At 37.2% G+C, this 72,089-nt stretch overlaps 1 protein-coding gene and 1 non-coding gene across 2 annotated transcripts; both read left to right on the top strand.

Annotated features, from left to right (window-relative positions):
- Positions 1 to 23,696: 23,696 nt before the first annotated feature.
- Positions 23,697 to 23,800, top strand: LOC118858902. The gene has a single exon (XR_005011019.1). It is a non-coding gene; the product is annotated as a U6 spliceosomal RNA (small nuclear RNA).
- Positions 23,801 to 37,548: 13,748 nt separating this feature from the next.
- On the top strand, positions 37,549 to 71,732 carry IRAK1BP1 (interleukin 1 receptor associated kinase 1 binding protein 1). The gene is made up of 4 exons (XM_036768078.1): positions 37,549 to 38,112; positions 55,590 to 55,655; positions 71,160 to 71,290; positions 71,379 to 71,732. Exons 1-4 carry the CDS (start codon positions 37,594 to 37,596, stop codon positions 71,647 to 71,649), a joined length of 987 nt encoding a protein of 328 aa, XP_036623973.1. The 5' UTR covers positions 37,549 to 37,593; the 3' UTR covers positions 71,650 to 71,732.
- The last annotated feature ends 357 nt before the right edge of the window (positions 71,733 to 72,089 follow it).

Genomic DNA, 72,089 nt, shown 5'->3' with positions numbered 1-72,089 from the left:
CAAAATTGAGCTGAAATGGCACAAACCTTTCCTGATCCCCATGCCCACTTACCACTGCCTTTCCCTCCTCTCCCTCCCTCGCCAAAAATGGTTTGCATGTGTATCTGTGTAACCCACATAAATTCTTAAGATCCTTATCTTAACTTCCACTCTCACAGCAGCCTTGGGTCCAAGGGCAAGGATACCTTTCTCTGTCGAGATTCTAGTATTTTTTTTAAAAAAAAGCAGTGGGAGAGGGAGGGAGAAAGTTCTGTTTTCATCTTAGAAAAGGAATGAAAAACCATTTGTTCAAGACTCACTGGTACCAGGCACTGTGCAAACAAATACAAAACTAAGACAGTTTTCAATCAAGGAACTTTCTAATGGAGGTGATGACAGGTGCAGAAGATTACAAAATTAGAGCAGGAAGAGACCTTGGAGGTCACCTAGGGGTCCTAGGCTCATCTTACAGGTGAGGGAACTATGGCCCGAATAGGTAAAGGAGCCTGCCCCAAATCTCTCAAGGACTAAGAGGCAAAGCTGAGATTTGAGCTCAAAATCTCCGCCTCCAAATCTAGCACAATCTCTCCACCATACATAGTCAGATAGCAGAAATAACTAGAACTAGAAGATTAAGAAGTCAAGGGAAATACTCCAATAACAAAACCAAGATTTACTTACCAAACAAGTGGAGCAGGTAGAGCAAACAAGAAGCCTAGGTCCCCCAAAACAAACACACACTGTCTGTTTAGTCCCTCTCTCTAGTTTCAAGCACCCCAAAAATCTCAGCATTTAAATTATTGCAGGCCACATGGCCTCAATGACCTGATCTGATTCTTAAAGCAATCAATCTGTTTGGAGCTCTCCTTTCTTTTCACAGAAACCTGTTTTCTACTACAGTAGCCTTTCTAGAGCAACTTTCCACTATAATATTCCTTCCTAAGACAGCCTCCAGTAATCTTTCCTTTCTTCTCTGCTTTTCCTACCTTCCATCCCCTGCCTTTCAGGGCAAAGCTATATATAGGCTATCATTATCACAGCTGTTTTAATTTACACCCTATCGCCCCCATCCAGTCAAACCCTTACCTTACCTTACCTTGTCCTGCTTCCCCCACACATTCCTATTTCCCAGAAACTTGATTTATTTTAATCAAGTATTTTGAACATCTGCCAAAGGTTAAATAGAATTCTATCATATTAAATAATTATGAGTTCACCAAAAAGCTTTCCTTATAAGCAGCCAGCTATTTCCCACATCCTCCCCATAGCTATTTCTTTAACCTATAGATTACCAAGTTTTGTTGCAAATCAACAGAAATTGCAGGTGTGCCTATTTAAAAAGCACTACCTCTAATGTTTGCCCACCTGTGTATCCTGGGACACTTTATTTAGCCTGGGCTTCAGTTTTCTTAATTGGAAAATGAGTTGTGTGCCTAGGTTACTGCTAAGTTATCCTTCACTACTAGATCTATGACCCTTATACTCCAAATGCCATATTCTTTCCACCATGTTATACAACCTCCTAAGGGGAGGGGGGGAAGTCTGAAGCCTAAAATGGAGAAGGCAAACAGCTGAACTGAACACTTGGGTCTAATTCGAAATATGCTTAAGACATGGAGAATATATAATTATTTTGGAATCAGAATCCCCCAAAACTAGAAAAAGTTACCCTGCACACAGGAATTCTTAACCTAGGGTCTAAGAACTTGATTTTTTTAATATTTTGATGAATATGTTTCAATATAATTAGTCTCCTTTCCAATTCTATGTACTTTATTTTATGCATCTAAAAGCATTATTCTTTATAAAGGTCCATAATTTTCACTAGACTGATAAAGAGGTCCATGACAAACAGAAAAGTTAAGAACCTCTGATCTAAGACAACTTTGTAAGGCTAAGTTGCAGAGCCAGTGCCAATCTTACATTAGTTGAAGGAGTTCGCTCACAGAGAGTTGCCTCGATCAATGAATTCACTCATGGGTTTGGTCCAAAAAGCTAAAAAATAAATAACAAAAAAAACAAATTGAAAATGGCAGTTCTGTGACAGACTAAAGAGAAAAATGTTATAAAGTGCTTGTGTTTTATAATAATAACAATAAGTGATATGGACTGTTCACAAAGAACCACCTATTTTTCCACATCCCCTCCAGCAAATTTGCCATTTCCATTTTCTGTCCAAGATCATGTCCAAGTAAATAGTAGGGCCAGGATTTGAATTGAGATGTTGTGACTCAGAATCCAACCCTGTTTCTCCTGTGCCCACTGGGGGTGTGAGTCAACTAACAGACACAGTTATGTTGTAGAGGTAGGGGGCAAGGGAAAGACAGGGAGAAACCTTAAAGCACGACATGTCAGTAACTATAAGACCATAGATGTAGAGCTAGAAGGAATCTAGAAGGGTACATCAAACTCCCCATGGCATAAGGACAATGGAGGACCACAAAACAAGGCAGGACTACTTGGGAAAAGGAAGTATGGTGACCTGGATGTTAGTTACTCTTAGACAAAAGTCAAGTCACGCCACCCTAGAGATGGTCCTGACAGAAAGATTTCACTTACCCATCACACGACCACCCCCAACTCTCTACTGCTCACTTTCTGTTTAAAGTCTTAACTCAAAATGTTTTCATTTTTTCCACTTTCACTAATTCCCCTTTTGGCCTCCTCCTTTAGCTATTTTCCTTTATTCTCTCATGATGACTCTCTGATTTTAAAAATAAAATCCACTATCCTGTCAGCCACCTCCACTCTAACTTATCTGTCCTTTAGTGCTCTAGCTTCTTTCTAATCATCTTCCATTTCTGACAGTTTTAAACACGTGGATTTACATTTAAAAGCACTCATATATGTATTAAGCATACGTAAGGCATTCTTTCTGACTTAAAGAAAGGGTACAAACAGTTGAGGAGAACATCCCCAAGTCGAGAAGCATTGTGGTCTAGCCGAAAAAAAAAAAAAACATTAAACCTGAGAAGATGAGTTTGAGTCTGGCCTCTGCCATTTATAACTGATGTAACCTCTCTCGGCCTCTATTTCCTCCTCTGTAAAATGGGAAGACTATTTATAATCTTCAGGATGGTCACAGGAAAAGCACTTTGTAAAGTGGAATATTATTACATGAGCCATTGTCATTACAGACGGCAAGCTATATTGACCTTGAAGTCAGGAAAAATTAGATTAAATCTTGCTTCTCATAGTTACTAGCTCCTTTAACCTCTCTGAATCTCAGTCTCCCATTTGTAAAATGGGAATAGTGACACCCACAGTATTTACTTCACAGGGTTATTATGAAGATCAAATGAAAAAATATATATATGAACAGAGCTTTGCAAACAGCAAAGCAATACATGTCAGTAGTCATGGGACCAAAGATTTAGGGACCTTGCAGGCCACCTCATCTAAGTCCCCATTTTGTAGGTGAGGAACTGAGGCCAAGGGTTAAGTGATTTGCCCAAGTTCACACGGAAGGAACAGAGATAGGATCTGAACCCAGGTCTAACATTTAAAAGCATTCTTTTTCCCCAGCGTACTCCAGGATTGCCTTTTTCTAGCCTTTGGCAATCCTAATTCCAAATTATTATAATGCATTTGCCATCTTTTGTGACGATTTTACATAAGTCCCTACCTAGTGCTCAGCTCTGCCTTAGAAACTTTTTTCCACCACTAGGAGGCAGTGTGGTACACTAGAAAGTGTACGGCATTTTGGAGTAAAAGCGGCATAAACAAAGAACTGGAAGATGTTCAGAAGCCATCTAGTTCAACCCTTTATTTAATAGCTGAGGAAACTCAACTGTGGTGATAAAGTAACTTCCCCAAGGCCATTCAGACAGAAAGCATCAGAAGTGGGATTTGAAGTGGGATCCCTTCAGAACCAGGGCTCTTTCTGGATTAAAATCCCAGTTAACTTGGCTCTGGGCCTCAGCTTCCTCACCCATAAAATGAAGGAATAAGGAATGATGAATGCCAAGGTTTCTTCCACTTCTGAATCTGGAATCTTACATTATCTAAGTTACTCCATATGCCTATATGTTGTTTTGCCTAATTCCCATTTCCCATCATCCAAAAATGAGTTTCCTTATTTTAGTCAAATGAATATCATTTTTACATAGATGAGGGTAAAAGATACATAACTAAAAGCAGAATTTACCACAATTTTCAAAAAATAAAATTTCATAAAGGGAACATGTGGCTTCATCAAAGGGATTAGTGACAATAACATGACAGCAGATATAGTTACTTTGTCTCATTATCCAAAGGTTTCAAATGGAGCCATGAAACAGATTTCCTCCAAAGCCAGATACATCCCAATTAAGCATCCTACCTAAGGTGTCAGTATCCTGACAATCTCAGAGTTAGAAGGAACTTCAGTGGTCATTAAGAGACCATACAGAACCTAAGCAAGAATCCTCTCCACAATATACCCAACATCCAGCCCTTGGCTAAAGATCTACAAACTATTGTTTAATTTCTGTCCTTAGCTGGTCTCTATTACATTAGGAACTTAAGCTTCCCGGAGGCAGAAATGGGTTCAGTTCAGGGGGGTCAGCCCTTCTTAATCCTTGAGGGAAGTCTCTCTACTGAAAGCCTTTGCTAAACAGACTTGGAAATACAAGGTATGACTATTCACTCAACATCCACTTCAAAAGTACCTTCAATGTTCAAAGCCTAAGTAAGGTTGGGGCGGGGGAGGGGGAGGGGAGAGGAGGGGAGAGGAGGGAATGGTCTTTCATTCTAATGTTACAAAACTGACTTTGGAGTGTGGTTTATAGACTCTACCTTACCATTTTCTAGCCAAGCCCCATAAAATGGAATTAATTAAGTTGCTTCACTTGGATATGGGTAGGTCTCTTAACTTCCTAAGCTTCAATTTTCACATCTGTAAAATGGAAATGGAGATCATTCTCCAGTCCTCTAACACTAGAGTCAGTGGTCTTTCTGCCGTTTTCTCTGGCTGTCTCCCATGCTGGGAATAGTCTCCTCTGCTCTGCCTATTGAACACCCTGGCTTCCTTTAAGTCCCAGCTAAAATCTCATCATTTACAGGAAGTCTTCCCAACTCTTCTTAATTCCAATGCCTTCCCACTGTTATTTTCTATTTATTCTATATGTATTTGCTTAGAAAATTTCTCCCCTATTACACTGTAAGCTCTTTCAATGCAGAGACTGTCTTTTGCCTTTTTTATCCCCAACACTTAGTACAGTGCCTGGTAAGTAGAAGGCACTTGAGAAATGTTTAGGGATTGATTAAACTTGCATCATTTTCAATATTCATAATATCCATAATAGCAAAATTAGAACACAAGACCAAGGTCGTGTGATTTTATTAGTGTATATTTAGATGTTTTCGTTTTAATAATAGTAACAATAATAATAGCTAGCATTTATATAGTGTTTTAAGATCTTTACCTATGTTTTCTCATTTGGTCCTTGCAACTACACTGTGAAGTAGGTAAGGTTATTATCCCCATTTTAAAGATGAGGGCACTGAGGCTGAAAGAAGTTAAGTGACTTTCCCAGGATCACATCAGGAGGAAATGTTTGAAGAAGAATTTTACCTCAGATCTTCCTGGCTCTGAGTGGATAGTCCTCTATCTACTAGGATAGAGGTGGGGAAACCTGTGGCCTCCAGGTCCCAGATTCCCCACTTCCATACTAGGGTAAGGAAGAACATCGACCTATTATTTTATCAGCATGGAAACTCCCTAATGTGAAAACTCCACCCTAGTTATGGTGCTGTTGGAAAGGTTTGACATATCCGTCCTACCCCCAGCTCTCTACTGCTCACTTTCTGTCTAAAGTCTCAAATCAAAATATTTTTTAATTTTTTCTTTAAACTCAGTATATGTAAAATGGGGAACTCCCCAGTATTAACTTGGTCTTAAAGAGTTAGTTAAGGCATTTAATTTGCCCATAGTCACACAGGCAGTATCTGTAAAAGCTCAGAATTGAACAAGATTTTCCTAATGCCAGGGTTGGCTCTCTATCCACTACAGAATACTGTCTCTTTTATGGCAAGTGTTCCACATTTGAATCTCTATATTCAAATAAAGAATGGCCACAAAGTTTGCTATGCTCTGAAAATATGCTCCAGAAAGTATTTTTTAAAAGTCCTCAGGAATAAATATGAAAAGGAAAAGAAAGTACCATATTATATTAAAATGTTATAAATAACAAACTATCTTTTTTTAGTTTTCAAGTGGCCTTTGCCCAGGCATTAAATGAAATCACCCACAAGAATAAGAGTTGAATACTTAGCTAGCAGAAAAGGCAGTATGCAATGGCTAGATAAATTATTCGAAGTATTTAGATAGTAGCTGCAGTCTGAGCTAATCAGAGAAATATAACAGAATACTAAGTGCCTAAAGACTACATTAAAAATATGGAGATATATCTAGACATAGACATATAGACATAGACAGATACAGACATAGAGAAGCATGGCACTGTAGATAGAAAGCATGCCTCAGAGTTGGCAAGACCTGGGTTCAAGTCCTGCCTCTGACATATAATGGCTATGTGACCATAAGCAAGTCACTTAGGTTCTCAGTGCCACCAAATAACCCTTTAAGATTACAAATTGCAAAATAAGTGTAGATCTGCATTAGTAGACAGAGTTTCCTCACACAGAGTTCTCCACATGAATGAAATCACAAACAATTCTTCTTGCAAACTTAGAACTGGAGGGTCATCCTGTACAAGGAGAGATGAAGCTAAAGCTTGATATTCAGCAGGGTTTGAGATAGAGTTTGCAGAGTTGTTAACTCTGAAAGTGAATTAATCTTCATTTTCCTTAAGTTCTCTACCCCTTTTCTCCCTCCCCAGAAAAACCACATTCAAGCTAAACTCTGAATAATTCATAAAATGAAGTTCTTTGCCTGTTCTTAAGGTCAGACTTGTTAACTAATGGTTCTGCTCCCCACCAAACAGATGGCAAATGATCACAGAGGATAACATTCTTATGCTTTCCTATAGTATGGATCTTAAACAGTACTCAAAGGGGGAAGGCATATGGCCAGAAAATTTGCCTAAAGTGATAAAGCAGGGGTACAAGTACACTGGGACATTAAGACACCATTAGTCCTATGAGTAGTAAATACCAAGGAGCTTTATTATCATCTTTGTAGTTGCCTTATTGAAGAGTGCCCAGCTTCTACTGTGACTCCTGTCTCTAGCTAGTTGAGCTGTCAATCAGCATCAGACTAGCCATTGTATAACAGTTAATAAAGACCAATTAAAATCCTTCCTACTTGGCTTAATGCTAATTGATAGCTTGATCAGCAAGGGACATGAGGAAAAGAAAAAGAGTAAAATATCTCGGTGTAAAGTGGTCTGGATCTGGATACAAAGGGACCCTGGTCTAAGTCTGTTCTGCCATTTATTAGCTGTAGGACCCTTGGACAGATCATTTTACCTGTCTAAGATTTTTTGTTCATCTGTAAAATGAGAGAATTGGACTAGATGACCATTTAAAGTCCTTTCTACACTTAAATCTATGATTTCAGGGTCCTATTAGCACAGAGTAATAGGCAGAGCTTAGAAGTGAGTCTATCTCAGTTTTATGTCACTCACAGTCTCATGTCCCTTTCTACCCCAAGGACTCAGGGGTTCAAATTGGCCAGATTTAATCCTTAAACCCAAAGGGTTCAGGTTCTGTCTCTTTGGCCATGCCTCCATATCAAAGTAAAATTCCAGAGAAATCTCTAAAATATGGCTTAGATCTGGCTTATGTCCAGGATTTCCCCTTATGTAGGGACAAAAGGTACCTCCCAATAAGAATATTGTGACTATATAAGTAACATACATGGGGCAGGTTTTTATTTCCTCCACCACAGAAAATGTATAAGGCTCAAATGCCTCCCTTGCTCCTGAATGAATATAAGAAACACAAAGCACTCCAATAGCCCATTACATAATAACTTCAAAAACAAAAATACTTTACAATGAACAAATAATCTTCACCCATCTCTAAACTGCACTACTCAAGCAACTCACAGCAATATCATAAAAGATTTGCGAGGTCAAGGTCTCCTGGCCCCTCCTGGCATGGCTTTAGTTCTAGAGTTGCAAATCCTCCTAATTATAGTTTTCCTTCTTTTCCAAGAAGAGTATTGTTCAGGGAATATTCTCCTTCTGGGCATCTGATGCTCAACCTTCAAACTACACAACTAAAGAATTCAGAGAATATCATCATGAAATAACGTTAGATTAAAATATCATATAGATAAAGTATCAAGATATGTTGCTATGTTTTTGGTTGGTTTTTGTTTCTATCCTACTACTAAACATTATGTGTATATTCTATGGTCTACGTGAACTCAGTCCAGTCTTGGAATTGACCCGAACATTTCAGACTCTCTCTTTGAACCACCACCCAGTGTCTTCAGCTTCTCACTCAGAGTAACAAATGCGTACTGAATACATGACAGTCCTTATTTCACCCTACAGCAAATACACAAAATCTAAGGGATTCCCAGGAGCCTATAGGTAGATGTAGAAAACACATAAAGCATTCACAGTCATTCCCCTTGCAAGAAACTGAAATCTGTTTTTTGTTGTTGCTATTATTCAGTCATTTCCATCATGTTCAACTCTTTGTGACCCCTTTTGGGGTTTTCTTGGCAAAGATACCGGAGTGGTTTGTCATTTCCTTCTACAGCTCATTTTACAGATGAGGAAACTGAGGCAAACAGGACTAAGTGACTTGCCCAGGGTCATACAGGAAGATGAGTTTTCTTGACTTCAGGTCTGGAACTCTTATCCAATGTGCCATCTCATAAGTTTACCAGTAGCATAATACTTCCGCATTCCAGCAAACCCTACATCTCACAAATGGTCCTGTACTATACAGTGTCTGGTAGACTTATAGTACCAGACAAAGTTTGGACTCAAAGTGGAAAAAGTAAACACACTTTGAGGATCCCAGTCAGGCAACCTTTTTCCCATGGGACCTGAAATATCTGAGAAATTCACTGTAGTAGTTGGGGAAGGGGAGTAGGTGGCAAAGTTTGACTCTCTTTATGCCATACCTTTAACTCCCCTAATTGTTCTCTGGCTACAAGAGTCAAAAGGGCAATTCTCTTCTTTCTTCAAGGAAGATGTTGCTTAGGAAACCCTTTCTCCCTAGAACATCATCTTTCCAAACTTTGAAACTTGAGTTTACTTACAAGGCAACCCTCAAGACTGGTGCTACCCAAAAAATCTCCCTTATTGAAATAGGAAGAAAACAATCTTGCATCATTTCCTTAATAAAGATCTTATATCCAAGATACATTAAAATTTATAAGAACAAGAAACATTCCCCAAAAGACACATGGTCAAAGGATATGAACCCCCCGTTTTCAAAGGAAGAAACCCAAACTATCAACAACAATACAAAAAATGTTCCAAATCACTAATAATTGAAGAAATGCAAATTAAAGAAACTCTGACTTTCTACTTCACATCCATCAGATTTACGACGATGGCCAAAAAAAATGGAAAAAGGATAATTATTGGAAAAGCTGCAGAAAAACAGGTAGATTAATACATGGCTGGTGGATGTGTATAAAATTAGCATAGTTGTTCTAGAAAATAACTTAGAACAGTGTGCAAAAGTTACTAAACTGTGTATACCCAATGACATCACTACTAGACCTAAATCAAAATGGGCTCCTTAGCACTTAGTTGTAACCAGAGTGGTGGGGTCTTTTGGGAAGCTCTGCACCTTTCCCTGGGCTTGCTGCTTCTCTTCCGGGGCAGGAAGCCCAGACAGCATGCCAGGAAGCAGAGACCTTCCTGTGTGATAGTCATGGGGCTGGCTGAGGGGAAGTGTTAACTCCAGAGCCATGCTTCACTTGGGTGTTAACCTATTCTACGCTAGGGGGAGAGGCCAACTCAAGAACCAATCGGCCCTGGTCATTCAGGCGGCGCTTGATGATGTCAAAAACTCTATAAGAGGGGAGAAGACAGCTTGAAGACTCTCTTTTTAACACCTCCCCTTAGCCAGCCCCATCTTGGGCCCCACCTTAGTTGCCAATCCACACCCACTAAGGTTTTACACCTAAGAGGGGTTTGGGCCTGGGGCTTACCACTTAGTAAGACTCAATAAGACACTGAATTAATCAAAGGAAACAAAGGCCAAACTCTTCAAGGGCACTTGTTGAACTAAGTGCTAAGGAGCCCATTTTGATTACCAACACAGCCTATACCCCAAAGAGTTCAAAGACAGAGGAAGAGGAAAAGGGTTCATCTATACAAAAATATCTAACAAAGACCTAGAAACTAAGGAGGTACCCATTTATTGAGGAACGGTTAAACAAGTTATGATATACTAAAGTAATGAAGTATTATTACACTATATGGAACTGACATAATGGGTGGTTTGAGAGAAAACTGGGAAGACCTTGTGTAAAATAATGCAGAGAAAAGTGAACAGAATCAGAACATTTTCAATGAGTAAGGAAGATGAGAGAGATATATTTGAAAATGAAGATAATATAAGAATAAATACATCAATAAACAATTTTAAAATAATTATTAGAAATGTACATTTCACATGTCCATTACCACCTTCCCTAGTTTGTCCTCTTAACAGACTAAAAAGTGAAGGGGGCAGGGGTTGGGGGATGAGGGAAAGGACAGAAATTAGTCTGTTGCTTCCTTTTATAGACCAGCAAAGAGCAGAAGCTCCTGAAAAAAGAGTACATCTTCCCCAGAATAACAGCCAGCCAATCATCTTGGGAGAACCCCAGTCACTAGAAATCAATCTGATATTGATTACCATTGTCCTTTTAGCAAGGTACCAAGAGACATGATTATACTCCTCAGATCAACAAATTTCTTCTTTCTTTTTCTGAATGGACTATGTTGTTTATTCATTAACATTAAACTTATAGCCAACAGCACTATAATTCATGCCTGAATGTGCTTATCTCACAAATCTATTTTTTCTGTAAGGGACATCACAGCTTTCTTGTACTTAGGAACATCAAACAGCACCTCAAGACAACATTTGGGGGGCATTTTAAATAGCAAAATCACCAACAAAAAGCACAAAAATATGAGAAACAGCAAAAAGGACATTTGTTTACAGTATGAGAACTGAAGCATGAAGGCAGAGCATTGCAGATTCAGCCTCAGCTGGGAACGTGCCCATCGGTAGACTTGAATTTTTCACCACTTTCTGCATGTCCTTCTATGTCCTTGAATGACCACAAAAGAACCACGAGTATTGATTTGGAGATTACAATTCACAAATGCAGAATCTGCGAATAATGAGGATCAAATACAGTCTTTTGCTTCAGGAAAGAGGATAGTCGCCTGGCAACTTAAATCTGATGAAAAGTAGGAGATGTGATGTTGTTTGATGTTAGATAAAAATAAAAGGAAAACTGGAAAACAAAACTCTGCCGACGTTACTTATCTACAACAACAAATAGTTCATGTGAAATTATACTGGAATTTCACATTGGTGCTTTTGAAAATGAACAGTTTTTATAATTTTATAATTTCTCATTTGCTTCGTGCAAAAGAAGGGCAGCTAGGTGGTACAGTGGGTAGAGTATCTGACATGGAATCAGGAAGACCTGTGTTCAGATCTGGACTCAGATACATACTAGCTGCGTGATCCTGGGCAACTCACTTAAACCTGTTTGCCTCAGTTTCCTCATCTGTAAAATGAGCTGGAAAAGAAAACTGAAAGCCACTCAAGTATCTTTGCTGAGAAAACCTCAAATGAGGTCACGAAGAGTCAGACATGACTAAAGCTACTGAACAGCAACATGCAAAAGAATACGGGATATGGAGTCAGGAAGTTCTCAATTCAATCCAGCCTCAGAAACTATTAGCAATGTGACCCTAGGCAAGTCACTTATTCTCTCTATTACTCAGTGGCCTCATATGTAACATGGGGATTAAAGTAGCACTGTCTCCCAGGGTCGTTGTAAGGATAAAATGAGACAATATTTGTAAATCTTAAGGCACTTTATAAGTGATAGATATTATATAACCCAAGTTCCAAAGCCCATTGGTATAGGGCTCTCTCCTTATTATTGGAAATCAATACCTGAGCCTGTGTGAAGGGTAGAGTGGAGTTGGTGAGATAGGGAAAGAGAAGAGTGGTGAGGTTCACTCTCTTCTAGCTCATGAGTCTTCTCAGGCTTTTCAGATTTTTCAAGCACTTTGGGCACGTCTGGCTTACAGCCTCAGGAGAAAAGATAGAAGATGTCAATCCTACTTCAAGTTTCTGAAGGGAAAGACTCTGGGAAGAAGCTGACATGAAATAAACTGGCATTCTCTATCATGTCCCTATTGCCATTTTGCTAAATTAGAGACTCCAATGAACTTCCCCTTGGGTGAGATCTGAAACTTTTTCCCTTGATTGAGTTGAATTACCTTACTCCCAATGGGAGAGCTCCTTCACTCCACATTGTCTGGTACATATTCTCCTATGATTATTTCCTCTGATTTCTGCTTGTTATGGAATTGTATAAATGGACTTCTTGGCTACCCACTATCTATGTTCATTGTGAAACTAGTATTTGGGAGAGAGAGAGTCAAGCTTTGTATATAAAATTTGGGTCCTGTTTTCCTCTCCATACCATATCCCTATTTAATGAAACACTTCAGAAGTTAGCTTGAACTTGGAAACCATATCCCTTAGACTAATAATATTTAAGGGAACAAATAGATATGATTTTAGCGCAGTATCCCTTCTCTCTGAGGAGAACAGAGTGGCCAAGCTTCTAGCCCCAACCTTGTCCATCCTCTCCTGGCAGGAATTAAGGTCTCCCTTGGAGAAGGGTAAGGGGAGAAGAGGCTAGAGATGTCTGCTCTACCTCCCTATGAGCTACACAATGACAGCACTTCTTATAATTATTTTTTTTACTTTGCAGTTATTAAATCTGAGCATATGACTTGAAAGCAATATTTCCTCTAGTATTTTCTAAGATATACAAGGTCAGTGTCACATGAAGAAATTACACAAGCTGCAAATTATAAAGAACGAAAATGTATGTAGAGTTTAATGTTGTTATGAAACACTAAACACTTCTTACTCTGTCCTTTTCTTCTCTTCTTCCCCTCCCCCATACGCAATGGAGTTGCCACAGAATATAGGAGGAACTAAGAATGGGGAATGAGGAAGGGATAATCCTGGTGGGTACTTACCTGACTGGGGAGGCACTTAGAAGAAGGACATGAGTAGAATGGCATCAGACTGGGCAGGACAACATGAATTTCCCAAAAAGCAAAGACAGAGATCTCCATCAAAATGGAGATTAGCAAAGAACAAGCCTGCTTTTTGCCCTACCAGTGCTTTCCTGAAATAAGATTTTAATAGTTAAATCATACTATTTCCACTTGAGCCAGGCTCAGGGACAAGTATTCCATAGTATCATCTATGGATCATCTTTTCCATCATTATCACAAAGATGTGTAAATGTGTTCAATGTTAAACGAGAAATTTAATTAGACTTAGCAACAACATAGTGAAGATCAATAAGTATTAGAAACATGTACCATATAGTACAACATTTCCAAACACTTCACAGCCTTAACCCTGAAAGCAAAAAAGTCTTTCAGGTTGGGACCCATTGTCTCCTTTAGACAGCTGCAGGAGAACCAACCTAAAAGTCCATTTGCTTACCCTAAACCTCTTAGCTCCATATACCACAGACGCAACAGGTTGTAAGCCACTCACAACAATTAACTCATAATAGATGTTTTAGCTTAAATTCCCCCTTTGCTCCTCCTGGCTAGGGAAAGTATGTGCTGGTCACAATGAGCCAAGGACCACAAGCTATATTTTTCTCTGCCAGCCTGCACCTCCCATTTGAAATGTTCAGTCCACTTGCCTCCATTGTTTGACTCAGGTTGTAACATCTATATGCCTTTTCAAGCTGATGGAGTAATGAGTTACCTGCCCCATTGCTACAGACTTGGGAATTGTAAGCATCTCCTCCTTTTGCCATCATGTCCTTCTCACATTCTCTTTCTTTTTAATTCCAGTCTAGTTTGCTCTTTTTATAACCTAGTTAGAGTGGTCTACCCCCATGAAGACCTCTTCCCAGTAGGGGATTTTATTTGATGCTAAAACATTATGGCCCATGTAGTCTTGAGACTAGTCTTCTAAGAAGTACAAACATTCTGGGAATATGGTGAACTCCCAAAAAGTTTCCTTATGCCCTTCAGAGGTCCCCACACTTATTTGGCCTACCGCCTCCTTTTCAAAAAAATTACTCAGTGCCCCCCTAGAGTTAGGTTAACCCTTTTATTCAATCCCCGCAACTGCACCCAAGGCTACTACCACACCACCCCCAGTGTTCCGGTACACCACCCCCCACCCAGGGAGTGGTACTGTTCACTTTGGGAACCTCTGAAACAAACTTTTCATTCCACAATTAGAAATGGAAGGTTCAATAATGCAGATTCTGAGGAGAATTAACACATTGGTATGAATGGGTTTCAATAAAGATGTGAATACAAATATCAGATTGTTTATCTCTTCCAAAGCAAATAGAAACCATGTTCAAAGATCATATATATTCTTCAAGACTACTTATATCTTATCAGGAACTATACTTGTAAATTCCTTTTCTGAGGTATAAATATTCTAATGTTCTAATTTTTGCCTGTATTATTTAAAGCTCTTCAAATTTAAACACCATCCATTTTTAGCTTTGCCAGAAATATGTATCCCTAGGTGCATCTTCAAACTGCATGGGGAAAGAAGGGCGCTGAGAACTGACAACTTCTATCCCTGAAATCTCTTGTTGCAGAAAATAGAAGTTTAAGTGTACAAAGCTGACATTCCTGGGCGGGGGGGGGGGGGGGGGGGAATTGCTGATTTAGCAACAAGATCTGTTCTATCTCCCTTCCAATATCCTTCTCAACTAAAACATAAAAAGTATAAAATTCATTGTAAATCAACATAATTGATATACACCTTCATTGGCAGCAGCTTCAATTAGTAGCTACTAATTAGTAGTTTTTATACAGCCAAGCTGTTAGTAAAATATCTCATATAAAATTCTAGTTGATTTTTTAAAGAGTCCTGAATGACAGATTCTCTATATAGAAATGATGGAATCTATAGATTCAAGATTCTTTTATTGGAAAAGCTGTGTCTTCTGCCCAATAATTATCACGATTGATTATTTTCTTCATTATTATGTCAATTATTATCCAGAGATTTCTAGTTGACACTTTTCAAATACGAATCCTTTGGGTTGTGAAATAATCCAACCATTCTGCAGAACAATTTGGAACTATGCCCACAGGGCTATAAAACTATGCATACCCTTTGACCCAGCAATACCACTACTAGGTCCATATCCCAAAGAGATCAAAGAAAAGAGAAAAGGACCTATATGTACATAAATATTTATAGCAGCTCTCTTTATGGCAGAAAAGTACTGGAAGTGGAGAGGATGCCCATCACTTGGGAAATGGCTGAACAAGTTGTGGTATATTATTGTGATGGAATACAATTGTGCTATAAGAAATGATAAGCAAGATGATTTCAGAAAAACCTGGGAAGACTTAATTGAACTGATGCAAAGGGAAGTGACCAGAACCAGAACATTGTATGCAGTAACAGCAATATGCTAAGGATGAACAACTGTGAAAAGCTTAGCTACTCTGATCAAGACAATGATCCAAGACAATTCCAAAGGACCCTTGATAAAAAATACTATCCACCTCCAAGGAGAGAACTGATGAATTCTGAACATAGATTGAAGCATACTTTTAAATTTTTTTCTTTATCTTTTATTTTGTTTGTGTTTTCTTTTTGTAACATGACTAACATGGCAATGTTTTATATGACCTTACATGCAAAATCAAAATCAAATTGCTTGCCTTCTCAAGGAGAGGAGAGAAGTGAGAGGAAGGGAAAGAATTTTTTTAAATGACTGTTACAAATTTTTATGTGTAATTGGGAAATATTTGGCAAAATAAATAAAAATAATTTTTTAAAAAGATGTGAATCTTTTTCCACCATTGGACCTGTGAATTTATTGATGAAAGTAACTCCTTATAAGAAAACTCCCTCTTTCAGTGAAGATCAGCAACTCCTTTGTAACTTGGTTGCCTAGAAGAATCTTGGTTGCCTAGAGCAGTGAAAAGTTCAGTGATGTACCCAGGGGCTCATAATATGTATTAGAAGCTAACCTGGAACTTCTATCATCCAGACTGTCTCGACTTACTATACCATGATGGCCCTCTCAAATGTGAATCTTAAAAAAAAAATATGATTTAGTAGAAATCAATTTAGAGGCCTGAATAGTAATCCTGAGTGTAGCTAACTAGTTATGTGACTCCACTGGACTGGTCATTTCTCTGGACTTCAGGCTCCCCACCTACAAGTTTTGTGAATTTGTAGGTCTTCAAATAGTGACTTCTCTTACCAATAACCTGATTTTCCTTATTCTTTATTCATTCATTCATCACTGAATCTATAATTTTGTTGCAATATTTATATTCTAAAATTTAATGCTCATTTCTCTACCCTCAACTAAATAACTTTACTAGAACTAGCTTGTAAAGATTACCTTTGTGTAGGTGAAAAACAGATAGATGGGGCTCATTCTTAAAGACTTTTTAGTAATAAAATTGGTAATAACAACACAGGTCATACTTCAACCCAAACAAATCTGGATTTGGCTCACTTCTAGGGTATCCATGTCAGCTAATCCACTAGCAACCAAGGCAACCAAAAAACATTCAAACACAAATATTTATTACAAAATAGCTAGGACATAAATGCAATTGGCACTTGAGTCTAGAAGCAAGGAATACACTTACAATACTATTAGGGAAGTCCCCATCATGTGAGTGGAGTTGGCACTGCTTGAGTGAAGACCATGTCTACAACTCTTCAAAGCCACAGACCTCCCTTTCTCTGGCTTCCCCTTGGAATCCCTCTTGTACTTGCTCTGCTTGGTCAGGAATGCCCATACTTGGTCCAGGAGCTAATCCTTTGATCCACTATGAGGAAAAACTTCCTGCCAGTCTCAAATTCAAAGCCCCTACTACCTACCTAGAAATAGTTATAGCATGCACTCCCTCTGTTGTAGATCTTGTCTTAAAAGGGAAAGTCTCAAGCCCTGCCTCCACAGCTGACACTGCTGCTACTCCGTAAGTCCTGAAAAACAAAAAACAAAAACAACTTCTCTTTACTTTCCTCAATCCTTAATAACTTTTTCATTCTTAGTCACCCCTGCAAAGTGCTTTCTACATCATTCTGGGAAATGCAGTTTTTTCTTACCATCATAAGTAACTTAAGAACTTCCCCCTGAAGTAGAAACTTGTATTACTGAAAATATTCTCTAGGATGAATATATGGATCAGCATATTTAACATGTTGAAGCAATTAGCCCCAGAAATTCAGAATCCTGAAAACTCCCCTATGAGTAATAAAATTCCATGGCTTCCAAAGAATTAAAGTGGAAAGTCATACAAAGGGCAAAGGGACAGATGAATGACAGACATGGATACAATGCTTATGAAGAATCATACTAGAGAAGCAGCATAAAAGACATCAGCAGGGAGACATAGGAGTGGGGTGGCATGGGAAAGATGGGTCAGTTGCAAAGCAAGACTTATGGATGATTGATACTCAGCATGCTCTACCACTATCCAGGTAATGTCAAGAGAAATAGAGCAAGGTCTTCACCGAATTGGGTGAACCACCCATGGAGGATTTAAAGGAGGATATTGGTAAGAGGATAGTGTGATAATTTTTCTGTATTGGTTTTATGACTGCCATTTCCTTAAGACAGCTAGTCACATCTATAGCTAGAGCTTTCAACTCAGATAATTAACTGGTCAGTGACAGAAGAATTCCTGGCTCCGCTTTATTATCCCTATTTAGTTAAGCTGAGACACCAACTATAGCCCTGTTGCTATCTTGTTAGTTCCTGCTCTGTCTGTAAATTCCAATTAAATCCCCTAGTATTTGCTAATCAGTTAATTATTTTACCTGATATAGATCTTCCTTTTATCTATTCTTTGATGTGTACATCTTAACCTTCCCTTTTTGCACTCTATAAAAATTCCAATTGTATCCATCCTGCCTTGCCTTGTATAATAATTTTGAAAATGCTACTCATGGCCTATTGGTTTTTGCTCTGAACATATAACAAACCAGTGATTAAAATGTCTCTGTGTGTTGATAAGTATAATTGGCAGCAGTATATCTCAAGGAATCCCTGGATATTTTTATATGAATAGATATCCAAGAAGGGCTGCTAGCTGTACCATTGGAGGCAGTATACACATCAAGAACATTTGACTCAGTGCCATAGTCAAAGTTAGTGTAGTAGACAGGCACTCACTCTCTCTGGCTTTCTAGGACTTCCTCTTTACATTCCCCTTAGATTTTCTTCCAGCATGTAGCAAGGGGCAGGTGGAAGTATTTATCTCCCTCCCTCCATCTAGGAGCATTAATGGCAATTCTACAGCAGAAGCAAATGGCAGTGGTAGTGCCCTTTGCTTGTAACCAGGCCTGAGAAGTATAAGGAGAATGTTCCTGAATCCCAGGCTCTTGAGCAGAGGAGGGGGGATTCCCTAGGCAGTATAATCCTGGAATTCAGCTTTCTAGTAAGAGAAGAGAGATACCACCATTAAGGCTTACCTCATGGGTAAAACCAAGTTCTAGAGTCCCTGAATTGTAGCCTTAGGTCACACCAGCTTCCTACAGGAAGATTTCCTCAACATGGGTATTTTGAAGTGGAAATGGGGAAAATGCTGGGTCTAAAATCAGGAGAACATGTATTCTGATTCTACTTCTGACACTAGTTGTGTGACCGAGTTAGCCATTTTACCTCTTGGCCTCACTTTCATTATCTATAAAATCAAAGTGTTCTATGGTCTCTTCAAGATCTAAATCTACGATCTTATGACTTGGACTCAAGAATGCTTGGGTTCAAATCCTGTCTCTGACCTTAGAGTCTATGCCCATGTTATATAATATCTATGGGCCTCAATTTCCTCATCTGCAAAATAAGGAGTTTCTGAAGTTTCTTTCATATCTAAATCATGATCCTATGATGACCTTGCTAATGAAAGACTGAAGCCAAACCATGGGAGAGGCAAGATACCTGGGCCTCACAAACCCAGATTTTTTTTTGTCATTGTTCAGTCTTTGTCCCATTCTCCATGATCCTATTTGAGCTTTTCTTCTCCAGCTCATCTTACAGATGAAGAACTGAGGCAAACAGAGTTGAGTGACATGCCCAGGGCCACAGTTTTGTCTTGAGTTAATTCTTAGATAGTACAAGTCAAAAGGTGAACTGGAAATATGTGTTGGCCAGACTCCCAAAGTATCTTTGCTTTTCAGGGACAGTGTGAAAAAATAAAAAATCATAGGATTACCAAGGAAACAAATTATATTAAAATATAATTATCTAAGTATTTTTTTTTTAGTTCACAGACCCCAGGTAAAGAATCTCTGCTTTAGAATGTTTTTTGAATGAAAGTATTACAAAAACAATTGCTTCAAATAAAGTGGCCCCTGGGCACTTAAATTTAATCAGTTTCTAATGATTCATAAACATATGAATTGAGGGAGCCTTATGATTAAGAGACTTTTAAATACCAAGGGGCACATCAAGGTTTTTATTGCAATAAAAATTATTTAATAACATATCATATGACCAATAATTAAGTTGTTTACTTTCAAATTGGCCATAATACAATAGGGCAAAAGTATGCATATACTTGTTAGTGTATAGCAATAAACACACTACATATTTTCCTAGCCCAGTTCTGCCAGAACCATGGGACTCACATGCCAGAAGTCCAAGTAGTGGTTGGGCTAAGAAATTTATCCCTAAGGACAATGGATCAGAGAATATAAGTGAGAGGTACCCAAGAAGGGTTGTTCTTGAGACATCACCAAATTCTAGCTCTGATAATTTATAGCCTTGTGACAATGGGCCACTTAACCTCTCTGACCCTCACTTTCCTTACCTGTAAAAAGATGATAATAAAAGCTATCATGTCTGCATCATGATATTGTTGTGTCTCACATGACATAACGCATATAATGTTTTGCAAACATTAAAGGGCTATAGACATTTCAGGAATTACTGTTGTTGTTAAAACCACCTACTTCATAGGGTTATTGTGAGGAACTCTACTGCGTCTAAATGCTATCTAAATGTGAGTTGTTTATTATCATTATTACTCACTGAATAGTTAGCTCCCTTAACAATAGTACCTCTGAGTTCATGACAGTAGACGTGGACATGACTTCTCTAACCCTGAAGCTATCAACAACAACAAAAAAGTTTAAAAAGAAATAAACAACTTTAGTGGTCAATCTGGAGAGCTAATATAGTGAAAGTATTTTTAGAAAGGTTGATTTGATTTTTTAACCAGCTGCTCAAAATTTTAAAGGGCCATTTTTATATTATATGGGGGTTAGGGGTCAGATGCCTGACAACTATTGATTTAAATCTTTTACTGTTCGGTTTGAATCTGTTATTGTCACAAAATTCTGCTAAGTAGGTTCATAGTAATTTGACTCAACTGGACCCTCACTGCAGCAAGCTAATCCTTTTACTTCTTAACTGACTTTACCTCACTCACTCTCCACAGAAGCTCTCATAGGATCACAGATTTGAAGCTAGAAGGGACCATAGAGGCCAACCAGTCCAACTCCTTCATTTTACAGTTAAGGAAACTGATGCCCAGGGAGTTTAAGCATCTTGTTCCGGATCACACAGTAAGTACCTGAGGAAGAATTTGAACTCAAGCCTTCCTGACTTCGATTCCCATTAATGACACAACCAAATCTCTTCTCCCCTCAAGCCTCTCATGGCACTGTCCAAGGAGGATAAAAAAAGTTACTTAGGATAATGATAGAAAAATTATGCCTCACAAAATAATAAAAAGTGGTTTGGGGGAAATGAGAAAGCAGAAGCCTTGGGCTAAGATCTAACAAAGCCAGACCATCCTGGGAGAATTTATAGGTGAAACTAAGAGGAAATCAAATAGATGTAAAGAAAAACACATCTGCTAGCATTTCTAGTGATTTCTTCTTATTCATTGACAATCTGGACTATACCATCTTAGGACTCAGTGGACGATGTATAAAAAAGGCAATGCCACTTAAAATGTATTTGAGAATTCTGTCTGAGCCAGACCAACTGTATCATTAAAAAAATCTGTTCTAGAGATATTTATTTCATTAAAAATCAATTCAATTCAATAAATATTTATTAAGTACCCACTATGTACCAGGCACCATGCTAAGTGCTAGGGATACAGACAAGAAAAAAGAGACAGTCTCTACCTTCAAGGAACTTAAAATCTAATGAGGGACACAAAAGGGAGCTAAAAAGTGTGGGGAGGGGGAGAAGTGATAAAAAGTTAGGTACCAGAGGGTACCAGTGTGAGGGTGGGTGTTCCATGGAGTAGAAGCCAAAAAGAGTTCCTGATGAAGAATGGAGTTACCAGGAAGCCTATGAGCCCTCTCTAAAGGAAGATTTGGGGAAGAGTTTAGTGTGCCACCCTCTAGCCCTACAATCAGAGGGGAAATACAACTGAGCATGAGCTAAAAAGGTGTAAAGTATCCAAACCTGACTCACAGATAGCACTTTAAATAAAAAAGGACTCAAAACCTCATAGCCATCTCTGATTCATTCCTCTCTTTCACCCAACACAGTCAGTGAGTCTTCATTACTAAGAAAATAACACTTAAGAAACAGGTCAACTAGGTGGCACAGTGAATAGAGCTCTGGGCCTTGAGTCAGGAAGACACATCTTCCTGAGTTCAAATCTAGCCTCAGACATCTGGGCAAATCACTTAACCTGTTTGCCTTAATCTACTGGAGAAGGAAATGGCAAACCACTCCAGTATCTTTGCCAAGAAAACCCTATGAACAATATGGTCTGTGGGGGTCACAAAGAGTCAGACAGGAATGAATGACTGAATAACAAGAAATCACCATTAGGCTGGTAATTGACATATTCTGCAACTGGCTCCTTCACTAGTAGATTCTGATTGCCCTTGTGGACACTTCCATTTTTCAGATACACTTTTTGGTTAAATCTTTTCCAATTTCATCTATTTCTTCCCTAATGCATTTCACATCAATAATTTTATTTTTACCGTTGTTATTGAACTTCATGTGTTTGACTTCTTTCTTAATATCAGTACTTTAATATTTTAATTGGTTAGGCAAAGCCCTGAGTACCTCATTTAATCATTGGAGAAAAGAATGTTTCATAGATGAAGCTATTATTACAATTATAATACTGTAAAAATAATTACTTACACTAATTTATACAATGCATATTCAATATAGGTGAAATGTGCCATAGCTTACAGCAAATTAAAAGAGAAAATCATTAGTGAGGGAAAGTCTGGGTTTTTTTGCCTTTGACACTGAACTGAATTAATCTATTGAACTGAGGGTAACTTTTTTCCACTTGCTAACATCCAATCCAACATTTTTAAGGGCCTATTCTATATTCTATGCAAAATAGAATTAAATGCATTATAAAAGACTTGTGCACATTTGAGGAGGAAATTTTTATTTTAATGTTTTGGGTTCAAATGGGGAAATGTAAACAGAGAAAACATTAATGACAATATCAAAAGAGATAACATGTAAAGAGCTTTGCAAAACTTTAGAGAGCTATATAAATGCTAATTAGTAGTAGTAGTAGTAGTCCAAGAAGAGGTCATAAATTGTCTCTATGATTCAATGTACTCTTAGATAATGCTTCAGAACTAAAGTAAATGCTAATAACAGCATCCAATTTGAACATGTTCAGCTCATTGTGGTAATACTCTCTAAAATCAGTATCCATTAAGAATTCATCCTTTTTTTAAATTATGCTGATCTGATTTTTGAGGGTACAGAGCACAAGTGAGGTACTTACAGATTCCAACCAAGATTTCTTAAAAGGCTTGTATTGATCTGAAGAATATGAAATAAGAGTATTTCAATTTACAAATTTTGATCAAAAGTAAATGAGCTTATTATAAACTCATTATACTTCTTTTTGCTGATGACTTACTTTATGCTATCTTTCCAAATCCTAGATAAGAACCAAGTGCACACATTTCATAAGGAGAATTTTATCTGAAATGACTGCATCATTTCTAAAGAATTGAAAAATACTACAGAGTGACTTAACAATCATCAAAATGAATTACTATTGCAGTAAAATCTCACTCAAATATATAAAGAATTCAAATAATTATATAAGAAAAAGGCATTCCCCATGGATTCTTCAAGATATAAATAGGCAATTCCAAATGAAGAAATGTTACAAAACACTAATAATTAGATAAATACCCATTAAAACAACTTTAAGCTTCTACTTTATACTTGTCAGGTTGGGAAAAGATTACAGAAGTGTACAATAGTTGTTATGGAAGGACAGACACACTAATGCATGGTTAGTGGACCTATGAATTGGTTCAACCATACAGAAAAACAATTTGGAGCTATACTCAAGAAATCTTCACACACACACCCTTTCACCTTTTAATCCTACTATCGGTCATATACTCCAAGAAGGTCAAGGACAGGGGTAATGGATCCATATTTATAGGACTATTTTTGTTGCAGCATAGAACTGAAAACAAAATAGGTATCCATCAAAAAAGAAAGAAGGAAGGAAGGAAGGAAGGAAGGAAGGAAGAAAGGGAGGGAGGAAGGAAGGGAGGAAGGGAGGGAGTAAGGGAGGGAGGGAAGGAGGAAGGTAATAAAAATATGAAAAGTGCTTGCTTCAGCAACACATATACTAAAATTGGAACGATACAGAGATTAGCATGGCCCCTGCATAAGGGTGACACGCAAATTCATGAAGTGTTCCATATCTTTTTATATTGAGAGGAGAAAGAGAGAGATAGAATAGGGTAAATTATCTCACATAAAAGAGGGAAGAAAAAGCTGTTACAATGGAGGAGAAGGGGGAGGTGAAAGGGAATGAGTCAACCTTACTCTCGTGGCTTAAGGTGGGAATAACATACACACTTCATTGGTTATCTTACCCTACAGGAAAGTAAGGGTGAAAGGGATAAGAGGAGGGGATGATAGAAAGGAGGGCAGATTGGGGAAGGGGGTAGTCAGAAGCAAATACTTTTGAAAAGGGACAGGGTCAAAGGAGAAAATAAAATAAATGGGGGGTGGCATAGGATGGAGGGAAATATAGTTAGTCTTTCACGATATGACTATTATTGAATGTTTTGCATAATTACACATGTATAACCTGTATTAAATTGCTTGCCTTCTCAATGAGGGTGGGTGGGGAAGAAGAAGGGAGAGAATCTGGAACTCAAAGTTTTAAAAACAAATGTTAAAAATTGTTTTTACATGTAACTGGGAAATAAGATATACAGGCATTGGGGTATAGAAATCTATCTTGCCCTACAAGAAAGTAAGAGGGAAGGGGACAAAGAGGGGAGGGGTGATAGAAGGGAGGGCAGACTGGGGGAAGGGGTAATCAGAATGCATGCCACCTTGGGCTGGGGGTAGGGGAGAGAGAGGGGGAAAATTTGGAACTCAAAATTTTGTGGAAATGAATGTTGAAATCTAAAAATAAATAAATTAATCAAATGTTTAAAAAAACAATGTGAAAGAAAACAATTTTGAAAGACCTCAAAACTCTGATCAAAGCAATGAACAAAAATGACCTCAAAAAATTGATACCTTTCACCTTTTTGGCAGAGAGGGATTGGACCAGAGGTGCAGAACGACACATGCATTCTCAGACATAGTCTATGTGCTGATTTGTTTCATTTATGAAGCCTCTCTTTGTTCGGTCAGTCAGGGAGCTTAATATAGGCTAGTAGTTAAGTGTAAAGCAATTGGTCTCAGGTTCCCTTTTGTTGTTCCCTCCCTTGGGTGGTCCATTTATTATGACAATATTCACTCAAAATGCAATAAAAATCAGTTTATCTGAAGGTGAAAGGCATTCTGAAGGAGAGACAGGAGGCAACATGTGCCAAGCGAGAAAAACCACTGCTACTAACTCAGTCACCACTTTCCCTCAGACATCAATATATTCATCCTGGGACCCTGAATTCAAGAGTCCTGAGGGGAACTGTGACTTTAAGAATATCAATGTGTCCCCAATTGAGCTATCATTAAGGGAAGCAAGTCCTTTAGAGAAAGAATCTACTTTCCTTGCCAACACCAAAACTAGCCAACTGCTATCATTACGTAAGTAAACCCAAGAGCCCTAAGAATGACAGTACTCCCAAGCCAATAGTCCTGCTTCCTGCCTAGTCCCCACAGCCATAATCTCTGGAAACAACTGCTATGGAGATCCATATCTAGCAGATGCAATATGGCCACTGTTTCTGTGAGTACTGAAGCCCCTGCCTCTTCAGCAACCACAGCTCCTTAGAGACCCAGAAAAGAAATTTCTTGCCACCAAAGTCCTTGGAGCTGTTAAATGGTTCAGAATCAGAAACATATATGATTTTATCAGTGAAAATGACACTAAAGGAGATGCATTGCCATCTGCTTTGCCACTGTGTCCTAAGGACCATGGACAGGGCCTTTCCTTCTGATTTGCCAATGAAGCCATCCATGTGTGTTGTCTCCCCAAACAGAATGTGAGCTCCTCAAGAGTACAGACTATCTTTCATTTCTATTGGTATCCATATTATAGCAAACTATAATTAGGTATATAGCAAGTATTCCATAATTGTAGAATTGGATTAGATCTATTTAGTATCTTCTCCCCTATACTCCAATACTATCCAGCATGATTTGGTCAGGTCCAGAATCTGTCAATGAATTCCAACTTACTCCTAGGTAAACTCCAAACCAAGTATGACTGGATCTTTTAGCTTCTAGTTGCTTTCAGCTTACGAATTTTTAGTTTTGAGGTTGATATTTTCTGAGTAGAATCTTAATTCAAAGAAAAATTCCAAGATGAGTTTAAGAAATGCTCTTTAATATGTTTTTAAATTATAAGAAGGTAAAAAATGCATTTCTAGTATTTTTAATGTAAACTACTTCAAAAATATTAAAATAACAGCATTTAATTTGCCATTAGCAATTAATTTGTTCCACCCTCTGCCTCTAATTCAATCTTCTAGGTCCTACCTTGGAAGGTGACTTCTTGATTGGTTAGAGTTCACCATACCTAGCTTGCCCTAGAACCAACAACGCGATCCTTTTAACCCTTTCCATTTCTTGCTTGAGAAACAGTGAGCATAGCAATTCTACCATTCCTGGAAAGGACATATCAATCAATTGCTGTTTGGTTTCCCTTACCATCTGTGATTTCCCAAAACAAAATACTCCTCCCAGATCAAACATTCCCCTATATGTGTTAGTTTCTCCTAATTTAAGACACTTAAGGGCAGAGACTGTCGTTTTGCATTTGTATACTCAGAAATTAGCACAGGGCCTTACACATAGTAAGAGCTTAATAAATGCTTTTTCATTCTTTTATATGTATATACACACATATATTGTATGTGTGTGTGTATACATATATATTTCTGTGTTGTGTGTATTTCTGATACCTCATCATGGAGTGGATGTCATCCTAAGCTCTTGAAGGTTATGCCAGCACACCCCAAACTCTAGGAGATGCTACTATGGAAGAAAGGCTTTACATGTAGAGGGTAATAGAACAGCTCAGAAAAATGTAGAGAGATACATCATAATAGTTGACAGCAGGAATTTAGGGGACCACCACAACACTCAGATATTTAAGGTTGCAATTTGCTTCAGGGAATGGATTTTTTCAGGCACTGACTTATAAAATCATTTTAGAGTTCTTAAATTTTCATTTGATCCAATACTGAAGACCAGTTGTAGAGAGTCTTTGTGATTTAAATGGTGCCTCAATCAGAGAAATTTTATGATGCACGGAGAAGTAGGTTGGAAACATGAAAAGAAAATAACTTGGCCACAATGTCCTCACAGTGGAGAAAGGCGAGAGTTCCCTTAGGTTTGTGACTGTACATGTTCAAGGTTAAAATAATCCCTGATATCAAATAGTAATAAGCTACCAAAACGTCTACCACTGACATGAAAATCTAACTATAACCTGAGGCAGGATAGAGAACATACTGTTTGAGGATAATTCTTTCCCTTTTCTGACTTCTCTCAAATAAAGAAATCTTCCAGTTTTGTTTAAACCTTCTTTCAAATTTCTCAATTATCTTCAATATCTTTTTTTGAAATTTTCAAAATGAAACTACATTTTGGGGGGGGTAAGAATATATAATTTTGCACTCTTTCCCACTACTCAATTTTGCCCCCATTCACTTTTTATTACAAAATGATCTTTTAGAAAGAATCTATTCTCAAAGAATGACAATGCAAATAATTAGTAAATGAAATATAATTGATTTTGGCTTCTCTTAGAGGAGCTTCTGTGTATATCTATGACAATAAGAAAAGATTTTATACAAATTCATACTCCATAAATGCTGTGAATGATGCTATATCATATTCAGTCTTTATGCAATAGAGCTAATAGGATTTTCTAAGAACACATTTTCCATTTATTTGCTTCCATTTGGGGCCATAATTTTTCAAGCACTTAATCAAAATTGGAAGCCATTCAAAATTTAATGAACTAGTTGAAATTTCCAATATGTGATAGACATGTCACCTTTCCATTAAAAATGCTAATTCTGCTCCCTTCAAGGACAGCATGCTAGATGCACACAGTAGTAATACTAAGCTGAGATATTTTAAATTAATTATATAGTACTTACCTTTTGACAAAACATAGTTATTCACATTTCAAAGAGTGAGAACAACATAACTAATCACAAATGTTAGCATCCAAATTTTTCTGGGTTAGATCGACTTGATTCTCAGTCTTTTCTTCAGTGTTTTTCAATCCTTTTCATGCTTAGCTGAGCACACTAGTATTGGAGAAAAAAGATCATAAGATCATAAGCAGAGGTATAAATGACACAGAGGTCATCTAGTCCTAATCTCTCATTTTATAGATTAGTAAACTGAGGCCCTGAAAGATTAAGCAACTTGTCCATGGCTACACAGGTGTTAAGTCATTATTGAGCTAGGACTATGCCACTTTTGACTTTTTTATCTTTTATTTTTGTTATGTTCATTTCCAAATATATCCCTCACTCCTTAGCCTATTCCATGAACAATAAGAAAAGTTCATTGAAGAGTAAAAGAACATGAACTGATACAAAGTGGAATAAGCAGAGCCAGAAAAAATATATACACAATGAATACACAATGTTGGGGGGGGGGCAGGGAATTTAATGAAACTAAATGCTATGTAATTATAACAATCAAACTTGGCCCTGAACCAGAGTTGAGAAAATGAGCCTTCCTTCCTTCTTACAGAATTGGCAGCTAGGGGTACCAAATACTGCATATTCTGTCAGACTGGATTGATGTATTGGTTGACTTCACTGAACTGCATTTTCCTCTCTTTGAATATTTTCTTTAATCAGGGACCAAAGGAAGAAATTAAAAGAGGCACCAAAAATGAAATAGCTATCTCCAAGGAATAGTAGATTTCATATTTAAATATTTGATCGATTCTTCATGTACTAGATTATAACAGAGGGAGAGATGCAGCACACAATTCTGTTGCAGGAAAAGCTTTCTGGGCTCATTTGGACTACCTGTTTGCTTTTAAAAAAAAGTTGACTAACTTGCAAGCAGAGACAATAGACAGAACTAGAGAAATAGCGTGAATAGACCACCTCTTGGTGGCTAAATCCAATATTGGATTCTGATCTAATTCAAACCCATAAACTAGATTTTTACCAGTGTAAACGTTATGAGCCAATACAAGCAAATACCACACTAGGGATATCTGCTATGTCCACATGCTTACTTTCATGGGCTTACGTCAAAAATGAAGATACTCTTCCTAAGATAATTTTTATATATTTTTATGTTTTTGAGCAAAAGGATAGTTCCTTCTTCACCTGAATTTTTTTCTTCTGATTCGTGAAATGTTTTCTTATGTAGAATTATTCGTTTTTGGTTTAATTTTGTTTTTTTCTCTTGTAATTTTTTTTCTTGAAATCCATCTACTATATTACATAAGATTCTAAATGCTTTGTGTTTGTGAATGCAATTGATTATAATTGTATTATTAATATTGCCTACAGTAGTATTACACTGTTAATCACTTCCGCTTGGAGTTAATAAGTAAAGTACTATGGATTACACTGATGCTTAAATAAATATGGCATTGAATTCCGTGATAATCTGTTTTTTCATATTCAAATTATAAGTACATGTTTCTCAGTTATCATTATTACAAAATACCATATATTGTTTTTATTTGCATGTTTATTTTAATACTTTTATTACTACATGTCTTGTTGCATGATTCTATGTTTGTTATTTGCATCAGATATGTTGACTTTAGTTTTAACAAGAATCTGAACAAAATAAAAGCCCAAAATCTTGTGAAGTGTAAAGTAAGAGATAGAAAAACCTGAAAGGGACATCTAAATCTAAGAGTATAGAAATAAGGACTTTTTTATTGAAGAGGGAGTTTAAAAAAATTTATGTTTTTACCAATTACAAGTAAAAACAACTTTTAACATTGTTTCTTTTTTTAGTTTGAGTTCAAAATTTCTTCCATCTTCCCTGACCTCCCCCCTCAATGAGAAGGCAATTTGAACACATGCTCAGTCATATAAAATATATTTCCATATTAGCCGCATTGCAAAAGAAAACACTAACCAAAAAGAAAAATAAAGTTTAAGAAAGTATCCTTTGATTTGCATACAGACTTTATCAGTTCTTTCTCTGGAGGTAGATAGGATTTTTCATCATAAGTATTTTGGAATTATCTTGGCTCACTGGATTGCTAAGAATGGCTAAGTCATTCACAATTGATCATCATATAATATTGCTGTTACTGAGGGACAATGTTCTCCTTATTCTGCTCACTTCATTTAGCACGAGTTCATATAAGTCTTCCCAGGTTTTTCTGAAACCACCCTGCTCATCATTTCTCATAGCTCAATAGTGTTCCATCACAATCATATACCAGAACTTATTTAGCCATTTCCCAATTGATGGGCATTCCTTCAATTTCCAGTTCTTTGCCACCACAAAAAGAGCTGCTATATTTTTTGGATTTTTGTAAGGTATTTTTCCTTTTTTTATTCTCTTTGGGATATAGATCTAGTAATGGGATTGCTGGATTAAAGGGTATGCACAGTTTTATAGCCCTTTGGGCATAGTTCCAAATTGCTCTCCAAAATAGTTAAATCAATTCACAACTCCACCAATAGCTCAAATATTTCTCATTTTCCTTTTCTGTTATATTAGCTAATCTGATAGGTATGAGGCAGTACCTCAAGTAAAATTTTAATTTACATTTTTCTAAGCAATAGTGATTTAGAGCATTTTTATGACTATAGATAGCTTTTGTTTCTTCTTCAGAAAACTGACAGTTCATATCTTTTACTCATTTATTAATTGGGAAATGACTCAAATTCTTATGAATTTGACTTAGTACCCTATGTATTTGAGAAATGAGGCTTTTATCAAAGAAACTTGCTGTAAAAAAAATTTTTCCCACTTTCCTGCTTTCCTCCTAATCTTGGTCTACATTGATTTTGCTAGAGCAAAAACCTTTTAATTTAATGCAATCAAAATAATCAGTTTTACATCCCATAATGCTATCTCATGTTTGGTCATAAATTCTTCCTTTATCCATAGATGTGACAGGTAAAATATTCCATGCTCCTCTAATTTGCTTATGATATGACCCTTTATTCTAAATCATGTACTCATTTTGACCTTTTCTTGGTATATGGTGTGAGATGTTGGTTCATGCCTAGTTTCTGCCAAACTGCTTTCCAGTTTTCCCAGAAATCTTTGCCAAAATGTGAGTTCTTGTCTCAAAAGTTGGGATCTTTGCATTTATTGAACGCCATGTTATTATAGTCATTCACTACTGTGTATTGTGTCTCTAATCTAGTCCACTGATCCACCACTCTTATTTCTCAGCCAGTACTAGATTATTTTGATGATTATCATTTTGTAACACAGTTTAAGATCTGGTGCTGCTTGGCCACCTTCCTTCACTTTTTTTTCATTGATTCCCTTGATATTCTTGACCTTTTGTTCTTCCAAACAAATTTCATTATTATTTTTTCTAGCTCCATAAAATAATTTTTGGTAGCTTGATTGGTATGGTATTCTCATTTTAGTTATATTAGCTTGGTCTACCCATGAGCAATTAATATTTCTCCAGTTGTTTAGATCTGACTTTATTTGTGTGAAGCTTTGTAATTGTGTTCACATAGTTCCTGGGTTTGTCTTGACAGATAGATGTTAAAATATTTTATATTGTCTACAATTATTTTAAATGGAATTTTTCTTTCTATCTCTTCTTGCTTGGCTTTGTTGGTAATATATAGAAATGCTGATGTTGCATGTGAGTTTATTTTCTATCCTGAAACTTTGCTGAAGTTTTTTGCTAATTATGTTAATTACTTTTTAGTTGATACTCTAGGTTTCTCTAAGTATACTGTCATGTCATCTGCAAAGTGAGAGTTTTGTTTTCTCATTGTTTATTCTAATTCCTTTGATTCCTTTTTCTTTTATTATTGCTATAGATAGCATTTCTAGTATAATATTGAATGATAGAGATGATAAGGGGCATCCTTGCTTCACCCTTGAACTTACTGGCAAGGCTTCTGGCTTATCCCCATTACAGACAATGCCTGTTGATGGTTTTAGATAGATATTACTTATCATTTTAAGGAAAGTTCCAATGATTCCTATTCTTTCTAGTGTTTTTAATAGGAACAAGTGTTTTATTTTGTCAAAAGCTTTTTCTTAAAGCTATCCACATCCAGAGAAACAATTACGGAATCTGAATGCAGACTGAGGCAAACTATTTGCTCTCTTTTTTTTCCTTCTTTTTTGGTTTTGTTTCTTCATTCCATTGGTTATAATTCTTCTTTACAACTTGACTATTGTGTAAATAAGTTTAATGTGAAGGTAAATGTAGAACCTATATTGGATTACATGCGGTCTTGAGCGGGGAGGGGGAGAAAACTTGGAACTCAAAAACTTGTGGAACTGAGTGTTGTAAACTAAAAATAAAAAATAAATTTTTAAAAAAAGATTTTCTTTATCTATTGAGATAATCATATGGCTTTTGTTGGGTTTTGTTATTGATATGGTCAATTACACTGATGGTTTTCCTGATATTAGCCAGCCCTGCATTCTTGGTATAAAGCCCACCTGGTCATAATGTATAATCTTTGTAATAAATTGCTGTAATCTCCTTGCTAGTACTTTATTTAAAATTTTTCATCAATATTCCTCAGGGAAATTGTTCTATAGTTTTATTTGTTTTTGCTTTTCCTGGTTTACACAACAGCACCATATTTATGTCATAAAAGGAACTTGGTAGTATTCCTTCTTTGCCTATTTTTCCAAACTGAAAAAAGATTTAAGACATTCAGGGAAATGTGATCACCTACAATTACAATAAGACAGACCACATTCTAAGGTGCCAGGAATAGTTGATCACTCAAAAATTCCTAACATAACAGCTAGGGACAGTACTAGAAACTGATCACAAACACTTCCTAAATAGTGGGATTTGTTTAGTCGATTTGAAACAATAAGAAGCAGAGAGAGTTTGCTGGTGAATGAAATAAAATGCTTAAGTCTGAAAAAGATACTACATGATCTGATACGGTGATGATCTCTTGAGACGAAGAGAAATCACAGGCCTAAGTTAGGAATCCTAACAGAAAAGGACCCAGTTCCCCTAGGGAAAAGTCACTGGAAAGTCGGATCTGGAGCACCGGCAAGCATCTGAGAAAAAAAACTTTTTAAAAGAGTAACCTGCTGGATAGCATTAAAGCAACAAATGCTGCATTTATAAGTAATCTAAAGATGGCAAATCCTGAAGGAAAAAAAACTTAGCAGGAGTCCTTGCAAAAGTGAGACAGTAAATTTTTGAATGGCTAAGATGCAAAAGTAAGTATAATAGGTTTCTCAATATTTTTTCAGCCCCAAAGGGAAAAGCCCTGATTTTTTCACACATATGAACAGTCTACTATAAAGAGAAATTAACATCAAAAGTACCCAAATTTTAAAATATCTTGAAGAACCAAGCAAATTTTGGCATCATTTGACGGACCTGGTTCTTAAAAGAAGGACTGAAATCTAAGGAAATAGTCTACATCAGGATGGCACAAGTAAGCAGAAGTTTGCAATGCCACAGGAAGCTAATATAAGAATTAATTGCTACTAAGGGAAAAATAAATAGGCAGATTATGAGCGTTTGCTAGAAAGGGAAAAACTGTTTGTGGAATGGACTAGTTCTGGATAATGTGAATTACAACAGGATAACCCAACTTTGACAGTTCCAGAACATTGTCTTGGATATGGGTCATAGTTGTCACTGTTCATCCTTTGTCCTTGAAGAGGATCAATGACATCCCAAGGGTGTGTTGACTTTCGTGTGAATTGGATTTAAGTGAGGCAGAGCTGTGCAAAGTTATCAGCATCATTTTCTCCTCCAGAGGCACTGAAGTCCCATCACAAGAGAAAAGTCAAGACTATGAGTCATAGAAGTAAAGCACGAATTTACCCTTATATCTCCCAGACACAAAGGCTTACTGAAAAACCTACTGACAAAAGGAATCATAGACAAAACTAATCCATTTAGAAAGATAGGGCCAGAGGTCACTGATGCAAGGAGACTACCAGCAGAGTACAACCAAAAGAGAATTATCTTCTCTTACAAATGTGAACTAGATAACTACCCATGTAACTACATACATTCCAAAGGAGAATTAAGTGCTATGCCTCTGGGATATCTAGGAGAAATATTTGTTGGCATTCATTGGAGTAAACGCCAACCTATTTGAGGAATAGCAGAATATTCCAAGCAGCAGTCTGGGACTTGATACCTGGACACCATGTTTATCCATGAATCTTGTACAGAAGCTTAAAGGAGGATAAAAGCAAATGGTGGCAGAGAATGTCAGCAGGGAACTGTTTCTCCAGCTTCGAAGTGAAACCAGAGGAATTTCACTTTGACTACTCTCTAGGCCCTGAAAAAAAAAAAAGAAAGATCAGTTAGGGGAGAAGCACATGGGGGGGGGGTGGAAGATGGGGTGGGGAGAGATAAGTGTATTCTCATTGCAAGAGAAAAGATGTGAGTTGTACACAAGGAGCAATCAAACAAAATCCACTCACTAATTTCTGATCTTTTCAAGAGAAACCTAGGAAACATTTTCTATCTGGGCTGGAAGGTTTCAAAAAGAAAACCAAAACACCATATTTCCCCACGTATAAGACACACCTTAATTTTGGGGCCCGATATTTGAAAAAAAAAAGTATTACATAAAGTTATTGAACTCAAGTTTTGTTCATCTGCTCATAGCTTTCAAGTATCTTTTGGGCAAGTCTGGCGCATATACGCATGCTTAGTCCATTCCGTTTCATGAACCTGAAGCACAGATTGTGTCTTCCTTCGAAATCAGTAAGTTCTTTTTCATCATCAATTCTTCTTGCCTCATGCTGAAACATCTTTGTGGACACAGGAATTCCAATTGCCCTTTGCTTTTCAATCTATATCTTCAATTCCCTCTCCAAATCAGGCCATTTTGCTGACTTGCCTCTCATGGCCTTCTTCTGCCGTGACAGTTTCAGTAGGGTTTCTTTTTCCCATAGCCAGTCTCAGATTGTTTTCTCAGTTGGAGGAGGACCAAACTTATGTTCAGCAGCATGATTTCCACTCACTTTTGCAAACTGGATCACTTTTAACTTGAATTCAGCGCTGCATGAAAAATTTTTTCTGAGGCATTTCTGGGCAGAACGTGGCAAAACGTAACCTAATATACCAGGAACAAATGCGAAACAATGAGTGCAAAGACAACAAGCGTGGAAAAAGTGGGAAATGCAAGTAAAAACATCTACAACAATGAGCACAAAAACAAGCGCAGAAAAAGCGGAAAATGCAAGTAAAAAAAATCTACAACCACTGTATAAGACCCCAAATTTTTTAGACCCCAAATTTTTCAAAAAAGGGTATGTCTTATACATGGGGAAATACGGTAACTGTTGATCAGTGATATCACCACAGAATCTAGTGTTCTATTACACATCACCTCTAGTGGTGGGGTGAAAGAAGAATGAGAGTATAGAAAGGTGTGTAGACTACTGTACCATGAACAAGAGCCCTTCAAAACCTGGCCCCAAACTATATTTCCAGCCTCAGTAGGTATTATTTTCATGTCATACTCTGATTCACCCAAATTGGACTTTTCTCACTTCATCCTATATAACACTCTATCACCCATTTCATGCCTTTGCACTGGACAGCCCACATGCCTGGAACGAGGATCAAAGAAGCACTAGGATCATCCAATCAGTCCTTTTGTGTTTCCCACTTCCCTTTAATCCATAAGCCTGAGGTAGGGAGAAAGAAAATCCTTTCCCCATTTCTATATATTAGCCACAAGTATGTTCAGAAAACAGTTTCATTAAAAACTGACCTGGAAAGGAGTGCTCATGGTAGGAGGAGTTCAAGTTGGGTTCTTTTGAATGTTGATTAAATTAATGTCAGGATCCCCAATGCTAAGACCACCCCTTTCTTTTTACTCCTCTCTCTCTCTCTCTCTCTCTCTCTCTCTCTCTCTCTCTCTCTCTCTCTTTTGCTATTAGAAGACACCCTGTTTTCCAGAGCTATGGCCCAGCAAGCAAGCTGTGCTCACCCTCTGTATGAATTCAACCACAGCAAAATCCCAGAATTGCTTCACATCAGCACTAGGTGTTCTCTAACCTCGGACAAGCACCTACAGTACCCATGTTCTGGTCATGAAACTCTTTTACGAATCAAACTTGTCTCCTTGCCCCTTATTGTCACAGCTACCGTTCACTGTGTAGTATATGTATTGAGATTTGCCCACCCCAAAAGGGGTCCCCTACTAGACAGGGCCCAAGTACCTGTGTCTAGTATCCCTCCTCCAGTGGAATAAAGAAAGCTTTTTACTTACGACCACTATTAGCTCTTTGGTTTTATTTTGTTATTTCAGAGTTAACTATGGTTGTGATAATGTGTGAGCAATTTGGTATTTTTAGAGTTAACAGCAGTTGCATAAGCTCTGTGACTCTTTGGTCATTTATGAACAGGGTTGACACTTATTTAAAACTATGAATTATAACACACTAAAGGTCTGAAGCTATGGATTGATTAGGTATTGATCAGAGAGAATGAAAGATTCCTTATTTTTTTCTTTGTATACCCAGTATGTAGCACTATAGCTGTCATTTAGTAAATGCTTATTAGTTGATTAACATGTACATATGTCAGAGGGAGTAATAAGAGACTTTTAGTCATTATTTAAATGTGGTCTAAAAAATATAAATGTTAGTGAACTACCAATGTCTAATCTGACTTCCAAGTTCCACCACCAACTCAATATAATTTAAGGCATCATACATGTATGTAGTACCTACTATGTGTCAGGCACTGTAGTAGGCCCCTAGTAGTACAGAGATATAAAGTCCCTGCTTTCATGGAGCTTATATGACATGGGTCAGCATAAAATAGTGGACAGAGTGCCAGACTTGGCCACAGGAAAATCTTGTCCAAATCCTCCCTCAGTTGCTAGGTATGTTACCATGTATAAGTCACTTAATTTCTCAAAGCCTAGGCTTCCTCATCTTTAAAATGGAAATTCCTGTATTATCTACCTGAAAGGGTTGTTATAAGGTTTAAACGAAAGAATGTTATACAGTTTAAATGAGATGATGTACATAAAGCTTTTGTAGCAACTTTTTGAGAGGGCAAATAAGGACACAAAATGAAAATGTAGTAAATTTGGGGGATAGGACACTAACAACTGAATAAAGGTTCTTCTAAGAGCTGGCACTTGAACTGTCTTCGAAGTGAAGTATGGATTGAGAAAGTCCTAAGTGAAGAGAGAAAACAGGGGATAAGTGAGCCAGAAATAGAAAGCGTGTAAAGGGAGCAACCAGTATCCTAGTTTGACTGGAACAAATATGGAAAAGGTGTAAAAATCAGTCTGGGAAAATAGATTAAAACCAGCACGTCAAAGGCTGTATTTTATCCTAGATACTAGGCAGCGACTGAAGCTCCTTGAGTAAGGGAGTGACCCGTTGGGCTCAGTCCTTTATCATTTCACAGGTGTACGGAGGGTGGATTGGAGAAGAGACTGGAGACAGAGATTAACGAGGTTACGGCTATAGTTCGAGGAAGAGGGCTCATGGGATCACAGACAACAGGGATTGCGGGACACCGTTCTAACCGGGCTTTCGAGGACGCCGAGGCTCGGCCTGTTGTTTGGTTGATTTTCTAGACTTAACAAAGTGTTAATAACAGATTAAATTTTAAAATGTGTGTCCTGAATGCTAGATATTTCCTAACATACTCCTGGCTGGAAGGGACCTCAAAGGTCATCTAATCCAACCCATCTTCTAAGATGAAAATAGGGGAGCGGGGGCACAGAGGTACGGCCCCGATCCTCCAAACCCCGCCCTGCCCACTGTACTACTAGACGAAGGCCCGGAGCCCTCACAATGTGATGCACGCCCGCACGCAACAGAAGAGGCCCCCTGGGGTCGATGGGTAGAAGATGACGGGGAGCGTGTCAGACCAGTTCGGCTCAGTCCCCGGGCTGCAGCTGCCGGTGATGCAGCGAAAGCGCCACGGGAAGCGCTCGCCAGCGCTGGCTCCGCAGAAGAGAGAAAGGTCTTCCCGTCATTCCCTGCGCGAAAGCGAAGGCTCCAGGGACTCGCGCCGGCAGTCAACCGCGTCCCCTCTCTCCTCCCAGGACACCGTAGGCCGCGGTTGCCATGGGGACCTAAAGTCGACTCCCATGCCTTGGCCGCCGGCTACCCTGTCCCGGGTGTTCGCCGAGCTGGCGCCGCTAGCCGAGAGGGGCCGGGATGGCTTCTTGGGCGCCGCTGGGGAGACGATGCCGAACCTCGGCAGCCACTTGCCTTTATGCGCGTCCGCGGCACCGGTACCGGCCCAGAATCCGGCCCGCGAGGTGCACGTGAGCGGCTCGGCGCAGATGTCCTGCGGCCCTGACCGGGCGCTGGTTACGGTGAAGGTCAGCAGCACCAAAAGCTCGGCGGCTGAGGCCAAGAACAGTGTGGGCCGCCGCCTGGACTACATCATGCAGAACCTGCAGAAGCCGGGCATCCAGGTGAGAGGGGCTGTTCAGGTGGGCCCCCACTTTCCAGGCCTGGGCGACCCCCGGGCGGAGGGGATGACGGGACGGGGTTGGGGGGGTGTGGGGAGCAGAGAAAGTCCCCGCAAACCCCGAAGGGAGACTTGGTGGGGAAGGTTTTTAACTCTGTGCCGGTCTCGTGACGCCTCTAAGTCGCCTCTACGAATCGTGTCGTTAAAAATGCATAAAATAAAATCCATAGGATTACATAGGAAACCAGTTACAACGAAGCACAGTTATTCACCCCCAAAATTGTTTTTTTTTTTTTTTTAGAATTCATGCACCCCAGGTTAAGAACCTCTGCTCTAAATGTGAATGCAAGGGGTAGGGTCTTTAATTTATTTTAAATTTTAAAGACACGTATCCAGTGAAGCCTACTGGAAATGGTAAGCATTTAAATTTCAAAAAGTTGAGGGTTGATGCGAACTCTTTTAGCCTTTTAATTCAGCCCCTACCTGCATCGGTAGAGGGAGCTGCCATACCTGTAGTTCCCCCTTGGACTGAAATCATGTGTCCCGACACTTATCCGCTTTCCTCCTGAAATAAAAAATAAAAATAATGCACCGTGGTAGTGGGAACCAAGGATTCTCCTTGACGGCATTGACTGTATCCATTTTCAGGTTTTTCTTGGTTATTCCCAGTGCCCCTCAAACAGAATCTAGTCCAGTCAGAATTTGCTTGTATATTGTTTTTAAAACAAGCCCTGCCTCAGTATCCAAATACTCCACCACCACTTTTTCCCCCCCCAGTATTAAGCCAGTAATTAACTTTTAGCCACAATAGTTTAAAGAAGTCAAACCAAGCAATATAATACATTGGAAAGAACAATGGTCCTTGGTTCAAATCACTTGGATAAATCACTTAGCCTTGACTGGGCCTCAGTTTCCTCCTCTGTAGTGAGAGGAGATTAATTAGATGACTCCAGAGGGGACCTACCTCCTCCAGATCTGTGGTCCTATATAGCAGGAGTTTCTTAACCTGGGAACTTGATAAATAGACAGAATTCTATATTTATTTTATTAATTTAACATTGTTCTGAGACATCCTTATAGGCTTCACCAGACTGCCAGAGAGGTCCATCACACAAAAAAATGGTTAAGAATCCCTGGTCAGTAGATAGATTTCTAGTTCATAACTGCTTTCTACCATCAATACTTATTCATATTTCCTATTCAACATTGAGTATTTGCCAGAGCTTTAGAAAAGCTCTACTTAAACCAGTGATGAGCAAAGACTTGAATTTTAAAGTCCACTACATTTGTTCTTTAGTCATTTGACATTTGCACAAAAGATAACTTTAAAAAGTAAATAGAAAAAATAACTGTAAAAAAAAATTTTTAAATAATTTTGGAAGGTTTCACAATGTTATATATGTATTATATACCTATTAAGTTAAAATAAAATAAAATAGCCAAGAAAATAACTTCTCAAAAAAAAAAAGTTGACAGCTCTAAGCTCTGTTACAATCTGGTTCAAATGTTAAAAAGCCAATGCATATGCAGTGTTTGTATAAGTATCTATATTCAGATCGTGAGGAGTTATCTTCTCCTAGGATATAAAAAAAGTTACTTGCTTCTGCTTTAATTGTACTGGAAGTCAATATTCAGGACAAGTAAAATGAAATAGTAATCTCAATTATCTGCGCTAATGAAGGAAAGCAGTCATGTGGATAATTCAAAGCAGTAGGTAATCCAAAAAGTCATTTAAATTATATTTTCAAATGGATCATATGAGGTTTTGAGAGTCATGGGGCACTTTTAAACTTTAATCGGTTAGATCATGACTTTTTGCAAATGACATTTATAAGCAAATGTGCCAAAAGTACAGGGCAACTACACTGCAAATGCAGCTATATACAATATATTTCACATTCTGTGACAGAAAAATGTTACAGTATGTTTAACAGAAGTAAGGTGGGGGGGGGAATTCCATTGACCTTTATATATGCCCTTTTCAAGATTGCTTATGGTACTATATCACTCTGTCTTCAGGGTTTAAAAAAAAAAGATTCTTTAGCTGAAGACCCTGGCAGCTATCATGACGTTTGGGAGAAGATGAAAGAGAGTAGTCCCAAAACATCATTATTACAGTTGGTATGAGTACAAAACAGATTTTTACTTGGTGTATTTGGCATATACTTTACCCCCTCCCCCCCAGTTCTAAATAAATAGTGTCTGGCTGGTAGGGCATCATCTTGTTGGATACTGAGTATAAGCCATATTTAAATAAAACACAGAGCTACATAATAATTAGAAGCCATCAGGTCCACGGTCCTTGGTTCAGAATAATAATGTATTTTTTGCATAAATCTGCACATTGAGTAGAAAAGCTTGTAATAATAAATATGGAAAAGTGTGACTTACTGCAATTGTATTTGAGTTTATCATTCAGGACACAAATCTAACAGATTTTTAAACCAGAATATAGAATTTAGAACCGAACAGGACATAAGAGACCATTTAGTCTAACCCTGTCATATTACCAGATGAAGAAACCAGATGAGTAAAAGTTGCTCATAGTTTTACAGCTGGTAGCAGGGCTGAAACTAGTACCTAGGTCTCCTGATTCCAAGTTTAGGACTTTTTCTACTAAACAATTTAATTACCTCCTAATGTTGGTTGTTGTCCTTCATTCTCAAACAGGACCAAAATGACATCACAATGCTAGAGTCAAGTTTCATTATGTCCGATTGTGACTGATCAGACCTATACAAGTTCAGAATTCTCTACCACAGGTCGGGCATAAATAGTCCGTGTGATCATTTGGGGTGGATACTCTATATTTGAGCATCCTGCATTTCATTTGAGCTGTTTCAGATCTGCTTTGCTTATAGAGCACAGCACCTTCTCTGATGCATGCCAGGTGGTCCTGTGCCAGTGTCTCTCATGTCACACACTCAATTCCAAAGTTCCCAAGAGAGACCCTGAGAGCATCCTTGTATCATTTCTTCCGACCACCATGTGATCTCTTGCCATGTCTGAGTTCTCCATAGAATCTTTTTTTTTGGCAAGCACACATGTTGCATTCAAACAACATGGCCAGCCCATCAGAGTTGCACTCTCTGAAGCAGAGTATGAATGCTTGTCAGTTTAGTTTGAGTGAGGACCTCAGTGTCTAGTCCTTATCTTGCAAGGTGATCTTCAGAATCTTCCTAAGACAATTCAAATGGAAGCGATTCAGTTTCCTGGCTTGGTGCTAGTAGACTGTCCAAGTTTCACAGGCATACAACAGTGAGGTCAGCACCACAGCTCAGTAGACCTTCAGTTTGGTAGTCAGTCTGATACCTCTTTTCTGCCATACTTTCCTTTGGAGCCTCCCAAACACTGAGCTAGCTCTGGCAATGTGTGTGTCAACCTCATTATCAATGTGTGCATCCCTGAAAAGTACGCTACCTCCTAACGTATGGACATAAAGACCTGTGTGTTAAAGAAGATGACAGCTTATAGGACAATAAGTGACTGGCAACTTGGAGCTAAGACCTATAGCTTCTTGATAATGGACATGGGAGTTTTAAACTAACCAGAATCATAGTTTTAAAAGCTGGAAGGGACCTTAAAAGGTTATCAGGTCCAAGCCCCTCATTTTTTAAAAGGTATCAGGTCCAAGCCCCTCATTTTTTAAATTGAAGAACTGAGATCCAAAAACGTTCACATAGAATCCAAAATCTAGAGCTAGAAGGGGCTAGCCCAACCTGCTCATTCTACAGATGAGGAAATGAGGCCCAGAGAGGTTGAGTTGACTTACCCTTCTTTCAAGGTTACATAGATAATAGGTATTTTATCAAGGAAAACTGCCCTGATATCCTGGAAACAGAGGGCAAGATAGGCATTGAAAGAATCCACTGATCACCTGAGGAAAGAGATCCCAAAATAAAAACTCCAAGGAACAGTTTAGCCAAATTACAGAATTATCAGGTCAAGGAAAAAATACTGTAAGTGGCCAGAAAGAAACAATCAAATTTTGGGGAATCACAATCAGGATTACACAGGACTCAGCAGCTGCAACAGTAAAGGATCAGAGGTCATGGAACATGATATTCTAGAGGACAAAGGAGCTAGGATTACACCCAAGAATCACCTGCCCTGTGAAATTAAGAATAATACTTAAAGGGGGAAAATGGTCATTCAATGAAATAGAAGGATTTCAAGCTTTCATAAGGAGAAGACCAGAATTGAACAAAAAAAAAATTATCTCCGATATCAAGACCCAAGAGAAGCCTAAAAAGGGAAAAGGGGGAAGGAAAACATAAAGGATTCCATGGAACTGAATTGTACCAGTAATAGTACAGCTAGAAGAAATAGACAGAAGGTATGTGTATAAGGTGAATTTGAGGGAATGACATAAATTAAGGGATGAGAAAGAAAAGTACACTGGGTGCAGAAGAAAGGGAGAGGTAGAATGGGGTAAATTATTTCACATGAAGAGGTGAGAAAAACCTATTACAATGGAGAAAAAGATGGGAGGGTGGGTAATTGGGCATCACTTGAGCCTTACTCTCATCAGTATTGTCTCAAAGAGGGAATAGTATACACAGTCAGTTAAATATAGAAATCTATCTTACTCGACAAGAAAGTAAGAGGGGAGGGGATTGACAGAAGAGAGAACAGACCAGAGGAAGCAGTAGACAGAAGCAAAACACTGTTAAGAAGGGAAAGAGTGAAAGGAGAGAGAGGACAAAGGAGGAAAAATAGGATGGAGGGTAAAGCACAATAATCATAACTGTGAATGGAAATGGGATGAACTCTCCCAAGAAATAGAAGCAGATAGAGTATATCAAAAACCAGAGTCCTACAATATGTTGTTTATAAGAAACACACACACACAGAGTAAATGTAAGGGGCTGGAGCAGAATCCATTATGCTTCAGCTGAAGTAAAAAAAAAAAAAGCAGGGGTAGCAATCCTGATCTCAGACAAAGCAAAAGCGAAAAAAAAAAAGACCTAATTAAAAGGGATAAGGAAAGAAACTACATCTTGCTAAAAGGCATGATAGACAATGAATATCAGTACTAAACATATATGTACCAAGTGGAATAGCATCTAAATTCTTAAAGAAAGGAGAACTTAAGTGAGTTACAGGTTCATTACCAAACGAGATAGAGAGCATTACAAAATGTAAAATAGATCATTTTGATTATAGTAAAACGTTTTTGCACAAACAAAACCAATGCAACCAAAATTAAAAGGAAAGCAGAAGGCCAGGAAACAATCTTTACAACAGGTATCTCTGATAAAGGCCTCATTTCTCAAATATATAGAGAACTAAGTCAAATTTATAAGAATACAAGCCATTTCCCAGTTGATAAAAGGATGTGAACAGGCAGTTTTAGAGGAAGAAATCAAAGCTATCTATACACATATGAAGAAGTGCTCTAAATCACTTTTGATTAGAGAAATACAAATTAAAACACCTCTGAGGTGCCACCTCACACCTATCAGATTGGCTAATATGACAAAAAAAGAAAATGATAAATGTTAGAGAATATGTGGGAAAATTGGGACACCAATGCATTGTTGGTGGAGTTGTGAACTAATCCAGCCATTCTGGAGAGCAATTTGGAACTATGCCCGAAGGACAACCAAACTGAGCATACTCTTTGATCTACCAATATCAGTACTAGGTCTATATCCCAAAGAGATCATAAAAAAGGGAAAAGGACCCACATGTACAAAAATATTTATAGCAGCACTTTTCATAGTGGTGAAATATTGGAAGTTGAAGGGATGCCTATCATTTGGGGAATGGCTGAACAAGCTGTGGTATATTGATGCAATGCAAGGCTATTGTGCGATAAGAAGTGATGAACAGGTAGATTTCAGAAAAACCTGGAAAAACTTGTATAAAATGATGCAAAGTGAAATGAGCAGAACCAGCAAAACATTGTACACAAATCAGCAACATTGGGTGATGATCAACTATGAGTGACACAGCTCTTCTCAGCAGTACAGTGATCCAAGTGTACAAAAGACGCAGGAAGGAAAATAACAATCTACATCCAGATAAAGAACTGATAAACTTTTAGTGCATATCAAAGCATACTTTTTCATATACTTTATCCTTTTTTGTGTTTTTCCCCCCTTGTGATCTGTTTCTTCTTTCACAACTGTGACTAATATGGAAATATGTTTTACATAATATCACATTGCTTACCATTTTAGGAAAAGGGGAGGGGCAGGAAGGAGGAAGAAAAATTTGGAATTCAAAATCCTGTAAAAATGAATGCTAAAAACTATCTTGACATGTAACTGGGGAAAAAAATAAAATACTATTTAAGTGGGGGGAAAATAGTGAGCAGGATACTTTCAGAAAAACCTGGAAAGGCTTACATGAATCCATGCAAAGTGAAATGAGCAGAACCAGGAGAATATTGTACACAGTAACAGCAATATTGTACAGTGATCAACTGTGAATGACTTAGCTATTCTCAGAAATACAATGATCCAAGACAGTTCTGAAGGACTTGTGGTGAAAAATGCTGTCCATCTCTAGAGAAAGAACCGATGGAATCTGAATGCAAATAAAGCATACTTTTTCTTTATGTTTCTTGTTTTTTTGTTTGTTTTTTGGTCTGTGTTTTCCTTCACAACATGACTAATCTGGAGATATGTTTTGCATGACTGCGTATATATAATCTATATCCAATTGCTTGCCTTCTTAATGAGGGGGAGAGGAAAGGGAGGGAGAGAATTGGAAATTTTAGAAAACTAATGTAAAAAATTGTTTTTACATGTATTTGGGGGTGGAATGTTAAATAAAAAAATCTCAAATGAGTCAGACACAACTGAACAACAGCATACATATGTACATACATATATGTGTATATACACATATACACATACCCCAAGGAGTTTTTCATTCTCCTGAGTGATATAGCCTAAAAAGAGATGAGTAAATAAAAGATAATTTAAGTAGAAAGTGAACACTAACAAGTAGGGAGAAAAAAAAGCTAGGGATCCTGAGAGGTGGATATAAGGAGGGAATGAGTTTCAGGCATGCCTGTGCAAAGGCTTAAAGTTAGAGGAAGGTGTATAGTTCGGGGGAAAAGCTAGTAGGACAGTGTGGCTGGTATCTTAGAGTGTATAAGGGAAGTAATGTGAAAGGTAAGAAGCAGCATATCACCAAGGGCTTTAAATGATGATTTATAAATTTGTATTTTATCCTAAAGGGAATAGGATAAAACCATTGAAGATTCTTAGGCAGGGTATTGACATGATCAGCCCGGTGCTTTAGGAAGATAAATTTGGCATCTTTGTGAAGTATTAGAAAAGGGAGAGAGTAGAAGCTGGGAACCAGGTCAGATTAAATATGTATCTTATTTAACTGAATCAAACACATTTCTTTCAGTACTTGGAGAAGGAATTCTAATAGCATCCAAAATAATGGCTTTTGGGAGGCACAGATTTCCATCAGCATCAATGGCAGTTATAAATTTGTTTTTATTTGGTTGGGAGTTGGAAAAGTACTTTTATTTGGTAAGTAGTGGGACTTAAGTGGTAGTGACAACATGGAAGAGGTGAGGAGGAGGACTCTGATGATGGTAGTTTTCTGTGGCATTAATGGCAAGGACTCAAAGAGCAACATCAGTTCTCATAGCAGTAGAAGGGCATAAATGGCCATTCTCACTTAGGAACTTCTTAGTCAGGAATTGCATTCAGAAAAAGTAACTTGATTTATTTTTCAAAAAAAATTTTATTGAAATCTTTTATTTTTATGTCATCTACATTTCCCAAAGCAGATACCCCTTCTTGTTCCCTGTCAAGGAGAGTCATTCCTTTTAACAAAGAATATAAAAGCGGGGGTGGGGCGGGGGTGTTCAGTCAAACCAAGCGATATATGGAAAAAGTCTGATTGTATGCAATATCCCAAATTTAAAGTATGTCAGCTCTTCAAAAAAATCAAAGATTGCTTTTCATATTTCTTATTTGGGGCCAAACTCCTAATTTTACAGCATTTAGCTTTCTTTGTATTTACAATGTTGTTGTCTTTATATATATTAAATATATTATTTAGAAGACTAGCTCCTTGAGGGCAGGGATCAGATTTTTGCCTTACTTTGTATCCTCAGCATTCAATGTAGTAGCTGGCACATTTTTTTTGTCTAGTCATTTTTCCATCAAGTCCAACCCTTCATGACCCTGTTTGGGGTTTTTTTTTGCTAAAGATACTGGAGTGGTTTGCCATTTCCTTCTCCAGCTTATTTTACAGATGAGGAAAGTGGGACAGACAGGATTAAGTGGCTTGCTCAGAGTCACACAGCTCGTAAGTGTCTGAGGCCAAATTTGAACTAAGGAAGATGAGTATCTCTGACTCCAAGCCTGGCATGCTATTCTCTGTGTGACCTTGCTGCCCATCTTGGCACATAACGATCACTTAATAAATGCTTGTTCATTGACTTGATTGACTTGTTCTGTTTACTTCACTTTGCATCAGTTCATGTAAGTCTTCCCAAACTTCTCTATATTCATCCAACTATTTCTTACAGCACAGTACTATTCCATGACATTCATGTACTACAACTTGTTTAGCCATTTCCATTTGATGGCCATCTTTGTTACCAATTCTTTGCTATGTTGCAGTTTGTTGCTTCGGAATTATATATTTATAGCAACTGTTGCTATTAATATCTTGGTATATGGGAAGCCTTTCTTTTTACTATTGACCTCCTTTGGGATAGAGGAGGAGAGGGCAGCAGTGGAATCTCTAGGTTAAAGGTATGAATATTTTAGGCACTTTCTTCCAGTAGTTCCAAATTGCTTTCCATAATGGTTGAATGAATTCATAGCTCCACCAACGGTGTATTAGTATATCTGTCTCTCCACAATCCTTCCAATATTAGGGGTAACCAGGTGGCATAGTGGATAAAGTGTTGGGCCTAGAGTTAGGAACACATGAGTTTAAATCTGACCATACTAACTTTGTAACCCTGGGCAAGTCACTTAACCTGTGTTTGCCTCAGTTTCTTCAACTGTAAAATGAGAGTAATAACAGCATCTACTTCTCAGCGTTGTTGTGAGGATCAAATGAGAGTGATATTTGTAAAGCATGTTATATAGCGATTGGCATATGATAGTAGGTGCCATATAAATGCTTGCTTTCCCCCACCAATATTGACCATTTCCATTTTTGACCTCTTTTCTCATTTGCTAGTTATCAGGCAAAACCTCAGAGTTGTTTTGATTTGCATGTGTCATTACTAATAATATGGAACATTCTTTCATATAGGTTGTTTAAAAGTTTTCAATTCTTTTGAGAACTGTTTGTTCACATCCTTTGACCACTTACCTATTAGGGAATGACCTTTGGTCTTACATATTTCTGTTGCCTCTGTTTCCAATATCAGGTCCTTAACAGAGACTGTCTTCGCAGCATTAATTTGGTTCCTGCAGTCTCTATTCAATTTAACATAATCAAAATTATCTGTTTTCTGTTCTATAATTATTTCTATTGCTTGTTTAAGAATTTACCCCCTCACCATATCTGCAAAAGTTACGTGATCTGATTGTCTTCTGATTATTTAATGATATGATGTTTAATATTCATGTCATAGACATTTTAATTTATTTTCTATGATGAAAAATATTAGCATTTTCTAATAAAAATAACTCATTTATGTAGTGCTTTATGGATACAAAATGCTTTGCATATGTTAATTTATTTGATCACTTTCGTGGTATTTATAGTAATACTACTAAAATAAGTCTGTGGAGGAGATAGCAAAAATATTGTCTTCATATTACAGATAAGGAAAGGGGCTCAAAGAAGTGAAGTGACTTTTCCAGTCTGTAGTGAGGAGATTAATTAGATGACTCCAGAAGGACCTTCCTGCTCCAGATCTGTGATCCTGTATAATAGGGATTCCTAACCTGAGGTCAAGGAACTAGATAGATAGATAGATAGATAGATAGATAGATAGATAGATAGATAGATAGATAGATGTTAATCTAGAATGAAACCCAGGTCTTCGGATACTAGTCTAGTACCCTTTTCATAGACCAGCTTCAGAATTTACTTTTGCTTATTTATCTGTTTGTTTATTAGCAGTGGTTCTGTAATTTCAATACAAGATATAACATATACTACCAGTGAACTTCTGGAACACTTATTGTCTATACCACACATTTGACATTTAGAAAATGGTACCTTGAAGTTTTATTTATCTTTTTATGTATGTATGTTGTCTGTACCTCCAGAAGACAAACCCTTGTAAGTCAAAAACCTAATGTTATATGCTTTTATATTCTCCAGCATCTTTCACAGAACCTGTGCATGGTAGGATCTCAGTGGTTATTTGTTGATGATGTAGCTATTTGGTCTTGATGTGGGATTACAGTTCCAGATTATTTACTATTATTATTATTATATTGTGTAATCCCCATTGTCTACCTAAAAAACTAGAAGGCAGATTGGGGGGGAGGGATAGTTTAAATATACCACGCTGGTAGATATCAAAAGTAAAGCATATCTTAAGGTGCTACAAAAAACAAATTTTTTCCTGGGGCTCTAGTGATTAAAATGATAGCTTTTCTAGGAGAAAATTATATGAACAGCAGGCTGAAGAACTGAAGTAAAAAAACTCTTCTTTGATCTTCTTAAAGCTTATTCTGCTTAAAAATTAAATGGATAACTCCCCTTGAAAACTTGCAGTCATAAAAAAGAGAAATTGCTTTTAAGTAGGACATATGAGCCAAAGCACTTAGTAAATGGGTCATGGATATTAAAATTATTTCCAGTAGTCTTCCTATGAAATTATTTTTTAAATGCTAGATTTCCAACCCATCATATATTTGAGGCATACAATTTAATCAAATAGGAGAAAATCTGATGTTATTTTCTCTATAACAATTTTGCAGTAGGCCCCAAAGCCACAAGATGGCAGTGTTCTTAAACATATACAGCCATTAAGAATTGGGAGTTTTTCAAATAAGATTGATTTTTATACAATATTTCATTTAATGTACCACAGATATTTTATGCTAAAGTTTTAGTTCATTCAACAAAAATTATTTAAGATGTAACTAATTTTCAAGGTCTCTTAACGATAGAGAAAAGAAACCTCTTTTATCACTTCTCCATAGCTATATTGCCCAAAAGCCATTTTTAAACAACAATTTAAGGAAGCTGAAAGTTTCCTTAATAGTTAACTTTAAGCAATTATATAAAAAATAACTTTCACACCAGTCAAGTAACCTTCAAAAGGCACAGTGGTTGCTATGGTAGCAAAAGTAAGTTCATCCTATGTAGCCCTGTGCATTTTACTTTTTAAAGAAAAGTATGCCTGTGGCTTTTTTTTTTAAACGCCTAATAAGTGCTAGTGTAGGCAGCTAAAGGAAGGGAGAGTTTTGAAAAGTGAGAAGGAACAAGGTGAAACTATAGAATTCTGGAAACAGCTGCATTTCAGTGTAGCATTAAAATATTGGAAAAACAAAATCTAGTACTGTACTAAATGTAAAAAACAATAACAAGATTGCTTTGTAGAGTGTACAGTAAAAAAACTATAAAACATATTTCAAATCTGCTATTTCAAAGGATTTCCTTTATCAGTAAAACTTTTGATCCTCACATTTGATGTAGCTATTTGCTATATTTGTCTTCCAAAGAGATTATATCCAAAAATTGGATGGTAGGCCCTGGCCATGTCTTTTTTGTTTTTTATGTAATTTTTTAGTCTCTCATTTACAACTTTTCCACCAAGGCACAGTAAATATTTTTCTATCAAGGATGCTAATATGAAGAAAACTAGACAGATCACAGGTACGTCTTACAAATATAAAGAGCAACAAAATCTTATCCTTTTGTAGGAGTTGCTGACTTGGTATGCAAGTAAAATATTACAGGTCCTTTAACTAGCTGCATTTAGTTGGCTATATACCTATTATTTCATACTTACGCATATGAAATATAGTAAATATGTGGGTAGACTTCACGTCTGGGCCAAGGCAAAGGGAAGGCCATCTCAATGGCAGTTTTCAGCCCTCAGGCACTGCCATCTGACCTGGGCCTTCTCATTTGCTCTGCAATGAAATGTCATTAATGTGAAATCCTCTTAAGTTAAAGTGTGAGCTCCTGAAAGCAAAGACTACCTCAGTTTTTCTGTTTGTATCCTCAGCATATGGCGCAGTGCTTTGCCATAGTGTTTATTCAGTGCCTTTTCATTCATTCACAAATATAAGAGATAGGTAATTCCATGAGATAGTTGCTCCCTAGACTAATTAGCAGTTTAGTCTCAGGTAAAGAGCTGAGGTGACCTAATGTGTTCTCTTAATTTTAGTTATTCTTCAATTCAGTTCAGTAGTTTCTTACTTATAGTTGGTAGTGCCTAAAGAACTATGTTGGCTTCTTTTTAAGACCAAGAAGAAAAAATTGATTGCCTCAGCCACTGTTATCTCCAAACAATACGGTCAATGCAGGCATTCTACTACCGTGTTATAACTAAACCCCAATATAATCTGGAGGCTGACTCTCACTATTGTCAGTTCCCATGGAGCCTCCCAACCTTGTAAATAGCCAAATTTGCCATTTCTCCGTATCAGAAAATGATAGCTTGGCAAGCCCTGTGAAGGTTCCTCTTCACAAGAAGAGCTTCTCCATTCCAGCAGAATCTCTCCTCTAATGTCTTCCTGTGTTAAGCTTTTAGAATTCAGAATTTGGTTTACCACTAATTTTGTCCTACTTAATAATAATATCTCATTTACATGGTGCTTAAAACTTCACAGAATGCTTTCCTCACAACAAAACTATGAGGTAAGTAACAATAACTGCTTACATTTGTATGATGCTTTCTAGTTTATAGAGCATCTTTGGTCCTTCCAACAGCTCTGGGAGTTAGGGCTGATCTCCTCATTTTACAGATGAGGAGACAGACTCAGGTTAATTTGACTTGCCTAAAGTCATATAGCTGGTAAGTGGGATCGTACACTTAAAACTAGAGGGGACCTTAGAGCCTAGATGCTCATTTTATATATGAGGAAATAGATCCGAAGAAGTTAAGTGCCCAGAGTCACATTGCAAGGTGCAGAAGAGAGCTAGGGTTCAAACCCAAGGGCTTTGATTCTAAATCCTGTGTTCTATACTATACAGCCACGTATTGTTTACTGTAGTAGATTGATTCCTGTCAAGACAGTAGTCAAATAAACACTTATTGAGGGCCTATTATGTGCCAGAAACTGTGCTAAGCTCTGAAAATTTTGTTGTTGTTGAGTCATGTCTGGCTCTTTGTGACCCCATTTGGGGTTTTCTTGGCAAAGGTACTAGAGTAGTTTACTGTTTCCTTCTTGAGGTCATTTTACAGATGAGTAAACTGAGGCAAATAGGGTTAAGTGACTGGGCCAGAGTAACACAGCTAGTAATATTGTGTCTAAGGTTGAATTTGAACTCAGATCTCTGTGACTTCAGGTCCAGCACTTTATCTACTGTGCCTCCTGGCCACCACATGAGAGCACTGGGGAAACAAAGAGGTAAATGCCCTCAAGGAGTTCACAATCTAATTGGGGAAACTACAAGCAAACAAATATGTACAAACAAGCTGTGTACATAACAAGTAGAAAGTAATTATAAGAGGGAACCACTAGAATTAAAAAGGGTTGGGAAAGGCTTCCTGTAGAAGATAGGCAGAATCCAAATCTTACTTCAGGCACTTATTGGCCACCTGATCCTGGACAAATCATTTAACTATTCTCAGCCTGTTTCCTCATCTGTAAAATGGGAAGAATCTAGCACCTACTTCAGTGGGCTGCTGGAAGTCTGAAATGGGCAAATCTTGAAGATTATATAAACATTAGCTATTATAATTATTGTTTTTGTTGTTGCTACCAAACCCTGTTAAAGTAGAGTGTTGTAATCCAGCATGTAAATAATCAAAATGTCTGTAGCCCCAAAGATAATCTTCTTGATTTTGAACACCTAATCTTGTCTGAGAGCATTTTTCCCTACCTCCAGAGCAAAAGAGGGATGCTCCCAGAAGATTGATAATCCCTTACAGCATTGACAAGTCACTTCTAGTTTTCATATATTCTCACTTCACTAACAGCAAGTCGGTGGTGGAAAACACTGATTAAGAATTTCACTAATTAGAATTTCAGCCTTTTTCAAAACAGTTTGCCAGTATAATTCAGTGAATCTGTGATTTCATTGTTATGTGTATTCCCTCTAACAGTGTTGATCATAACCCATTCAGACCTTCCTATCTTGTATCATTTTTTTGACTATATCTTCAGAGAGATTCCCCACAAAGAATCCACCTAACTTACAGTGGGGTTTTCCTCTCATTTTCCGGACATCAAGTGGCTATCACTTTTCTCTCGCCACATGGCTAGCCCATAGTTTATTCTGTTGAAACTTTTTTCTCATTATATCTTTTACACTATTTCTTTTGCATACTTGTTTGTAATTTGTTGCAATCTGCTCACATCCACCAAGCATGTCTTCCTAATCTTCACCGTAAGTTATTTAAAGACTATTTCATTCTTCAGATTTTAATGCTCCGTGATTTGTAGTCATATATTGCCGCTGAAAAATCATTGGTATTTAGTCCTTTGTTTTGGAGAGAAATTTAGGGACATTAAAAGAATTGTGTAGTTTCCCCAGAGGCAGTCCAGCCCATGTTCCTTGTACTGTTGATTCTGGGTCCAGTTCACTGAATGTTTGTAGTATCTATCCATGATATATGTACTTTCGCACAAGCTCTGTGGGTTGTCCATTCCTTTGCATATCATAGCCTGGACAGGAGGCATTCTTCATTCACTTATTGTTTTCTAGCATTAGACCAAGCTGTCTTGAGAAATTATGGTCTCATTTAGGAGGCTCTGCAGTGTTCCAGAGCTTAATGCAATCTGCACAGTGTAATTCATATCATACTGGTAGACCACATCATCCAAAAGGAATACTTCAGTTTGTTCTTTGCACTAGATATCTTCCATAACGGTGACAACATCTTTGGCAAGTATACATCTCTCTGTATTATGCCTCATTTGATATAAATTGTTGATGTTAATAATCAGAGGGTTATTAAACAAGTTCTGTTGTATCTTTCCAGATACATATCGTATGATTTTGACATTTATATTGGAAACATCTTGTTGGAGGAGAGCCTTTAAGGCATAATTTTCTTCAATTTTGCTTTTCCTTCCACCCTTTCTTCTTGTTTCATAAAACAGTATTGCCCATAATCTGTCACTGCCCTTCTTCATAAGACTTTACAGATGACTTTATGTTTAAACCAGTGTTGCCCATGGCTGCTATATTTCTATGCTTGGCAAACAGGTCAAGTGTTTGATGGCAGAGATGGTTTGTTAGGTGCTTTTGGTCTCCTTATTATGCCAATTAATTACCTCAGACTTCTTTAGAAAATGGTTATGATAGGTGCTGAAGTCTGTTTCTTCATCTGTTTCATATTTTTGGCATCAATAATTGTTTAAATGGGTCAGATTGGAGTTAATTGCTCACCACATCTTTCTCTCATTTTTATTCTTTGCATTTATTTTAATCTTTGTTCTAACAAATCAGCAATCTGACTATATCGTGGTGTTTCCCATATCAGTAATGAGTCATTGATTATACTTTTAACAGTTTCATTTTTTATAATGTTATTTGGAACTTGCTACATTTTGATCTATAGGTATATAGTGATTCAATAGTTATGTCTATTATAGCTCTCTGTACTATAGTTGTATCTGTGTAGCCTATAAATCTTCAGTCTTTCATTTATTGCTCCTAAAACATATTTTCAAATGTAGGTGGTGGTGGTTGTTGTTTTTAATCCTCCCATGTATTTACCTTTACATTAAAGGTAGTATGTGTGTGTGTGTGTTGATTTCATTTGGAGGGTCTCACAAAGAATGGTAGTAAATATCATTGTTGGAAATATAGTTATAGCTCATGGATTCACATCCCCAGGCAAAAGCTCAAACCATATTCTTCTCAGGGTATTTCTGAGAACAGGATAGAAACCAGTTGAAGGTCTACTTACTGGTCTGATACCTAATTAACCATTGTGCTATATGATATGAGGGATACAAAAACAGCTACTTTCCTTAAGAAGTTTAAGAATATATTTGGAGAGAGAAGACTTTAGAGAATAATATAAAATAGTACAAAATTAAATACTAAAATGTGTGGTACAAAACATAACTATTAAAGAGTTTTCAAAGAAGGGAAAAATAAATCTTCTGTAAGGGAAGAAAGCCTTATGGGTTAAACCTGAGTAGGCACTGGAAGTTAGTAAGATTTGAATAGGAGTAGATTGGGCATAGAAGGAAAATTCACTAAGAGGAACTTAATAACATGAACAAAAGGATAGAACTCATATAGATAGAACAGTCAAAAAAAAAAAAAACCCACAGCCTGCCCGGAACATAAGATACGTATTAAGGAGTAGGAAATAAAGTAGATATTTTTGGTCCTGGTGTGAGACAGTACAGTTGGTCAGGCAGGCTGAAGAAGAGTAGAGATAGCTATCTCTCAGATACTTTAAGAAATATTAAGTATGATAATAGCTACTGTTTTGTCAGGGACTGTGAGTACCATTTAAAAAGATAAGGATAAAAAAATTTTAACCACAGGTAAGGTCTCTTTAAGGAGGCTTCAAGTATCTTGGGCAAATCACAGTATGCAGAGTTCCTTTCTCTCCACTTAACATTTTTATGTAGATGAAATTTGGTTAGAAGGAATATTAGAGGCAGGTTTGATGAATAAGGAGTTTGAATTAGAGGCCCCTTCCAACTTAAAAATTGCATAAACCAAACTGAGTGCAAACATAAGAAACAGTAGTCCTTACTTAGTAAAAATATTATAGAGCAGCATCAAAAATGGGCAGCAAACACCCTTAGGGAGGTGCAGAGGAAGAAGAGAAGATACAAGCTAATAATTACATATTAGCTACTTGCTCTCTCTTTCCCTTCTTCTCTCAGATGTACAGTTTCCCAAAGAACAGGGATCAGAATATTTTTAGAGGATATCACTAAACTGTACCATCTACTATGCCATATATACTTTAAATAATGTAAGACATGAAACATTAAAGTATGCAAAAAAGAAATCGTGTGATTTTTTTTTGTTCTATAAAAAGGTTCACCATAGGTTTACTTTTCTTAAAAACTAGATATCAGTGCATTTAAATATTTTTACTGTATTAAATTCCTTAGGCATACACTTTAATATTATAAATGTGCCTAGATAGTGTGAAACTCTTAAGTCAAAATGGGAGTTATTAAGAAATATTTTTCTAGTACACTTTTAAAAGAATGAATGTGTTTGATTTCTGCTTTTTTTAGGTATTTTTAAAAACTAAGCAGAATATCCTCCTTACCTTAGGCCTTTGATATTCTATATTCCTGCTTTTTAAATAAGTTATCCAAAGTTCAGGTTTCTATTTTGTTTCAGAGGAATAGCATACAATAGCTAAATTTTTAGTTTGTTTTATTGGCTTTAAGAATTATACTGTTCTACTTTCCGTTTCAGGCAGAAAATATAACTGTGACAAAGGATTTTAGTAGAGTAGAAAATGCTTATCACATGGAAGCAGAGGTATGTATTTATCACATCAAATAATTGAAAACAGCATGACTTTGTGGGGGCAATTTTGTCATTTATTTTTATCCTCAAACCTAATTTATGCAGGAAAAAAAGTTATGCATGATGTTGAGAAAAGATCGTCTTTCTCTGAATCATTTATAATTTGGTATATTTAAGAATTTAAAGGAAATTTAATGAGATTTATTGGAGGGGAGAGTTTTTTGAAGTAAAATCAAAAAGGTTGGAGGAGTTTGGAGGGATGCAATTGATTGACACCTGATGACTTATGTAGCAGTATTTTTTCTGAGGGAGATGAAAACACCACAAAAGAAATTTATTTCATCCAAATAATGGTAGAACTAATGTTGTTTATAAAATATTGGAGCACTTTCAATATTCTTTTATTTCACAGTATAATTTCATTGTCCCTTGGTAAATTAGGAATCCTTAAGAGAAATAACCTTAGTGAAAAAGCAGAATAGAATGAAAACCTTCTCAGTACTTTCAATTAATGTAGACTTTAGTTCCCAGAACTTCTTCCATTTTTAGGAAACATTAATGCATTTATATGTCTAAGGCCTTACAAACAAAAAACATTTTCTAATCATAGTTAAAACACAATACTAGTGACAACTTCTAATCCTCTAAAAATAATATTAACTTACTATACAAATTGGAATATTGTCTGTGTTCCCCTTCTAGTCGCAGGAAACATGCTGCCCTGACTCTGCGGGCAAGAAATCAAAGATTTTTAGAGCTAGAAGAGATCTCAAGAAATGATGTTCTTATCCTACAGGCACATAAGGTGCAGGTATTCCCCATTTTACATAGGAAGTTATTGAACCCTGGAAGGGTCAAGTGAATTAAATCCAAGGTTAGACAATAAATAAATGATGGAGGGGAAACACAGCTTTCAAGACCACAGATGGATTGTTTAAAAGTTGTAAGATGTGATAAACCCAAAGAGTCCAGCTTCTGGGTTAAGAATTCACTATTTCACAAAAACTGCTAGGAAAACTGGAAAATAGTATGGCAGAAAAGGGTCATAGACAAATATCTTATACTGTTTACCAAAATAAAGTCAAAATGGGTTCACAATTTAGGTATAAAGGCTGATACTATAAGCAGTTTGGGAGAGCAGGGAATAGTTTGCCTGTCAGATTTATGGGAAAGGGAAAAATGAATGACCAAATGAGATAGAGAGCATTGCAGAATGCAGATGGATAATTTCGATTATGTTAAATTGAAAAGGTTGTGTACAAACAAAGCCAATGCAGCAAAGATTAGGAGGGAAGCAGAAAATTGGGAAAGAATTTTTACAACCCATGTCTCTGATAAAGGCCTCATATCTAAAATATACAGGGAACTGAGTCAAATTTATAGGAATACAAGTCATTCTCCAATTGATAAATGGTCAAAGTATATGAACAGGCAGTTTTCACAGGAAGAAATTAAAGATTTCTATAGTCATATGAAAAAAATGCTCTAAATCACTCTTGATTAGAGAAATGCAAATCAAAACAACTCTTAGGCACCACATCTCTCCTGTCAGATTGGCTAACATGACAAAACAGGAAAATCATAAATGCTAGAGAAGATTGGGAAAATAGGAACACTATTTACATTGTTAGTGGAGTTGTGAACTGAACCAGCCATTCCAGAGAGCAATTTGGAACTATGCCCAAAGGGCTATAAAAATGTGCATACCCTTTGACTCAGCAATACCACTTCTAAGGCTGTGTCCCAAAGAGATCACGCAAGTGGGAAAGGGACCCGTGTGTACAAAAATATTTATAGCAGCTCTTTTTGTGGTAGCAAAAAATTGGAAATCAAGGGGATGCCTATCAATTGGGGAATGGCTAAATAAATTGTGGTATATGAAGGTAATGGAATACTAATGTGCTATAAGAAAGGAGGAGCAGATGGACTTCATTATAACCTGGAAAGACTTACATGATCTGATGCTGAGTGAGGGGAGCAGAACCAGGAGAACATTATACACAACCATAGACATACTGCTTCTGTGATGACTACCTTTGATAGACTTGGCCCTTCTCAGCAATACAAGGTTCAAAGACAGCTCCAAAAGACTCATGAAAAAACTATCCACATCCAGAGAAAGAATTAGAGTCTGAATGCAAACTATTTGCTCCCTTTTTTTCCCTTCTTCTTTCTCATGATTCATTCTGTCAGTTACAGTTCTTCTTTACAACGTGCCTATTGTGTAAATAAGTTTAATGCGAAGGTATATGTAGAACCTCTATTGGATTGCATGCTATTTTGGGGGGGGAGGGGCAGAGAAGGAGGGGGAGGAAATTTGGAACTCAAAAACTTGTGGAACTGACTGTTGTAAACAAAAAATTAAAAATAAATAAATAAAAATGGTTACAACAAAAAAAAAAGTTGTAAGACAAGACACTAGTATGAATCACTGAGGGCTCATGATAATTCTCATGTGAGAATTGTCTCTTTCCCAGCATCGAAATATTATTTCCTTATCAGTACACATTCTAAGACAGTTATTTAAAATATTGTGTTGTTCTACAATTAATATTTTTTTTAAACCACAAAGATTTTTTCATGGTACTCATGAATATCAATGATATCTTAGTTTATATGAGTGCTTTGAAGAAGCAAGGTCACAAGATCATAGACTTAAAACTGGAAGAGACCTCAAAGGCCATCAAATTCTGTCCTTTCACTTTTGAGGGAAGAAAACTGCAATCTAAGGAAGTTTAGTGACAAGACAGTAAGCTTTAGAGGCAGGATTTGAACTCAAGTCCTCTGACTGCAAGAACCAGTGCTATTTCCAATATGCCAAAAGAGTCTGAAGACATAGATTTCTTAATATCTGTGTGACCTTCAACAAGTTGCATAACTCCTCTGGGTCTCCATTTCCTCATTTGCAAAATTAGGAAGTTATACTAGGTAAGGTCTAAAGAACTTTGCAATTTTAGATCCGTGATCCTTTCTTTCTGTTCCTACTTTATGCCATTAAAATCAGCAGTTGTCTCCTCAACAGTTTTCCTGCCTAGTCTTTCTCCTTCCAATCCACTCTTCACATGGCACCTTATCTGTCTTCCCCAAACTTGTTATGTCACTAGGCAGTGAAGAATCATTTGATCATTTTTCAGCATGAAGAAGTTGAACTCTTTTAGCCTGTTATTCAAGACCCTTCATAATGTAGCTAAAACCTATCTTTCCAGTTTTTCTTAGTGATTGCCTACATAAATATTCTGGTCCAACTAGGCCAGTCTCTTCAATATCCCTCATGGTTTTCCAGTCCTCCAAGACTTCATTCATGTCATTCTCTTATTCATTCCCTACTCAAAGCATAAATTCTCTCTACAGAATTTCCCAGAACCTTCTCCCTCCTCTCCCCAGTCAAGTCTTAAGCCATCCTTCAAGACTTCTTGCAAGTGGTCAGTACTCTGCCTTACTGTTTATGTTCTGCCTAAGGTTAAAAAGAATGAAAGACCTAAAAAAGGCCATTAGAGGATAGTTATGAAATTTTTACGTAGAAGTTTGGCAATGAGTGGGGGAAGAAGTAAAGAGAATAGCCTGAGAGGGTAACGGGGTTAAAAGCAAATTTGTTTTGTTTTGTTGTAAAGGTAGGAGAGGTCTGAGCACGTTTGTAGGAAACAGGGACGTGCCAGGAAATAGGGGAAAGAGTATCAGTGGGAGCAAAAGACAATAAATGACTGGGCAGGCTTTCAAAGGACGTTGGAAGGGAGGGGAGGAGATCAGAGACGCAAGTGGAGGAGATAGCCTGGGAAAGAAGGTGGACTGTGTCATCATCTGCAACTTAAGGAAAAGACTTAAACAAAAGTCAAGAAAATGAATGAAGGTGTGAATTTTTTTTTGAAGTCTGGGGAAGGGGTAGTGAAGAAGCTTATATTGGCCTATGTACCTGTCTTTAAAAATTGATTTTTCCCCCATCTGTTCATGATTAAATTACTTTCTGACTTGCAAAGTTTTAAATTTCCAAGTCTTCTAAATTTGGAGAAAAACAGCAGCTGTACAAGGCATAGAACAAGAGTTTTCAGCCTGGGGTCTGTGAACTTGGTTTTGTTGGGGTTTGGGGTTTTTTTAATATTTTAATAGTTGTTTCAATATTATTGCTATTCCTTATAGTCCTATGTATTTTATTTAATGCATTTTGCAACCTTGTTCTGAGAAAGGTCCATAGATTTCACCAAACTGCTAAAGGGGTTCATAACACAAAAAAGGAAAAGAACCCCCAGCATAGAAAGTTCAGAAAGGATGCCTTTGATCTTTTTGAATTATAAATGTTTGTTATGTTTGTAGATACAACACATGTATAACTAAACTTCATACTCCCTTTAGGTTTAGAAGGGTACCTGAATTTGAAGAAAAACAGCAGAAATAGCAATATCCCCCTCCCCTGACTGTATTGGTAACCCTGCTGCTAGCACCACTTTGTATTTACAAAAATAACCACTTCCACTGCCTTTAAATAATACCAATAAGGGGAATGTAAAAAGCAAGAAACCTTACCCAAGAGCTACTAAATCAATATTAAAACCCAGCTTTTCTTGCTCTTACAATATGTGGCATATTTGACCACAATGATAGTCAGTGAAGGAAAAATATAGTGAATTAAACAAAAAAAAACCTTGACGGTTTTTAAGATTGGTTAGGACTTTGGTAGCTACAGTTGTTAAATTCAGAATGTTTGGTGTATCTCTAAAAAGATCAAGATTTGGATTTCTGAGTGATTTTTTTTTTTACTTCAGACTTTTTGGTTTTTTCTTAATCACCAACTTCATTAAGGTAGATCACTTCAAATTTTTAGGCAAAATTAGTAATGAAAAAGGTTCATATTTTGTGCAAAGAGAAAGCAGTTTCTCACATTGGGTCTGATCCTACTAGTTTTAAGGAAATGAACTATCTTTTATAGTAATATGCTAATTTGGGGGACTCCTGATGCATTTAAAGAGAAGAAGCTATTCTCTTTGTTGCAAACTGCCTTGGGGATTTCACATGCCTCTTCCACATAATAACCAAAAACATCATGAATGTCTAAAGCAAGTTCAACAAATTTGGAAAAAGTAAGGAGTGTGGGTGTGATTTTGTTTTTGACTTTTAATGCGGATATAACTTGGAATCAAATTATTTTGAAAGTTTTTATCCTTACCATGTAGGTCAGCCACCTTCATTTATTAAGATTATATTTAAAAATTAATTTTCCCACGTGCATCCTAGTGATATCTATGTAACTAGAGAATCAAAAATAGGATATACTCTCAAATGGATGGACTTAGTGTAGGCATTCATCTACCTAGTCTCAAAGGGAACCCACTCTTTAAATCTGTTCCTACTGTATGAGATTATTAAAGTTTTTGTAATACAAGGAAAATTAGGAACCCCTGAGAAACCCCTAGCTACTGACAAGCACCCCCCAGAAAGAATGGACTCAAATATCTTTGGCATTTAGCAAACCCCCTGGGACTCCATGACTCCACCAAGCAATATCAATAGATAGGACCATCCCACTGAAGGATAACCTGGCAGACCCTTTCTAGCAGATATCCCTGGGGCTCCATGACTCCACCAAGGAATGTAAATGAGATTTTCTCACTAGTAGGATAACCTGACTGAATCTTTTGATCAGCCAGGACCTTTGTTCCTGCTCCCCCCGCCCTGTACCCCCATATCCTACATAAGCCATGCCATCACCCCAACACATTGCCATTGATTTGGGGTGCCGTACCCCAATGGCCACCGGCCAATAAATTCTCCACTTAAAACTTATACTCTGTGGTGTGTCTCGCTCGCTTCTGGTACAACATTTTTAAAAGTCAATTTAGAGTTGTGTGGTGTATGCCTTTTCATTTTTTTAGCTGACAATAGCTGATTCACCATTAGTACAGAAAGTTTTTTTGAGGTATTTTGTTGTAATCCATGAGTAGCACACATTTGCTACTTTGATCTCTAGGTAGGTCTAGGATGTAGTTGATGACCGAAGAAGAGAGAAAAGTGACCAGGCATAATAGCATATAAATTGACCGTTTAGGGTTTTTAAGTGACTCTCATGTTAGATTCAATTTATATGCCATGTGTGTAGCCCCTGGGCCCCTTAAAGTAAAAGCTCCCAGTGGGGTTGAGGGAAATTGCCCCTGACTACTGGCTGCTACTACAGAAAGGGGCAAAGTAGGAAGGGGATCTTCCTATAATAGGACATACACTGGAAATATTTTTAAAGTTGTTTTTAATGAAACCAGTTAAATTTGCATTTATAACTGTTTAAACATACAGATCTCTTAACAGCTTAGAAGTTATTTCCTTCCTCTAAATACTTCAGTTTCTTTGCAGAAGAATTTAATTTGATCTTATGTTCCATGCCAACTTGTCCTTTGCAATATGTAGTAACTTAATCATTCAAGATTAAACTTGAGATTTTGACTTCTATTGGCGCCGTGAAACCCTAACCAAATGAGATAACTGGCCATAGATATAATTGTCATAAATATTTTAAATAACATTTTAACTATACATGTTCTTGTAATACTGTCTATTATAATGGCATTACAATCAAAGACCTGCTCCTAATTAGAAGCCTTACAGTTATATTTTGGGGATCAGGGATGGTAAAGAGAAGGAAAATGGTTGTGTTATGAGAAAAAAAAATCTTTTTTAATTTATGTGGCAGGTAACTGCTGCTAAAATATATCTACCACAACACAGAAATTATAGAGGTAAAAACCTGGGTTTTATTATGCTGAAGCACAGGTTCAGAGGGGTTAAAAAAAATAATCCTTCAACAATGATTAGGATTCTAGTAAGGCTTCTTAAGGACAAAATTACATCAATGACAGAGAAATAATTCTTTTATTTGTTATCTCATACATTCTTTTAGGTGATTAAAAAAGATTCATAATCCCATGCAGTGTCATAAAATTTGAACAATTTAGTTAAGCAAAGCCATAATCTCATACATTCCCTAAGGAAATAAACGTAGTTAAACAGACTCTCTAGGTAAACTAAGGTTACAGGTTAAACATTTAGTTTGCAAAATCCTACACTTACAAAACTACAAGGCTGCATTTTAAAGAAGTCACAATTGGATGATCGAGAGGAAGGAATCTACATGTCAACAAGACTTGGCATCAGGGAAATTCTTCTACAAATAAAATATTTTAGGGTGGAGGTTTTAAAAGATGCTGTGTTCCATTTTTCCTCTCAGTTGTGTCTTAGGAGTGTCAGAAGTCTTCCCTTAACACTGTTATTCCATGAGTCAGGTTTTGGTCAGGTGAGGTTAGTATTAACAGGGACAGGCTTTTAGTTAACGAAACATTGCGGGAGGAATGACCCTGACCCCCAAATAATAAAAATTAATAAAAAAAATTTAAAATTCCCACAAAATAGGAGATAATAGCATCAGATTTTAAGATTCCTTAAAGCTGGGAATGTGGAATTCTTTAAATTGTTAGAAATAATATTTTTAAGAAATGTCCAACATCACATCTAATCTTAGATTAATCTTTTTCCAGTATATTATTCTTTGTTGGGGGAAGAAAAGCAAAAATTTAAATTTATCAGTGGTAATAATTGCATTTTCCCCACTTAAGACATCTCCTAGAGTTAACTCATGATTCTTATTGCAATAGATACAATTCCTTTCAGTTTTATTAGTACTTAGTGTATATTCTTTTAACTTGCCTTATTGCCTTCTCAACCTGTTCTACTTTGTATGCAAGGAAGTCCTTTAAAATCCAAAACACCCATCACCATCCTGGCTCTACGGAAGGTTTTGTGAGAGGTTAAACTTTACAGAAACCTCAGATCAGTATATTCCCAAAATGAGGTACTGGGTATGGGAGTGCTTAGCCAATTTGGTAACAAAATGGTGAGATGTTTTGGTTTTTTTTCATATAGCCATATTTAGTCACTTGATTTAAAGGCTTTCAGTTTTTGTGTCCAACCCTGTTACTGGTTTCATAAAATAAACACATGCAAAATGTTTCAAAGCAGCAAAGTCGAGTGGAAGTCGAATTATATGCATATTTTAGGAGTAGAAGAGTTAGAGAAATTGAGGAAGAAGGAGGTAGTCAAGAAGGACTTTTTAGAGAAGGTAAGTTAAACTAAATATCCAAGCAAGTAAATAGGCATAGATTGTCAGAGAGCTTCAAACAGGGTAAGAAGTCAGAGTTGAAAATATGTGTTTAAGAATTATATGTTCAAAATATAGTCACTGAAGCCATTAAAGGTAAGCATACTCCAAGGAAATTAATATAGAGCACCAAGTATTGGAGCTTAGAGTATATCCATAGATGAAGGGGAAAAGAGAGTGGCTGAATAGGAGGAAAACTATGAATGCAATTCCACAGAATTCACCTTAATGCAACAAATATTTATTAAATACCTACTAATGTGCCAGATGCTGTGCTAGGTGATGGGGATATAATTCCTGCACTCAGGGAGTTTAAATTCTACTAAAGGGAGAAAATAGTGAAGAAAAGTAAGTCTTGCCAATGTCAAATAATTCTAGGAGGGTAAGAAATATAAAAACTGAGAAAATTCCATTGGGTTTCAGCAGATTACTGGTGGCCAAAGAAAGTTTCAGTGAAGGGTTAAAGACAAAAGCCAAATTTTAGATTAAAAGAAGGTGCAGGGTGGGGAGTGGTCATGAGGAAATGGAGGCAGCCAAAGTAAGCTACATTTTTGAAAGTTAGCTATAAAAATAAAATAAATAGTATAGTATTTAGATGGTATAACTGGTCTAATAAAGAGCAAGGGATTAAATTTGGGCATTCATCATCAGCTTGGGGTTTAAGGGATGCATGGAGAATTTTTTGCCCTGAAGAGGGTACACAGTGTTTGGGGGTGGGGGGGGCAGGGGAGTCCAATACACTTAATAGCTGTGGTACACAAAGTACAAGTTGGTTTCTCTACTAAAAGAAGAGGTAGAAGGAATACATCAGATTGTCAGGGAAAATGAAGTGTTTCGTGAAAGAATAGGAAAAAAAAAAGTCCTCTTTCTGTGTACCCCAAGTATTCTTATTCCTCATAATTCCACAAAATCATGAAAATCAAGGGATTAAAACTTCAAAGTCCACTTCAGGAATACCCTTTGAAACTGTCCAAACTATCAAGGGTATGCATATTCAAAAGGATACCAAGTATGTGAAAGAGGTCACATAAAAGAACAGTATGTTCTTTTCTGTAAATAAAATATTTGTCAGATATGCCCAGGTTAAACAGTGGGGCTAGACATAGACTCATTAGCCCAGCCAAAAACTTTCATTTTTGCTGTACAGGTTCAAAACTTCATTGAGTGATCCCAAAGTTTTAGATGTAGATTGTCTTGTCATTGAGCATATCCAGATCAATGGTCTACCAAAGTGCATAAGCATACTTACAGAGCTTATAATGGTAAGTGTTTCTCTTTTGGCCAGGAACCCTGAGGGTCTTCCCTTCCCAGTTTGATTTTTTTTTTTTTTGAGTTTTGATTAAAGGGGCCATCCCCTTGATTAAAGAGGCCTATTCACTGAATGAGTGTTACCTCACTCAAAACGAGAACCAGAAAAGACCTTAGCCTAAAAGGGCCAGGGTCTTCCATTGCATCCTGGGCCATCTTCATTCCTCCTGGTGAATATCAGACCACTGGACCCAGATGGCTCTGGAGGACAAAGTGAGGCTGGTGACTTTACACAGCCCTCCCTCACTCAAATCAAAGTCAACTGCAAGTCATGTCATCATTTCCCTGATGCCATGGTCATCTTTGAGAATGAAAGACAAATACAACAACAACAATTAACTGAATCAACCCATCCACAGGTTTTCTTGCCATATTGAGATGCTTCTTACTGGGATGGAAAAATTATTCCTAAGCCAGAAGAGGAGATTGCTAAAAAGAAAAAGATATCCCAAAAGCAATTGAAGAAGCAAAAACTTATATAAAAATAAAATGAAATTAAGACTAAAAAGGAAAAAAGAATGGAAGAGGTATTTCAAAAAAAAAGAAAAAAGCATCTGATGAGGCATGGGAGAATTCTAATTTATGTCAAATGGTGTCTGAGAAAAAAAATTTTAAAAAATGGTGTCTGAGAGTAGATGATTATAACAATCAGAAGAAAGAAAAGGACTCCAGAACATTTGGAGCTAAATAATAGATGAGGCTCTCCTCCTAGAAGAGGGAACTGGACTATCTAAAGAGGAAGCTGCTTGTGCTCTGAGAGAAATGATTATTAATAACCGATGATTTGGGAAGGTCCAGAGTTCCCCTATTTCTAAAGTCCTCATTCAAAGTTAAGTCTAAAGGACATTACTGATGAGATTGAATTAACTCCTCAAGTTTGGTCAGACCCCACCCGACCTTAGAAGGAATTTAAGATGTGAAAGCCCATCATGGTCTACACAAGTTTAGCTGGGAATAAATTATTTAATTAGATTGCCCAAGGCTGAGCAAGTTAGAAGTAAACGACAAAGTTATATTCCACCAGCCCTTCATTAGAATAGGTCCACCTCTCATTGCGGTGTTCATTCTCTCTCATTAATTGTTAACCAGTCAGAGTTGATTGCCACCCTCAGGAATACCCACTCTTCTAAGGGCATGTAAAGTATGAGCCCACCGCATTTCAGTGTCTCTGACTATTCCTTTTATTAATAGAATGCTAGCATTATTAATAAAATGATTACCCAGAAATTATATCTCTCAAACTTTTTAAACATCACAGCTGCAAGGAACCATGATGTACATTTATAAGTACTATAAGGAAAGAAGTCATCTAGGCCTAAGAAGAAGAGACAAATAATAATTGGTGAAACCCCACTAATTGGTACTAAGGTAGTTCTTTATTGACCTAACAAGTGATAGAGAGGTCTCTTGCTTTCTTATGGCATGTATCTGACATTACTTCCCAGGACTTGTGAGTATTGTGGGGATAAATGATAGCACCAGTAGAAACCTAGAAAACACTGTAAAGGATTTTGATATTGTGAGGGGAAAAAAACTTTTTGGTACATAGTGTTTTCATCATTGCTGCTGGCAAAAGGTAGGGGATTCAGAAAAGAAATAGAAATTTCAAGAGTAAATGACTGGCTAAGAAGATGGTTTTCAAGAGTGAGATTTAGATTTCAGGACTATAGCTTAAAATATAGGAATGATGATATATTTTCCTGGAGTCTTATGAATATGATTGAAAAGGAAACTGAAAATAGGGAGGAGGGGGGTGAAAATAGCCCACATTAATTTGCCAAGCCATCTGCCATTGAGAGTAACAAGTATAACATAAGAATAACAGGAGGAAGACTAATTTGCAGTGGAAAATATCCAAGAAGAAATTCAGCAGTAAAATTCATAGTTTCAGAAGTCTGTATGCAAATACATAAAGCAGAGGTACCAGATAACCAGAGATCCAAATGCAAGGAAGCATTTTTTCCTAAGTAAATTCCCAGTTTGGGGAATGGGACTTATGAGTGGAATGTGGCTTTTGAAGATTATGACTTAAACAAAAATAGTATACTAGAGGGAGCAGTGGGATAAACTAGAGTATAAAAAGGCATACTCTTAAGAAAATCCAGGAACCTAGATGTGTCAAAGAGCAGGGAGCAATGGAAGTCAGAAATAATCCTGGGAAAATAGCAGACCACCTATACAGGAGGAGGAAATAGATCACCAACTTGGTATAAAGGTATGATATTGTAGTTATGGGGGGGACTTCAGTTATCCAGATATCTGTTAGAGTTCTCTCTGTCAAAAGCAGAGTTGCTGATGCATTTTTAATATGGTTTAATTAAGACTAATTTCATTATAAGAGGGAGGAAGCAATGCAAAATTCTAGACCTGATTCAATTAAATAAGCATTTTAAGTGCCTACTGTCTGCCAGGCACTGTGATACTAGGTTATGAGAGTACAATAGCAAAAATTAAATAGTCCCCTACCTTCAAGTTACTTACATTCTAGTAAAGGGAAATAACATGTACTCAAATAAGTAAATACAAAACATAGGCAAAATAAATCCAAAATAATTAGGAGGAAAGGCTTTGGAATTTGACAGACAAAGAGGAACGGGTTGGAAAATTTTGAGGTTTGTGATAGATCTTAGAATTTGTGATAATGAAAAGGAAACTGACCATAGTCTGACCTGTAGCCAGGATTTCAAATAGTGTAGAAAAAAATATACAGGTAATATCACATGGCACCAAATTCTACAAGGGGAAATCAGCCCAGAAGGGATGGGAAGCTCTCAAGAATAAAATTCTAAAGACCAAAAAAAAAAAAAAAACACAGTCCTAATGAAAAAAAGGTGAAACTGTGGCTACACCAGGAATTTATCAATCAGCTCAGACTTGAAGAAGCTGTGTATAGAAGATGGAAGGGCAGGGAACTGAGAGTGAATACAAAAACAGTGACGTGGTCCTTTACAAAGTGTCAGGTGTTAAAAGTTAATAATAAATTGCAACTAGTAATGAATGATACCGGGCTTTTTTTTTTTTTGCTATATTGGGAAAGGAGAAAAATCAAGAATTGTATAGGACCACTGTTCATTGTGGCTGTGGCTTGTGACAGTGACAAAAGATGGCAGTGAGAATGCAAAACTTTTAAATTTTTGCTTTTGTTTTCTCTTTCAAGGACAATGATTTTTAGTCTGGGAGAGACTAGGACAAAATAGGTAATAAAAATTTGAAATCCCAGATAGATGAAACATTAAGTGAGCACGTCAGTGATTCAAATCAAATACATCCCATGGCATTAGAATTGTTAAGTTATGATTGCTGAGTCACTGTCAGGGAGCAGGAAAGAATGTGGAAAACTGGGAATGTACCTCAGGACTAAAGAAGGACAAATGTACTGATTTTTTTAAGGATGAGGGAATATAACAACATGCTACTTGCTGCTATTATGGCTGTGTAAGACCAATAACACCAGCACAAGGAGGCCTGCTAGCATAGGTTCTGTGATCTGCTTTTCTAAGGAAAGCAACTTTAAGGGGTTAACAATCTCACTTTAATTAAACATACATATATCATTCACTTAGTTCAGGGGGGAAAAGTCAGCACCTTGAACTTCAGAGCAAATACAGAGAAAATATAAACAGATCAACAGACAGGCTTTTGTCTGATCAAGACATCACACAGTTACCAGAGAGAGAAGCATCAGCATCTAGGTTTTTCAAAGGCGGGGGGAGCACCTTGATGGCTATCCAGAGTCTTCACACCAACATTCTTCCAATGAGTGTGCCCCCAAAAGCAAACCACCAACTTCAGAGTGTTCAGGGTCCTGAGGGCTCAGTGCCTACTTAGCAAAAGGGGTGTAGGAAAGCTCTTTAATCACTAGCACTACATCATATACATTGTTTCCAATCAGTGACTCTTAATTCAAACAAAGACAAGACTCAAAGACACCTGAGTGCCTCAATGCTGAGAAGCACTCCAAAACAAAAGACCACACTTTGCTTGCCATTACATTTGAAAGGCAAGACTCATCAAAGGTATGTGATTACTTCAGTGCTGAGAAGCACTCCGGCACAAAAAACAAAAGGTCCCACTTTACCTGCCCAATTCAAACAAAGGCAAGACTCATTAAAGGCATTTGATTGCCTTAGTATTCCAAAAGAGAAAACAGTAAAAAAAAAAAAAAAGTCCCACCTTTCTTACCATTACAGGGAAGTAGTGTATGCTAAATTAAACTGTTAGTCAAAATTTTAAAACATTATAATTGGCAGATTGGAATGGGGAAAGACAAGACAGAAAGCCTCAGTAGAAGGCTGCTTACAGTAGTGCACATTTGAGGTGATGGAGGTCTGACCTAGGGTAGTTGAAGTAAAAAGGAAGGGAAATAATAGGAAAGATTTCTGAAGTAAGAGCAACAGGACTCAGCAACTGATTGGCTATAAGGTGAAGGAGGAGAAATATTGAAAGATCACTCCAACGTGATGACCCTGAGGGAAGGAGAAGATGGTGGTGCTATCAACAGATAGAGAGATGTTAAGGGGAGGGGAAATTTTTGAGGGCAATGGGATTAATCCAGTTTTGTACAGGTTGAGTTTTAGATGCTAATATAACATCCAAATGGGATAAGTAGCAGTTAGAAATATGAGACACATAAATATGAGACACATGCAGAAATTTACAGTAGGTTGGAATGGGAACTGAAGCGCTGAAGAGAGGTAGTGATATAATTTTAAGAAATATATGCCTAGAAGTGATAATTTAAGATTTGGATGGTATTATCAAAAGAGAGAATATAGAGATGGAAGTGAATCCATGTGGGTCTCCCCCATGGCTTTTTCCTAGACCCCATTCTCTTTTCCCTCTTTATTTCACTTAGTAATTTCTTCTGCTTGCATGGTTTCAATTATCATGTTATACAGATGACTCTTAGATATACTTTTCTATGCCAAATCTTTCTCCCAATCTCAAATTTCCAAATGCCTATTAGAAATTCCAAACTGGATGACCCATAAACAACTTAGACACCCAAGTCCAAAATTTAACCCATCATTCCCCCAAAAACCTTCTTTGCCTTCCATACTTCTCTATTATTGTCATGGGTACCACCATTCTCTCAATCACCTAGACTCACGACAAGGTGCCATCCTCTACTCCTTTTGTTTACTCCCTGCCCCCTCCAATTCAGTCATTTGTCAAGTCATGTCATTTCTACCTTCATAATATATGTTATGTATGTGTGTCCAGTATGTTGTTCTTTTCTCTGACACTGGTGCCACCTTTGTACAAGCCTTCATCGCCTCATGCCTGAACTATTGCAAGAGCCTAATGGTTGATCTGCCTGCCACAAGTCTCTCCCAACTCTGATTCATCCTCCTCTCAGCTTTCAAAGGGATCTTCATAAAGTTGAGTTCTAACCATGTCACACACAGACACACACACACACACCCCTTCTAGGAGCTTCTGTCACCTTCAGGATCAAATATAAAATCTTCTATTTAGTGTTCAGAGCCCCTTATAACCTGCCCCCTATTACTTTTCTAGTCTTCGTGTACATACCTTTTTCTGCCACTCTATGATCCTGGCCACCTTCCTGTTTCTAAAATAAGGTGCTCCTTCTCCTGACTTAGTATTTTCACAGGCTACACCTATACCTGGAATGCTCTCCCTCCTAATCTCCACCTCCTAGCTTCCCTGGGTTTCTTCATATCACACCTGCTATGAGCCTTTTCCAGTTCATATTAAAAGGATAATAGACAGTACTGCTTAGTGTCTTCCCACTGAGACTGCCCCCAATTTATCCCGTATATACCCTTTTTGTACATAGCTGTTTGTTTGAATGTTATGTCCCTGATTAGACTGAACTCATTGAGAGCAGGGACTGATTTTTGCCTTTCTTTGTATCCCTAGCACTGAGCACAGTGCCTGGCATGGTGCTTAATAAATACAAGTTGACTCCTAAATTATAATTTGTCTTTTTTACCGTTTCCTACTCCAAATTGATATCTTAGTGTTTTACTTTTCCTCTATACACTCAGAGAAATCTGAAACAATACAGTTCACAAAAAAAGATAATTTTAATTCATTTTCATTTACAGGTCTGCATTACATTCACTGAATTCGGAAAAATGCAAGATGTTTGTAACCTTCTTGTTGAAAAGCTAGATAATTCTGTTATCATCAGTCCTCCTCATTTTTACCATACACCAGGAGCTACTGAGAATCTTAGGTAAGTAAGTTAAGCAAATTGTAAAAAAATATCTGTTATATGGCTTGTTGGTTGTCATTAATATTATTGTGGTTTTTTTATTCCCAAGACGTCAGGTTTGTCTCTGTGCTGTTGGGAACGCATGGCGAAAAGCTCAAGAAGTATGTCAGCTTGTTGGCCAGTCTCTTGGAAAACCTCTATTAATCAAAGAAGAGGAAACGAAAGAATGGGAAGGTCAGATAGACAATCAGCAGTTATCTGACCTAGCAGGTTCACTAAGCATACAACAGAAAATCCAAAGTGCAACTATATATGCTTCTTCCAGGGTATTTTTAAACTTTGAGGTTAAGAAAAAGGAAAAGAAAAAAAAAGTGATTTAAAATTCTTTATAACCAAGCATTTTTCGTTTTTGTATCTTTGTATCTAATTGCCCAAAACCATGATTAAATTTGTATAATTTTTATAAAGTTTTTCTTTATGCTAAGATTAATATTTTATATAGAGTACCAAATTTATCAGGGGCTAAAAAAAAAAATGGACCCCACAGCACACTTAAACCCTTTGTGTTCCTCATTTTCAGTTTTTGCTTTCAACTCTCATTTTTTTCCTACATTCTTCTTTCATTGTAATGTCATTCTTTTTATATTTTTCTATTTTGTGATCATGAGAACAGAATTTGCATTATTAAGTATCTTTTCTCTTTTCCTGAATTAAAAAAAAACTTTTAGACTTTGATTTTCATGGATATGTTCATAGACTGCTTTCTATTCATTTTTTACTGTTTTTCTTAGTCTTACACTATGTTCAGTAGAATATTAAA

This window comes from Trichosurus vulpecula, chromosome 7 (genome assembly GCF_011100635.1).
Source record: "Trichosurus vulpecula isolate mTriVul1 chromosome 7, mTriVul1.pri, whole genome shotgun sequence".
NCBI classification, from domain to species: domain Eukaryota; kingdom Metazoa; phylum Chordata; class Mammalia; order Diprotodontia; family Phalangeridae; genus Trichosurus; species Trichosurus vulpecula.
This window is presented reverse-complemented; position numbering and strand designations above follow the sequence as displayed.

What these genes read in the sequence shown, in the direction of transcription:
- IRAK1BP1 (XM_036768078.1), top strand. Translation starts at nt 37,594, where the DNA reads ATGCAGCGAAAGCGCCACGGGAAGCGCTCGCCAGCGCTGGCTCCGCAG. An exon ending in CTTATCACATGGAAGCAGAG is followed by an intron (nt 55,656 to 71,159) that starts GTATGTATTTAT and finishes TTTCATTTACAG; the next exon opens with GTCTGCATTACATTCACTGA. An exon ending in GGAGCTACTGAGAATCTTAG is followed by an intron (nt 71,291 to 71,378) that starts GTAAGTAAGTTA and finishes TTTATTCCCAAG; the next exon opens with ACGTCAGGTTTGTCTCTGTG.